This window comes from Triticum aestivum, chromosome 4A, assembly GCF_018294505.1.
Source record: "Triticum aestivum cultivar Chinese Spring chromosome 4A, IWGSC CS RefSeq v2.1, whole genome shotgun sequence".
Taxonomy (NCBI): domain Eukaryota; kingdom Viridiplantae; phylum Streptophyta; class Magnoliopsida; order Poales; family Poaceae; genus Triticum; species Triticum aestivum.
Window position 1 is genome coordinate 746,789,744 of NC_057803.1, and position 72,089 is coordinate 746,861,832.

A 72,089-nucleotide genomic window follows, 5' to 3' on the forward strand; every position below is an offset into this window, starting at 1 on the left:
TGGGATCGTGATTCCTCTACAGCGCCTGGGATCGTCATTCGTCTACAGCGCCTGGGATCGTGATTTGTGTGCAGCTTGGTCGAAGCGGACGGGCGAACAGAGGCATTTTGAAAATATTCGCTAATTAGAAATAAGAAAAATAAACAAAAGTAAACTGTACATGAAAATGTAGAGAAAAAAGAAAAGAAAAAAAATTGAATGAAACCTTCACAAAACCGGACTCAACTACATGGCCGACCCAATAGAATCCAAGGGGGGCCCGCATTTGCTTGACCGCCTATGTGATATGCACGAAATGTCAATTGCATAATAACAATTGTGAGAAAAAATATGTTCGGGGCATTTTAAAATGTTGACATGTTTTATAAATTTTGTTAACGATATTTTTAAATAATATTTTCATTATGTTTTGAAAAATGTTAAACGTGTATTTGAAAGAAATTTTCAACATGTATTATTTAAAAAATAGTTACTCATGTATTTTTTTAAACTGTTCGATGTTTATATGAAAAATGTTTCACATGTATTAAAAAAGTGCAATGTGTATTGAAACTGTTTTAAGTGTTTTTATAAAAAGTTTAACATGTATTAAAAACTGTTCTTAGAAAGTGTTCATCATGCATTTGACAAAATTTCAATGCATATAAAAAATGCTTTGTGTGTACACAAAAAATGCACAACATGTACTAAAAGAGTCGGCATGTTTTTAATGAAAATACAAATAAAGAACAAACAGAAAGAGCGTAAATAAGAATAGGAAAAATGTAAAACCGACGAAGGGGCACAATTGAAAATACCAACCGGCCACCACGACCAACCCGGCAGCACATTCTCTTCTTTAAATCCCATAGCAATGTGTTGGCAAACTACAAAGGCGTGCAATTGAAAATTAGTAAGGGATTCAAAGTTAATAATATGAGGATGTTTTTTTGGAGGGAGGGGGCAATGGCCCCCTCGGAAATTTGTATTATTTTTAGAAACATACTTTTTTTATATCACGGCGTACAATTATACCCATGTATACTCGCCTTCTCCACTTACGCGAAGCTCTCGCCTCCTCCATCAACCCGAAGCTCACATCTTCCCCACTGGTCGTCGGACTGGTGGCCCTGGTTGATGCCACCCTGCCACCTTACTCAATTGTTGTGCCTTCTAACAGATGTTTTGAAGCTTACAATTGTCTGCTCTAAAGTGGATGGGTATCCGATCTATGTTTTACTCGAGTCTCTAAACTACCTGCAAAAAATGGAGATTCAGATTGGTTGCAGATTGGTAGATATGAACACACTGAATAACCTGTCATGTTAGCACCCAAAGTTGTTTTTGGTCTGTGATATGGAAATTGGCAAAAATGTTTTAGTACAATTCAGAGTTTTTGCCTCAAAAGTTTTCCGCCCAAATCTCGCGTCATGTCTTTCTCGCACGATTTCTCCCACCCGTGTATTTCCCGCCCAATTTTTCTAGCCATGTGTTTTCTGCTAGAAAGTTTCCCACCAGATTTCTCATGTTGCATGATTCCCGTGCAGTTTCTCATGTTCGGAAATTTCCCACATAATTTCTCGTGCCATGCAATTCCTGCCCGATTTCTTTGGCCACTGTGTTTCCCGCCCGATTTCTTCTGCCATTGTGTTTCCTGCCCGAGGTTTTCCTACCATATTTCTCCTGTCGCGTGTTTCCCGCCAAATTTCTAGCGCCGCGTGTTCACCCCCTGATGTCTCCTATCTGGAAGTATCCCTCTCTATTTCCGATGATCATTTAATCGAATGACATGAAGAATTTAGTTGTAAATAGAAAGACAAGGTTGACTAAATTCACACAATTGGTTGGCATCGACATCAATCGAGTTGGCTAAATCTAGGATTTGGGATGAGATCGGATAAAACATGGCATGGTCGAGTGCCCTAGTTGCTATTAGTTTTCCTCGGTTCATGTACAAGCGCCGTATCATGAAAAAAGATATCGATGGCAGGTGTGATGGAGAAGGAAGCATGAGAGTGGGAGCCCTAGACATCCGGCGGCACGGTTTATGGATGGTATTGAATGTGCATTATAATATTCTATGTTTTTGTATAATTGTGCACTTCTTTTAGAGGAGTGTAATTATTCAGTTATTAATATAAGTTACCATTTTTTCTATTTTCTAATAGATAATGCATATTATGTCTAATTATTGCATGCTTGATAATCCATCTTTTTTTGTCAAATTGGGTCGTAGATCGCGAGGGTACGTTGCCGCCATCGACATCTTCTTAGGGCTCAAACCAACTTGCGTAGTACAACCAGAAAAACAAGCACCCAAGGGATTCCCATGCTAGTCAAAAAATGTAGCAAAGGCCCCAATCAAATACCCATAGTAGTAGGCTTAAGCACACCACAGATCAGGACGTCAACCAATGAAACAAATTGGCGAAAACTTTGTAAGATTTCAGGTGAAATCACGGTAAGTAGAAGGTGAGGAAGCCATAGAATGGAGAACGCCCATGGCGGAGTCGTTCCAGAACCTTTAGCATTGAAGGCCTTTCCTGCGGATCTGTGACGCTGCAATCCATGCCCAACCGAACATGGTCGCCACAAGCACCAACGTCTATTTGTGACAGTCCACAAGCACCGACGTGCACGTTAGGCAAGTGAAGAGCACCACATGGTTAGGTAGAGGTGCTGGCTTTTCCTTTCATTTCTCAGCTCACTGAACGATGCATATAAGTGAAGATAATTTGAGGGCAGTTTTAGTCTTCCTTTCTTTTTTACCGAAAAAGGGTTACCCCGCTTTGTATTACAAAGCAACAACACCGATACAACTAACGAAGGTGTTGAGGCGGAAGCAGCACATGCACACCCAAAAGAAGAGAGAGAAAATACAAAACTGGCAAGTAGGTTATTGTTGATGCAGTTGTCCCTGAGAAGTACTCCCTCCGTTCAGACTTACTCGTCCAAGAAATGAATGTATCTAGATGTATTTCAGTTGTAGATACATCCATTTTTATCCATTTTTATGGCAAGTAATTCCGATCGGAGGGAGTAGGTTATTGAGAACTTGTGCAGGGTTGTGCAATGATCCAATGGCGAGGAGGTTCATCCAGGATGAGCTGAACAAAACTGGCAAGGGAGCTCAGGGTATGGTGCTTTTATCATGCTCCTTCGTGAGGATGAAAAACATGAAATCAATGTTAATAATTCTAACAGTTTATCAGCATTGTCACGCGCAGTTGGAGGCTTTGAGAGCGTACTGTGTTCACCTGGAGCCAGTGTCTACCCTAAAAAATAGAGTTGCTCTCTCCTCCCCTCGTCTCCCCTCCCGCGATGCTCCCATGAGCACCGGGGGGAGGGGGGGAGGGGGGGATCCCTAGCGCCGCCGCGAGCAGCCCCCCTCCTCGCTCCTTCCTCCCTCGCCACCGCCTCGACGTACTGGCGGGCAAAGCCCGGCCAGTGCTGGCGGCGGCGGGGCGCTCTCCTTCCCCCGCTCGATCCGGTGGGCGCGGGCCTCTAGATCGGGCGGCGACGCGGCGTTTGCTCGGGGCGCGGCGGCGCGGCGGCAGCAGCCGTCAGCGGACTCGCGGGCTATGGGCGGTGGTGGTGCGCGGTGGGTTCTAGCGGCGTCGGTCGGCCAGATCTAGGCCCAGGCGGCGCGGGCCGAGGGCGGCGTGAGCTGCGGGTGTCCGCCCCTGCCGTGGCTGGTGGTGGTGGAGGCGCAGCGGCGGTGGTAGGTGGGCGTGTTGGTCGGGCTCCAGGCGTTTCGCCAGCTGGACGACGGCGGCAGCACAGATGGGCTGCCCGGTGAGTATTCTTGGCGATTGGCGGTGGTCCGTGGGGATCCTCCTTGCCGGTGGTCGAATCTGCGTCGGTGGCTTTGCGCGGGTCTGCGTCGGCCGCTGCGGTGGGGCGGCACAGGGGTGTGTCCGGTGGGGAGGTTGGCTGGAGGGATGGGCGGCGCCGACGTGCTTGGGCCACCCATCACTGGCACAGGGGTGTGCTGGTCCGGATGCGTCCGCTCCCCCACCTCCCCCTTTCCCCGTTCGTGTGCGGGTCGTCGCGGCTCCGATGACGTTCAAGGCGGGGCGTATGCTATGGTTCGTCGGTCGGGGGAGTCCCTGTGGCTCAAAGTTGATCTCTTTGGATGGTCTTGGGGGTGTCAGGATGCTGGGCGGCGGCCCTGGCGGCGGGAGGCACGACGTTCGTGGGCAGAACTTGCGCCTCGGGTGCGGGCGAGCGGCCATGGCCACGCGGGTGGGTGGTCGCTGGTGGTTGGCGGTGCTAGGATGCGTTGGAGGGGTAGGCGTGCTGGGGTTCATCACTTGTCCAATCTTGTATTGGCCGACGGCGGCAGCGTCCGTGGACACCGTATCCTTCATGAAGGCTCCGTTGCGGTGCCCTTACTCCTTCGAGTTGCTCCGGGTGAAAACTCGATCTTTTGGTTCTTTGGTCCCTTTGGTCCCGGTTGGTGGCACCAACCAGAACCAAAGAACATCCACGCGTTAGCATTTCAGGGGCTGGGTTTTTTATTTTTTTTGAAAGGGGTGGGGGTGGGGGGTTAATTTAGGTGTTTCATATATTGTGTTAGCTAGCTAATTAATAGAGAGAAGCGTCCTTTCTTATGTCCGTGCTTGATGGACGCTACGTACTGTACATAGAGAGGCCCTCGACACGCTAGCTAGTAAGAAAATGAAGGAAACCATTAAGTACAGAAGTTCGTCATGCATACCGAGAAAAGTGATCGATCGACCTCTCCGTCTCCGAGAGATTGGTCGAACAACAAGTTTTCGTATTATCTATCCGACGCTACTGGCTACATACATATATACAATATGTAAGATCTCTTACAATCCCCTAGCATTTGAAATCAACTTCCACATGGGTATTCTCCGGCTTTATTGATGACGTGGTCAAGAAAGAATCCCGCCAATTCCTCTTGAATTGCTTTCATGCGATCTTGTGGTAGTAGTTCATTCCGCATCTGCGACGCTTAATTTGAAGAAGGGGGTTAATAAATATATATGAATGAAACTCAACAGAAATGATGGTGTAATAAAATGAAATTGTGAATATTATTATTTACGCACTTCATATTGTCTTTTAGAGTAGCCCCGCTTAATTTTCAAAGTCGCGTTGTAGATGAACTCGCACACGTAGTATCCACAGAAATCATTCCCTTGTTCCTGCCACAAGCACTTTATGAGAAATAGAGGTCAATCAAACTGATAATGAAGCATTATAAATGACATTGATGAAAGTATAGCTATAGAATCAACGGAAGATGCACGCACTAGCTAGCTAGTAGTACTTATTTTCGGGTATGTATATCGCAGCTCCTTCGGCAGTCCCGGAGTTTCTGCGGTGAACTTTTCTCAAACCCTGCAAGACAAAGGAAATAATTATTATTACTTGAGACAACAGGAAATAAATAAAAAGTTGCCGATATGGTGCGATAATGATCGTTTGAACTTACTTGTTGAGCATTTTAGTCATGTCTGCATAGGTTTCGGAATCTTTTTGTCTCGAGTCTAAGACGGTTACTAGTCCCCGCTCAAGCTTAATCTCCAGAAGAACATAGTGGAAGCTGCACACGCATGCATAACTCATCAATTACATTACTATAACCTCGCTTGAGTAATAAGGAGAAGAAGAAAGGAATAGAGGAGAAAGAAGAAGAAAGGAATAGAGGAGAAAAAATTCCTTTCTTCTTCTCCTCTTCTTTTTCTTCTTTTTTCCTCTTCTTATTTATTTCTCCTCTTCTTTCTCTCCTCTTCTTCTCCTTTCTTCCTCTTTTTATTTTCCTTTTTCCCCTCCTTCTTTTTCTTCTTCTTCCTTATCTTCCTAGCTAGATCTATAATACTAATCTAAAAATGTAACTTTTGCATATATAAAAACTTTTTCTTCTTCTTCCTTCTTCCTTCTCTTCCTTCTTTTCCTAAATATATAAAAAATTTCTAAAAATGAAACTAACCTAAAATGTACTAAATCAGAGAACATATATAGATAAAACTAACCTAAAATGTACCCAAATGTACTAAAAATCTAACTTTTATATGCAAAGAGAATATACATACATATATACATTTTTATAAAAAGGCAAAAAACAAATCATCATATATATGAACAAAAAATTTAAAAAAAGGACATATAATCAGATATACACACATACATATACTCACACATATACATATAATCTAGAAAAAAACATCATATATATGTGAAAAAACAGAGGAGAGGACAGGGGCGGCGGCGCCGGCGCCTGACCAAGGAGAGGTGCGGAGTTGTCGGGGCAGGGACAGAGGCACGGCGGCGGCGTCGGTGTACAGGGTGGCGACGGCGGTGTGGTCGGTGCAGGGGCGACGTCGACGTGGTCGGGGCAGGGGTGATGGCGTCGACGGGGCAAAGGGCGGCGACGACGTCGACGGGGCGGGTCGGGGGCGCGGCAGAGGCACGGCGAGGGCGCGCGGAGTGGTCGGGGGGCAGGGGCGAAGGCGGCGTGGTCGGGGCGGGGCAACGGCGGCGTGGTCGGGGGCTCGGCAGAGGCACGACGAGCTCGGGCAGCCTGGCTGCGTCGTCGGAGGGATCGAAGAACTGACGAAATTTTCACGATTGCTGGCTTATATAGCAAAGGCATTGGTACTGGTTCGTGGCACCAACCGGTACCAATGCCCCCCTTTAGTCTCGATTGGTGTCACCAACCGGGACCAAAGGTCTCTTTTCAGCAGCCCAAGGGCGGGAAGCGGCGGCCTTTGGTCCCGGTTGGTGGTACCAACCGGGACTAAAGGGTGGGCATTGGTACTGGTTGGTGCCACGGACCGGTACCAATGCACCCCCTTTAGTCCCAGTTGGTGCCACCAACCGGGACCAAATGCCCCTATGCTGCCCACGTCGCGACCAAAGTTTAGTCCCACCTCGCTAGTTAAGAGGGGCGCGCAGTGGTTTATAAGCCCCACTATCGCACCCCTCTCGAGCTCCTCTCTACTGCAGGCTTACGGGCCTACTTGCTACTGCTTTGCATGATAGGCCTTCTAAGCCTACTGCGGGCCTGAATCCTGGCCCATGGATGGGTTTCTAGTCGTATTCAGGCCGTGGTGGCCTAGTTGGTGGCAATTTTTTTATTTTTTCCCCTTTTTTTGTTTTCTTTTTTGCTTTATTTATTTTGTTTTGTTTCTACTTACAACAACATACTTATTTATTTTATTTTATTTTGTTTATAATTACTTATTTATTTTATTTTATGATAATTCTTTTTGCTATTAAAGTTTCTAACAAAAAAAGTTCTTTATGAATATTCTTTTTGCTTTTAATGATTTTGAACAGAAAATACTTTGATAATTTTAGTTGCATCAATTTTATATAATTTTAGTTTCAATAATATTAGAAGTTGCTTATAATGTTTTGAACAAAAAATACTTTGATAATTTTAGTTTCATAAATTTTATTTATGTTATTAAAGTTTTTTTTTGTTTCTACTTATCTATTTTATTAAAGTTTATATCATTTTGTTTCAAATTACTTATTTATTTTATTTTATTTTGTTTCTGATTTTATTTGTTATTTTTCATGCATTTACTGATTATTTTGAGCTATAAGACCATGAAATTGAAAAGCGTTTGAAATGAACTCTGAAAAGGTTCCAAGTTGGCATGGTATCATCATTTCACCCTCATAGCATGTGCAAGAAAGTAGAGAGGCTTACGGCAAAAACTGGATGCACTTCGTGTACAAAACAGACAATCTCCTTCGAAGTATCAGGGTTTCATACGGAAACTCGTCTGTTACAAAGGAATTTCATTTTTTTGAACTTATTTGAACCCCCTTGTTTTTCTGTGTTCAAAATGCACCATTCAAAGCCACATCATCAATTTACAACCCTTTCTGACTTCATTTGTTATTTTTCATGCATTTACTGATTATTTTAAGCTATAAGACCATGAAGTTGAAAAGCATTTGAAATGAACTCTGAAACCAAAGTACATACATAGTTCTCCAGAGCATTAAAACCAAAGTACATACATAGTTCTCATTGAACAACATATAGCTCTCTAGAGCATCTAATTAAACCATACATTGAAATATGTAAAACATTTCAATGCAAAAACAAATGCGATCATAGTCGCAACCAAGGTAACAACTGATCCAACTGCATAATGATACCAAGCCTCGGTATGAATGGCATATTTTCTAATCTTTTATATCTTCAACCGCATTGCATCCATCTTGATCTTGTGATCATCGACGACATCCACAACATGCAACTCCAATATCATCTTCTCCTCAATTTTTCTTATTTTTTCCTTCAAGTAATTGTTTTCTTCTTCAACTAAATTTAACCTCTCGACAATAGGGTCGGTTAGAATTTCCGGTTCAACAACCTCGTAGATAAATAAAATCTATGTCACATTGGTCGGCATAATTGTCATAAACAATAAATAAACCAAATAGTTATGAAAAGATAATATATACCACATCTGAATCATAGACAGGACGAGGGCCAAAGGGGGCGGATACCAAAACCATCGCACTATATAATAACAAGGAATAATAAAAGTAAGAAAATTAGACAAGCATCTATCTGAAGTCAGAATTTTTTTCTTTCAGAAAGAAGATAAGAACAAGAGGCTCACCACGGTGGTGCCGGCGATGAGATCCGTGCGGGCGATCGACGATGGTGAAGACGGGGTGGGGACGGGGCGTGACGGACCACTAAATCTAGACAAATCTCGTTGAAAATGAAGCTCGGAGGTCGAGTTTCGAGCGGAGAAAGCTTAACGAGTGTGGCTCGGGCATTTCATCGAACACCTCATGTGCATAGGAGGTGAACTAGAGCATCCAAATGCCCTCCCCTCGCCGGCTTGACAAAACAGAGCACTGTGGAGTGCTCTGCCGCGGCGATGAGGTATATATAGGCAAGTTATTTGTCCCGGTTTGTGGCATGGACCGGGACTAAAGCCACCCTTCTGTCCCGATTCAAGCCAAGAACCGGGACCAATGGTTGTGGGCCAGCAGCGAGGACCATTGGTCCCGGTTCATGGCTCGAACCGGGACAAATGGTTCCACACGAACCGGGACCGATGCCCACGAGGCCCCGGCCGGCCCACTGGGCTCACGAACCGGGTCTAATACCTCCCATTGGTCCTGGTTCTTCAAGAACCGGGACTAATGGGCTGACCAGGGCCGAACGGTAGCCCTGTTTTCTACTAGTGCTAGTACTCCCTTCGTCTCAAAATAAGTGTCTTGAGCTTAGTACAAATATGTACTAGAGCTAGTACAAAGTTGAAACACTTATTTTGGTACGGAAGGAGTATTGATGTTATGCCAAATAGTTCCCCATGACTAGCAACAAGAAGTCTGCACACACATCCAGAAGGGAAACAAACAAGTAACAAAATTCTGGACAAACGAAGCTACTAAGAACAATATATGACAACTAGCAAGTATCGATAGGACAGCAAAATGTTCTGAGAATAAGGCAGAACAGATATACTCCCTCGGTAAAGAAATATAAGAGCGTTTAGATCACTACTTTAGTCCTATCCTATCTAGGATTAGCTAACACATGAGTCCTATCCATTTGTATTGTTCCATGGATGTCGTACTTGAACAGAGGGGGTAGTTACTTGCACTTGAGTCCTATCTAGGATTTTACAAAATTGAGCTAGTAATCATATATTCATATGCACCATTTATCTTGCCATGATCCTTCCAAAAAAATACAAATGAGCGTCAGCCTAAAACCAATGTGCAAACTCCTGAGTCATTTATACAATGAGTCTTAACAAATGTATGCAGTTTTAATACTAACATGGAAATAAAAGAATAGCAAAATGGCAGCCAAGTGTGCCGCTGTTTAGGGTCCTAAAGAATAGCAACATGGACAGAGCAACAAGGCTGGAATGATGGGACTGAAGTTCAATAGGTCGCCCATATTTAGGGTCCTTCTATTCTGTTACATTCAACATATATAACAATGTTGAGAACTTCCTATTCCTAATCATTTTAAGCTGAGTTTAATACAAAGTTTATCTGAATTATCTCAATTACTTCATTTAAAATGGCAACATACCAGAATTATTCATTCCAATGCCACATTTCAATTAACGGAAGCATATCTGAGACCTGGGGAAGCCTTTTGCTATAATCTGAAAGGAAATTCACGGCTCTCCAAAAACTGGTTTAATGTTCACTTCTCATCATCCCCAATCAAGTCCACCTTGACCATCTACGACAAAAGCAAAATGGACGAAATCAACAAGACATTTACTTCCTTGAGCCACAAAATATTTCTAGCTTGTAAATCAACTCTTGATCTTATTAAACGCTTCGTCAAATTTGCCTTCTAGTTGGGTTTCGCTGATCAACTGGGATGCAGAGATCAGCTGCTGCAGGATCTCCCCAAGTCTCCTGATGGCCCTGATCACTTGAGATATCTCCCTGATTTGCTGGAACTTGAGCCCTCTGACCCACAAATACACAACTTCCATTAGATCAGGCCGGAAGTGACTCCACGGCCAATCTGGATCTGTTGTCAGCATTGACAACTCAGACGGCAGTATATTAGGTGCCTTGCATTCATGCTGGAGGTTTGCAACACTCTGTTGTGCCTCTTGCCACTGGTAGACTCTTCCCTTAGTTTTGGGGCATCCTGAAGCTTTCTTGTCAAACAAAACACAAAAGCAGAGCCACCATCTTGTCTACAGTAGAATCTTTCAAAGTACCACTGAACACAGCTCTGTCAATGTCAGTTCATCTGCTGAGCTGATCTCATATGCCACTTTGCCCTTCACAACAGAGGCCGGGGTACTCCCCTTTTCGGAAAAAAAAATACCGCCCTTCACTTGGACTACATCCTCACTGGTGATGCATCTGAAACAAAAAGGATGCGCCCAATAAGAATTCACGAAAAGAAATGGATATTGACACATCAGATAAATTCTTTAAATTCAAGCAGACAAGAACAAAATCTTTCACAGAATCACCATACAAACTACACTGCAATTTATAATCACTCAGAGGAGGTTACATTTAATACTACAGTCTACCAGTTACTGATCATCCAATTTAGTAAAATACTCCCTCCGTTCCATAACGTAAGACGTTTTTCCACACTAGTGTAGTATCGAAAAACGTCTTACATTATGGCACGGAGGGAGTAGTTGTGTTCTACACCAGGTGCCCAAGAACATCACAAATTTGCTCTCTGAAAATGTTGACAGTGGGAATACTTCCTAAATTTCGAGAAGTTGTCAGAAACATACTGTGTTGCCTACTTAACATAGTATTCTGTTACAAGAAAATCCATCTCGCAAGTTCCAAATGAGCAAGCACATTGTAGCAGACAGGAACACAACAAACTCTGTTTCCATAGCATTATGAACAACGTACACGGATAAAAGCAAGTAAAGGGCATTAGTTTGGGAGGAAGCAACATTTTGTTATAAAGGTGCTGCAATCAGGGATGCTCCTTTTCCTTTCATTTTTTCATGTGAACAATAGGGAAGGCCCTTGCTTATTCTTATTTTTATTCCTTTTATTGAAAAGGGCTTTCGCACCGTTTTATATATAAAGCAACGATCATCAACAACCCGGTACAAACGCATGCCACCACAACACACGCACACACTCAAGGCAGGATACATAGGCGCTGAGCACAGCAACACCACCCCTAGCACTAACGCCACCGCGAGGAGATGAAGCCACATACGACGAACCGTGGGCTCCAAGGTGGCGCCTTCAAGAATGCTCAGCGTGTCGACCCCCGTGTAGCCAGAGGAGGGCGAAGCGGGGGTGGGATCGTGCTCGACCTGTTAAGCCAGTCAGATGGCGCGTCTTTTATTTTCTTAAAGTAACTAAGGCACTTGGTTTTAGCGTGTGGCCTTAGAGGTTTAGGAGGCCATGGAATGGGCCACGTCCACGGCTGCGGCGGAGTCGTTTGAGAGCCATCTGCATGGACGGCCTTTGCTTTGGATCCCCAACGGTACAATCCACACCCAGCCTGAACACGGCCGCCATCTCCTCCATGTACCGCGCTTGATGAGGGATGCCCTTGTCCACGCCAGTGTTGAACATTTTCAGATGGTTTGCCATCAATTCATTGCAGTTGTCCTGAGCCCAAATTGCCAATAGACCATCTGCTCCATTGGCCAACTTCCCTGTGACTAGCTCCAGCAGCAGCACGCCGAAGCTGTAAATGTCTACCTTCTCTGTCAGCTGGCTTGCCACGACACCATACTCTGTAAGTAATCAGCTACAATCAGTACTAGTTAGAAGACCAAGCTAGTTAAGACATAATTCCATTTCATGGATCGATCACCTGGCATAGCATACCTGGGGCTCCATACCCAAAGTTACCAACTGGAATATCCGCGATCGGCAATGGTTGGTTGAGCCCGGCAATGCTCATCTGCGCAGCACCAAAACTGGAGATCTTCACATTCTGCTCTTGATCAAGCAAGATCTTGTTAGAGTTGATGTTGTGGTGGACAACAGGTCTGTTGCATCCGTGGTGCAAGTGGCAGAGCCCTTGGGCCACGCCGACGGCGATGGCAATCCTCTGTGGCCAGCTCAGTGGCTGCTCGCCCCCCTCCCGCCGGTGCAGCCAGTAGTCAAGGCCGCCATTCACCGGGTACTCGTAGACAAGCATGATCGCGTCTTCCCTCTGGATGAAGTGCAGGACATTGATGATGTTGTCATGACAGATGCTGGCTAACAGGATCATTTCCGACTTGCAGCGGTTCTTGACATTGTCATCCACTAGGAGTGCTGGGTTTGCATTCTGGAACTTCTTGACAAGCAGCGTAGTCGGGAGACCAATGCCAGCGGCTCCCTGCACGTGGACTACGTACAGTTGTTCGCCCTCCCCAATCCTTCTGCTAGCCCACATGCTTCTCTGATTATTTTCAGTAAGGCTGTCGACTATGCCTTGATCGTTGCACTCGATAGGCGGCGGTGGTGCCGCAGGACGGCTGCTGCGCTTGAACCACCGTGATCCGGGCATTTCCGGCAGCGACAAGGGTGGTCAACCTGCAGCTATGAGAGGCAGAGAGACATACATGTTGGTGATTAGTTTGGCAGGCACAACAAAGATGGGTGAATCATCTGAAGAAATTTATACCAGGAATCCAGGATTCATTCAATTACCAGTGAAAAACAGATGGTAAAATTCATAACCCAGCTGTAGTATCTGGCTGACCTGCTGCTGTAGTGTAGTGCAGTAGGAGTATAGGAGGTGTTCAATTCAGTTAATGTTGCTGCTTACCGGTAACTAGAAGAGAGGGGAGCAACACAAAAGGGAAGGTGTGCGCGAAAGGAATTTGGAGGCGGTCGGAGCCGGAGAATACGGCGGCTTCGGAATTGACACGGGACACGTACCGTGGAACGGCCAGTCGTGGTGCCGTCCGACCATGGCTTCCGGGGCACACCAGCCGCAGCCGCATCTCCCGTACCGGCACACCCGTCTCCTGCGTGCGGTACGGGCACAGGCACAGCAGCCGCATCTGCCTCGCACGACGGCCTACTGTCCCCGTCCCAGCTCGCCTGAGCAACAACCACAGCGACAACAACGAACGCCTCCATGGTCTCCTCCGGATCCACAACGCCGAGAGAGCGTGGATGGGAGGGGATTAGGGTGGGGGAGAAGAAGACCATGGCTGGGAGTCGTGGTATGTACGTTGGCAAGAAGGGATGGCGTGGGGAAAGGAGGAAGAGGAGGAGGAAGAAGAAGAAGAAGAAGATAGAAATGAGGTGGGAGGCGAGGGTCCATTTATATATCAGGCATATATATATAAGCATACGTGTGCCGCCAATAAGCATATAGTAGAAAGGAGGACGTAGCAGTACCGCCCAGCCTTTTGGATACATGGCAGGGTTCAAAAAATTCGACTAAATTTCGGCAAGGTTGTCCAACATGCATTTGTAAAAAAATGAGATTGCATACAGTAGCACTGACACTCAATATATATACCTCGGTTCAGCCGCCGTCGTCGCTGCCGTCTATCACAGTACAGTACAGTAATGCTCTGTATCTCCACTCCATTCGGATGGGGAGGGCTACCCCTTGGGTCTGCTCTAGCGTAACGTGGGACATGTTTGGTTCCAATAAGTCACCTGACTTATAAATCAGGTGACTTAAAACCAGTGATTTATAAGTCACGCATGTTTGGTTGCCATCTGACTTATAAGTCACGTGAACACATCTTTCCACCTTGTTTTTTTATGTAAAGATGGTGAGACCCATGTAAAAAGGGATGACTTATAAATTTTAAGTGGGGTGGAGCAACTTATGACTTATAAGTTGGGGTGACTTATAAGTTGGGTCCGTTTGGTAAAATAAGTTACTTTTTACACTTTTTGACTTATAAGTTGGTGACTTATTTGGAACCAAACAGGGCCTTGGTGTTCATGTTCATGGGACAGATTATAGACGGTGAAACCGAGGCGATCCCTTTGGAAAGTGCACAACGGACGCAACAAGTCCATGTCGAGAGCTAGTTGGGGCCGGCGAAGAGTCCAATGCGTCAAACATTGGCCTTATTCTCATCAGGAGAGATCGTCCATCGCCAATGTTAGAATAATTTCAAGGTCATGGTCGATCCATCAAAGACAGGAAGTCACACGGACAAGAGAAACTAGTACACGGATATTTGTTTAACGAAATTCACAAACATGACTACACCATATCCCGGGGCATGATTACAGGCACACCTCCCCAATAGTACCAATCATATAAGCCCTCTAGGGCACCAGATAGCACTCCGACCTCGCGCCATGGGCGCCCAGACCGTCCCTCTCGTGATCTCTATCTTGACCTAACTTGATTCTGAGGGCATGGGGAGATTAGACATGGTCGATGACGATTCTTGATCTTTCGTCCCCAGAGAGTCGCAAAAAAGTGTACCCTCGACACCGGAGTTGATGCACATAGCTCACGTCAAAGGCGACCCGCCTAGAAGGGCCGTACACAAGCTATCTGCGGGAGTTTTTGTAGACCAGGAACCCCACGCGCCCGGGAGGGACCCCGTCTAGACGCCCGGCAGATATAGGTTGCCCTTGGTCGATTCGCTCGCCCCTAGAGCCTCGTGGATCGCTGCCCTTCAACACGAAGAACGAACGAAGAACGAAAGAGAAAGAACAACAGAGAGATGCAAACTTAGGATAAAAAGTATATGGGTTCAGCATGAGCTACAGTGCATCACCCCTGGCATCGAGGATACACGGTGACGTGTTCGTGTGTGAACACACTTTTTCACGACTCTACCGGGGAAGAAGCTTCGAACGGTGTCTAGCCCGTTCTTGCTATAAAGAGTTCGTTATCTAGGGTTTGCAATCTACAAAGCAAAATAATCTCTATGCTCCAACTTAAAATTTTCGTAACATGAACATATGCATCCTAACTTTCATGCATCGGCAACCCCACAAATCCATATACCGATGAGCAACACGATGGGTTCGATTAATCACGTTGAAACACCGCATGTAAGAACTTCCAATAGCATGCAACAAAGTTTTTCACCTTTTTATTCATCTGCAACTAACTTGTAATATATTAATCCAAACATATCGGGAAATTGGCCATGCTACTACATTTTATTGGGCCAATTACCCACAACCATCATATGCTACTCCTCATACTGGTATTTTTTAGCACCATATGCAACTGTAGGTATTCATAATTAATCTCCAACCTCGTCAGTTGGTTGTCGAAGCGACATAACACAGTATCCTGCTCGAGCGCAGAGACTGAGTATAGAGGCATCGCCAACACCATTGCCGAGGCTTGCTGGTTGCGGCAACTCCTCACCGAGCTTCGTCACCCACCATCACGAGCTACCGTTGTCTACTGTGACAACATCAATGCCATGCCATGTACATGTCGAGCATCAGCGGACAAATCAAGCACATTGCGATTGACCGAACTTCGTCCATGAGTGTGTCTCTCGGCGAGGTGCGTGTCTTGCATGTCCCAACGACATCACAGTTTGGCGACATCTTCACGAAGAGGCCCCCTACTAGTGTTTTCGTCGATTCCTGCTCCAGGCTCAACATTGTCGAGCAGCATGCTTCGGCTGCCGGGTGCCGGGGCGAGGTTGGAAACCTCACCATGTGTGCAACAGGCGAGCCGGAGTCCGACAGCGCCCATGCTCCGGCGCACGTCGCGTCTGGCCATGTAACGACGCACGGCGTGATCTTCTCTTCTGTTTTACCAGTACCTACCTATTTGTGTGTGCGGGTGTGTGTGTACCAATGTATATAAACACTTGTAATGTACGATGATCAATATACAGTGAATCATCTGCCTTACACGCGCTGGATTGGTTGCCCTCGGTGATGAATTCACACAGGAACACTGCCCCAAGCCTCAGGAGAGTTAGCGGGTTTGCTTTGTTCCTTTCTTTCTTAGGGGCCTCGGCTTTTCAATCCGAAAAAAAAAAACTTCCGTTAGTATCATTTTTTGTGTTATATGACTCATATTTTGTTTGTCAAATTCATGGTCAAAGTTAGGCTTATAAAATTAGTTGCCACGACAAGTTAGTTATATAAAATCATTTTTCCCCACAGGAAATTCATCCAAGCTTAACAAGTTTCCCTTACAAAAACTTAATAAACAAAAGGAATTCAAATTAACTAAATAAACATGCCGCCTCTTCGGACATGCCAGCACACTGTACGGCATGTATGAGGGCCTGGTGCGACGCTCGGGTGGCATTGCTACTCCCCCAGGGCCCCCGTCCCGCCTAACCCTGTAGCGTTTGACCACGGGATCTAGCCCTTTGACTTTGCACGGACGGGTTTTGACCAGTGGAACTATCCACCCGGTCGTGTTAGGTCAGCCCATACGAACAATTTAGAGCAACATCCGGGCCAAACCCACAGTAAGATCCCCCCGTGTAGACCCGACGCGTCCGTTTCCCCCCTCCAGGTGCCGGCGGCGGCGCCGTCCGTGTGAGGGGGCACACCCCGGAGACGCGTGCCGCCTCTTCGGACATGCCAGCACACTGTACGGCATGTATGAGGGCCCGGTTCGACGCTCGGGTGGCATTGCTACCCCCCCCCCCAGGGCCCCCGTCCCGCCTAACCCTGTAGTGTTTGACCACGGAATCTAGCCCTTTGACTTTGCACAGACGGGTTTTGACCGGTGGAACTATCCACCCGGTCGTGTTAGGTCAGCCCATACGAACACTTTAGAGCAACATCCGGGCCAAAACCACAGTAAGATCCCCTCCGTGTAGACCCGATGCGTCCGTTTCCCCCCTCCAGGTGCCGGCGGCGGCGCCGTCCGTGTGAGGGGGCACACCCCAAAGACGCGTGCCGCCTCTTCGGACATGCCAGCACACTATGCAGCATGTATGAGGGCCCGGTGCGACGCTCGGGTGGCATTGCTACCCCCCAGGGCCCCCGTCCCGCCTAACCCTGTAGCGTTTGACCACAGGATCTAGCCCTTTGACTTTGCACGGACGGTTTTTGACCAGTGGAACTATCCACCCGGTCGTGTTAGGTCGGCCCATACGAACACTTTAGAGCAACATCCGGGCCAAATCCACAGTAAGATCCCCTCCGTGTAGACCCAACGCGTCTGTTTCCCCCCTCCAGGTGCCGGCGGCGGCGCCGTCCGTGTGAGGGCTTATATGATACCAAAACCATCGCACTATATAATAACAAGCAATAAAATAGTAAGAAAATTAGACAAGTATCTATCTAAAGCAAGAATTTTTTTCAGAAAGAAGATAAGAACAAGAGGCTCACCACGGTGGTGCCGACGACGAGATCGGCGCGGGCGATCGACGACAGTGAAGACGGGGACGGGGCGTGACGGGCCGCTAATATAAACCTAGACAAATCTCGGGAAAAATAGAGTTCGAAGGTCGTGCTTCGAGAGGAGAAAGCTTAACTAGTGTGGCTCGGGCATTTCATCGAACACCTCAAGTGCATAGGAGGTGAGCTAGAGCACCACAAAGCCCTCCCCTCCCCGGCCAGAGAAAAACAGAGCAGTGGAGTGCTCTGCTCGCGGGCGAGGGGTATATATAGGCACCTCAATGGTCCTGGTTCGTGGCATGAACCGGGTCTAAAGGGTAGCCAGTTGTCCCGGTTCGAGCCACCAACCGGGACCAATGGTGGTGGGCAAGGAGCCAGGCCCATTGGTCCCGGTTCGTCCCACCAACCGGGACCAAAAGGTCCAGACAAACCAGGACCAATGGCCCACGTGGCCGGCCGGCCCCCTGGGCTCACGAACCGGGACCAATACCCCCATGAGTCCCGATTCTGGACTGAATCGAGACTAATGGGCTGACCCGGCCTGAACCAAAGCCCTCTTTTCTACTAGTGAGGCAAGAAGTTTATTTTGTGTCTCAGCTAAGTAAATGTCTTGCTTATTTTAACCGTTCTGCTTGTGCTGTAGATGGGCTAAGATGGGTTTTTTTGGAGGAAAAGGCACGAGCAGAGCCCGGCTTTAAATTAATAAAGCCAAAACAAAGGTGAACGGTAATGATGACAAAATGAAAACTGAAACAATTTTTTTGGAGTTCCATGGATTTTCTTCAGATGAAGGCAAAAAGCTTCCCTGGGTTCCAAATATGCTTCCCCTATTGAGATGTAACATTGGCGTGCATAATTCTGGTCTGTTGCCCATTTTAAAGAAAATAATCGAGAAAATTTTCCAAGAGGGCCTCATTTTTTTTTCGAAAAGGGGGGATACCCCGGCCTCTGCATCAGCATGATGTATACGGCCCTCTTATTAAACAAAATAGAGTAGTATCAACAAGGTTCCAAAGGTCCTGAAAAAAGAAAAAAGAAAGCAACACAAGCTCACACAGAGCCCGGATAAGCTAGATACATCAAGCTAGCCATATCAAAGAGCCACAACCGGCGGGGCAAACTAGATAGGAATACTAAATGCCTATCCTATTACATGACCGCCATCCAAACCGGTTGAACATATCCCGAGCTACCATCTCCCAACGGACAGACCCAGTAACCAAATGCTCCCTGGCCTCCGTCTGGGTGAGTAGCGACCATGAACGAATCAGAGCCGTAGTCCGGAATAAAACCTGCAAAAAATGTATATATGATGTTCTGTTAAAGATCAAATCGTTTCTGCAGTTCCAGATGGTCCACAGCAAAGCACAAACCCCCACCCGAATATGTCTCCCTAAGTTGGGCTCAATCCCATTAAGCCATGTCCCAAACAAAGTACTAACAGAATTCGGTGGTTTGATGTTAAAAGCAATGTAGACCGTCTGCCATAGAACCTTTGCAAGCGGGCAATCAAAAAAGAGGTGTTTAATAGACTCATCCCGATCACAGAAACTACACCTAGTAGGTCCTGTCCAATTGCGCTTCTTCAAGTTATCCTTAGTTAAAATTACTTGTTTATGAACAAACCACATAAACACTTTTATTTTCAAAGGAACTTTGACATCCCAAACATGTTTGGACGTAGGAATGGAGCTCAAATTAATAACATCAATATACATTGATTTGACCGTGAAGCCTTCAGACTTAGTCAACTTCCAGCGCAATTCATCAGGTTGTTGAGACAGCTGGATATCCATCAGCCTTCTAACTAGATGGAGCCATTGTTCCCAACGATTGCCCGCTAGCACTCGTCTAAACTGAATATTAAGGGGGATAGATTGGAAAACCGAAGCAATGACCACCTCCTTTCGTTGAACAATACGATACAAGGAGGGATATTGGATGGCCAGTGGTGCGTCACCAAGCCAAGTATCCTCCCAGAAACGCGTGCTCGAGCCGTTTCCTACAACAAACTTTGTCCTATTAACGAAAGCCTGCTTGACCTTCATGAGCCCCTTCCACAAAGGCGAGTCAGTCGGCCTTACCAATACTTGCGACAAAGTTTTTGACTGGAGGTACTTGCCGCGAAGGATCTGTGCCCACACAGCATCCGTCTCCGACGAGAGCTTCCACAGCCACTTGCTAAGAAGGCATTTATTCTTAATTTCTAGATTCTCAATACCTAGACCCCCTTGGTCCTTTGGTCTACAAATAATGTCCCACTTAGCCAGTCTGTATTTTCTTTTCAGCTCATCACCCTGCCAGAAGAACCGTGATCTATAGAAATCTAGTCTCTTCCTGACTCCAACTGGTATCTCAAAGAACGAAAGAAGAAACATCGGCAAACTTGTGAGCACCGAATTAATAAGTATTAACCGGCCTCCATAAGATAAGAGCTTGCCCTTCCAGCAGCTCAGTTTCTTCTCAAATCGGTCTTCAATGCACTTCCATTCTCTGTTCGTTAGCCTACGATGGTGGATAGGAATCCCTAAGTATGAGAAAGGTAACTGTCCCAACTCACACCCAAACAATTGTTTGTAGGCCTCCTGCTCATCTTTGGCCCTACCAAAGCAGAACAACTCACTCTTATGAAAGTTGATCTTCAACCCGGTCAATTGTTCGAATAGGCATAACACCAGCTTCATATTCCTAGCCTTACTCACGTCATGCTCCATAAAGATGATCGTATCATCAGCGTATTGTAGGATAGAAATGCCTCCATCAACCAGATGAGGCACCAATCCACCTACTTGACCATTTTCCTTAGCCCGTCCTATCAGAATTGCCAACATATCTACCACAATGTTAAACAAGATAGGGGACATTGGGTCTCCTTGTCGTAGGCCTTTATGAGTCTGAAAGTAATGACCTATATCATCATTAACTTTAATTCCCACACTACCCTTTTGCGTAAATGATTGGACCTGCCTTCGCCAGGCTTCATCAAACCCTTTCATACGCAAAGATTGTTGGAGAAATGGCCACTTTATCTTATCATATGCTTTCTCGAAATCCACTTTAAAAATCACTCCATCCAATTTTTTGGAGTGGATTTCATGGAGCGTTTCATGCAAAACTACCACTCCTTCAAGAATGTTTCTGTCTGGCATGAACGCGGTTTGGGATTGATGCACCACAGAATGCGCGATATGTCTGAGCCTGTTGGTCCCGACCTTTGTGAAAATTTTGAAACTAACATTGAGGAGACAGATCGGCCTGAATTGCTCAATTCGTACCGCATCCGTCTTCTTAGGTAGTAATGTGATAGTCCCAAAATTCAGGTGGAATAATTGTAGTTGTCCAGAGAATAGATCATGAAACATAGGTAGTAAATCCCCCTTAATAATGTGCCAGCACTTCTTATAAAACTCGGCCCGGAAACCATCCGGACCAGGAGCCTTATTATTTTTCATTTGAGCAATTGCCTCAAGAACCTCCTTCTCCGAGAACGGGGCAAGCAGAATGTCATTGTCAGCAGCCGAAAGCTGAGGTATATCCTCAGTCATGGACTCATCAAGTGACACCGTATTCTCCTTCGGTGGACCAAACAACTGCTTATAATACTCAGTGATATAAGTTTTTAGGTTATCCTGACCTAAAATTGTACCCTCGTCCTGCTCGAGCTGAAAGATTCGCTTCTTTCTGTGCTTGCCATTAGCAATTAAATGAAAGAACTGAGTATTTGCGTCCCCCTGGACCACTCTACGAACCTTAGCACGTAAAGCCCACTTCAATTCTTCTTCACGTAGTAGTTCTTTCAATCGCTTTTCCGCCTCATTTTTAACCTGAAGCTCTGCGGGGACTAACACATTAGACTCGGCTTTTACGTCCAAGTCATGTATAAGAGAAAGGAGTCTATCCTTTTCAATCTTATACGCACCACTAAGATGCTTAGCCCAACCCCTCAAGAAGCTCCGTAAATTCCTAATCTTATTCTGCCAACGCTCAATGGGTGTTTTACCGCGAACCTCATTAGCCCATTCCCTAGCAATCAAGTCAAAGAACCCCTCACGTTCGAACCATGACGTCTCAAATGAGAAGGTGTTCTTATTTCCCACGTGGTTCGGCTCCCTTGAGTCCACGAACAATGGGGTATGATCAGATATGCCCCTCGAAAGGGCTTGCACCGTGACCAATGGGATTTTTTGTTCCCACTCCACGCTTGCAAGAACCCGATCAAGTTTTTCGTAAGTTGGGTTTGGCATAGCGTTGGCCCAAGTAAACTTTCGACCCGAGAGTTCTATCTCTCTCAGATCCAAACTTTCAATAATGGTGTTGAACATGAAGGACCATCTACCATCAAAGTTGTCATTGTTTTTCTCCTCCCGCCTCCGGATGATATTGAAATCTCCTCCGACTAAAATCGGTAGTTGTTCTGACCCACAAATTCGAACTAGGTCAGCTAGAAACTCCGCTTTAAACTCAGGCTGCGCGGCCCCATATACCGCCACCAAAGCCCAGTTAAAGCCATCAATCTTAGACCTAACTCGAAACTTTACGGCGAAGTCGCGCATCACAACACTACGGACTTCCAGTGAATCGCATCTCACACCTAGTAAGATGCCCCCTAATCTTCCTCGCGGAGGTAAGCAGTGCCAATCGAAATCTATACCACCAACTAGTGAGGAGAGAAACTGAGGTGCAAAGTTATCTCTACCCGTCTCCGATAGAGCAACAAAATCTAGCTTCTGCTCAATAGAAGTCTCAGCCAGGAATCTTCTTTTAGCCAAGTCCTTAAGACCTCTGCTGTTCCAAAAAATTCCTCTCATAGTTCATCATGGAATTTTTTGGTGGTTCGAATCCTAGCACTCCTACGGACTGCGGAATCGGGATAGATCTTCCGTTTCCACTTACGTTTAGGGTTATTAAGCTCAAGACCCCTTTCCTCATGACCGGGTTCTGGAATATTGCTAGCGTCATTCTGAAGGGGCACATCCACTTCGTCAGCCTCCTGGTTAGTGGTAGACGATCTAAAAGGAAGAAGCGGCAGAGCGCGTGTGACAGGGAGGCAGCAAGGAGCAAGAGCGTGGCGGCCGGGTCGAGACGGGGCTGCGAGCCTACCGCCCCCTCCTGATCCGCCGCCGGCGGGGCGATCGGCGCCGCCGCGGCCTGCTCGGGAGGAGTCGCTGCTGTCGGGGAGGTCACCAGAGGCCGGCGGATCGCCGGATCCGCAGACTGCGGCGGAGATCGGGGGGTTTCTCCATCCGGCCAAATGGAAAATTTTCTTCCAAAATGTCCGGGATGGCGGCCGTAGATCGGAGGGAGTTCTCTACTCGTATTACCCATCGAGGTGGACGGTGGTGTGCGATCTGGATGGTGACATCCTCGGAGGGGAGTACCTCAAAGCTGATGAGGAGATTAACGAAGGTACGCGGTTGCTCATTGATGTTTTTGATGTTACCGTTCATTCGCGTGTGCAGGAGGAACCGGAGATTCTTGATCACATTGACTTGATCGATCTCACGGAGGATCCAAAGCCCTCGAAGCCGCTTCTTTCCTGCCGGGCGATGAGGGGAGCGACTAGCGGGGCGACTCGCGACCCTCCCGTGGCGACCGTCGCCGGCCGCCGGCGGGAGTCGCCGGATCCCATTGAGGCGCGCGTAGGAGGGCATTTCTGGGCGCTAGCGGACTCGAAAGATGAGGAGGACGACGATGTTCCGGTGCCGGACTACTCGCCAACACCATCCGACGTGATCTGCGAGGCGTTCAAACCAGGATTCTCGGAGGAAGATGTCGCTGCGTTGGTGGATGAGATCGTGCCCGGAGAGGATCCGGCGCGGCTAGGCCTGCGTTCCACCGACCGGCTCGAGGTGGTACGCCGGATTGTTCACCAGAGAACGGCGGCGACGGTGATCCGACCATGGAAAGGTCCTCTGCCTAAGGTACGCGTTCAACCTATAACTTTGTCCGATTTTTTTCTGCAAGAGGATTGGATCGTGGTTACTCGGAAGAAAAAGAAGAAAGGAGGGCGGCCAGATCCAGCACCGACGCCGCCGGCGACCATGGCGGCAGACGGGATCAGGGCGGCCAGATCCTTGCGTTTGAATTCGCTGATCGGCTCTGAGGGGGCTGGTTTGGTGTGGGCCGGTCCTCAGACCATGCATGGGCATGAGGCCCATCATGGGGGTGTAGCGACCGGCCTTGACAGTGGCGCCTCCAATGGGTATGCGGCCCAGGAGGATCCCGTCCTGTCGTTTCGGCCCGTTGATGATGCATGCATGAACGTCGATCGCCTCCTGTCTTTGGTTCGCCTGCCGCCGGGTAGGGTTCGCAAAAAGGGCACGAAGGGCTTCCCGTCCTGCGGGGATAGACGTGCGACGCGCATCTTGCCCGGGACGGCCATGGCAGGAAGAGGTGAAGCTCCTCCGCCGGCGAAACGCCCCTTGCCTGGCGCTGCAGGTCGGGGTGGGGTGCCTCCTCCACCAGCAGCGAACGCCGGACGGGGGGGTCAGTCGCAGATCGGGCAAAGGCAGCCGGCGGGAGGAGGCGGCGCCGCCGGTGCCACGGGACGAGGTGTGCCCACTGGGAGTGCGCAGCCGCCGACGCCAGCCCTACCGCAGCCGGCTCCTGGGAAGAATGGCACGAGGCCGGTGGCTCCGGTCTCGGCGCCCGCGGCGACTACGGTCGGCCGGGGGATCGGGAGACAAACGCCGCCCCTTGCCCAGGCTGCGGGCCGCGGGGGACCGAGGCCTCCTGTACCGGGTGCTGCTGGTGTTGGGGCTGCTGGCCGCGGCGATGGTCAGCGGCAGGTTCGAGCTGCGCCGGCCACCATAGGAAAACCACCACCGCTTTATGTTGCCAGGCCGGTGCAGAACAGGTCCACTCAGCCTAATGCTCCTCCCCGAGGCCAGTGGGGAGACGACGGTTGTGATGCTTACGGCGAGGGACAACACCGAGGCTCCTCGTCAACGGGAGGAGGGCGTGGTTACGCTTGGCAGAGTGACGGGACGGCCGAGAGACCCTTTCTCGGGCCGACTGGCGGATTTGTTGAGGGAGGATCCGGCCCGGACAATCGTCAGAGAGGAGGTTTTCATGGAAACCGAGGTGGTCGAGGCTGGGGTCGCGGGAGATTTCGCCGCCAACAACCTCGAGGGACTATTCATACTGATGCTACGGTTGAGACTCAGCTTTCCTCAGAGCTACCTCCACAGGCGATGGAGGTGGTGAAGGAGTTGGCCAATGTTGATGTTTCTGAGGCTGGGACGGTGGATGAGGCTACCGACAGGTCTGATGCAGAGAGGGCGTCCAAGTATGCCCGTAAGAAGGAGAGGATGATTTGCTATCGATGTGGGGACAAGGGCCACTTCATTGCTGAGTGTGTGGCCCAATTGTGTGAGTCTTGTGGCAAACTTGCCCATGAGTCGGGTGAGTGCCCGATGTTGCGTGACGTGCCTCCGACTCTACACATCTATGGAGTCTACTGTGCTGAGCTCATGTTTTTTGAGTCCCCGGAGGCGAGAGAGGTCCCGGAGGATAACCAGACTACGACTACTGGGATTGTCAGAGCGACACAGGGAGCGGTGACTGAGGCACAGATTGTGAGGAGGTTGCAGGAGTTAGCTCCCGATGATTTTGTTTGGGAGTTAGTACCCATTGAGGACAGAGTTTTTAAGGTGGACTTCCCGTCTGTCGAGGACCTGCAGAAATTGTTAAGTTTTGGCTTGTGTAAAGTTCCCGGTACTACGTGTATTCTGGAGTTTAACGAGTGGAAACAGGTTGAGCCTAAAGGAAAACCGCTTACACAGGTATGGCTGAGGTTTTTGGGGGCTCCATCAAAGCCTCTGCAGGACGCTCGTGTTGTGGCTAGTTTGGGTATCGTCGTTGGAAAAACTGAAAAAGTGGACATGGTTTTCACTCGTGCCAATGGGATTGCCCGGATTCTTGTGAGCATTTTGGATATTGAGTATGTGCCCGATAAGGTCAACTGGACATATAAGGGTGAGGTCTTCCCGCTAGAGATTGAGTTTGAGGACACCGACTTGTTTGATGATGCAGTTAACGGTAATGATGTTGATATGCACGATCGTGAGGGAGGTACTGGGACTAAGGGGGCCCCGTCAGATGAGACCATGCGAGAGGGATCCAACGGATCGCACCCTCAGTCGGCCGGGACTGGACCGGAGGCTGAGCTCACTGACTCACCGGCGGTGCCCATGGCTACTTTGCGGTTCGGTTCTTTCGAGCCAGCTTCGGCACCTCCCAGGCTTTGGAGTGATAGGGTGGAGTCGGACGATGCTCTTGAGCACACGCTTCCTTCACTGGAGGTTGAGAGGGAGGTTGGTGCAGACTGCGGGCACAATGATAGCCCTACTGGACTGCTGACTGCTGCAGGAGTGACCTCGATGTCAGCGAGCACGGGGCCGAGGGGTTGTGGGGGTGAGGGTTCGGGACTTATAGTCCATTCTCCCCCCGTCCCGCGGACGTTCCAGGTTTCACCGGGGGCCTTGACTCCTAGGGGGACAGTTCCAGCGGCTGGAGGGTCCTCGAGGCAGGCGGCCTTGACGACCTCCGCGATGGAGGTGGCTACCACTGTCGCTGCTGTGGGAGGGGGGACGCCAGGGCAGGTGGCCTGGTCTCCTCCCTCTGCCTGGGTGGTCAGGCGGACCACCCCTCCGAGGGATACTTCGTCCGCGCATGAAGGTTAGCAAATTTTATCGATTACATTTGGGCTGTTGCTATTTCCTTGCCTTAGAACTAGCGTAGCATCTGTTGTAGTAAGAGGCATCTGGTTTGCTCTGTGGCACTTATTTCATTCATCATGTCTTGATAATATTCTGCGGTTCTGCCTGATATGTTTACTTCGTGTCTTCTCCCATTTTTTGTCTTAAGAAGTCAACGTAGCTTTGTATTAAATTCAGCTTAACAATGATTGGAAAGTTGTTGGCACTGTTATATTATGTTGAACCCTCACTTAGCCTTACATTATTTTGAAAACAGTGGTAAAAGAATTAAAGAATCCTTAATTCAGGTGACACATTCGACTTCAGTCCCATCTTTCCAGCCTTGTTGGTCTGCCCATGTTTTAGGCTGATGCTAGTTGTATTTTTTTTGGAAGGATCACACAGCACACAAATGGCCCAATGAATATATGGTAACTCAATTGAATAACTTTTCAGATATGCCGCAAGTGCATGTAACATTTTGGGTCGTCGTGCCTTTTTGTGACAACATATTTCGTTGCTTCAGGTGTGAGCAGCTATTTGACATAAAAATCATGCCAGGGACCGCAGGGTCAGTCACACTCATAACTCGCTTCGTCTTGAGCTGGCTGAGTTCTTTTTTGCAGGTCATAAGAATTGCTCGTCATTGAGTTGACAGAACCAAGCATGGATTCAGAGGTAAAGTATTGCTCGTTCGTAAATGTCAGTGAAGTAAAAAAAAGTGTTAACCTGCGACTCAGAATGGATTCCTTGGCGGCTTGCTAGTTGCGAGGACTTGTTACATTTGCGTTCCTTTGTGCTGACTGTTCCTGCACTGAACATGTTGCTTGCTAGCATCAGCCTTTCCTTTTTCTACCGGTTGATGGTATTTTCTTTTTGATGGAAGGGCAGGATGAAGGCGTGAAGATTAGCTGTGGAATTAATTATTTGGCTTGTCTTGTGTTTCTTTTTCATGTGGCTCTTCAGTTCCCTAGTTATATCAGCCTTTGCGTGTGTGCTTTCAGTGATCTGCTTACTGAAGACTGGAGCGATCAAACTGGTTGCATTGCAGTGCGAAAATCAGATTCAGAATAGCTGCAGGGTGCCATGTACGCGTGAGCCTCTTCTGACATCCCAAGTAGCACGGAATCTAACCTCACATAGCCTTCAGAATCTAGCTGAAGGCTATGTGAGGTAAGATTGCAGGTGACCTGACGGAATGGAGAAGGTGAGGAGGCCACGGAATGGAGAACGCCACGGTGGAGTCGTTCCAGAACCTTGAGCATTGAAGGCCTTTCCTGTGGATCCCTGACGGTGCAATCGACGCCCAGCCTGAATATGGTCAACATCTCCTTCATGTATGCCCTTGTCCACAGTAATCTTGAACATTTTCAGATTGTTTGCCATCAGTTCATTGCACTTCTTCTGTGCCCAAGTTGTCAATGGACCATTCACTCCAGGTCCATTGGGCCACCCGCCTCGTGACTAGTACCAGCAGCACTACTCCGAAGCTGTATATGTCTGCCTTCTCAGTCACCTGGTTCGTCGCTCTCCCATACTCTGCAATTCATCAGTTCTTGGTTAGTACTCCCTCTGTAAAGTTTTATAAGATCTTTTAAATCACTAAAGTAGTAGTGATCTAATGTTAAAAGTTTACAGAGGGAGTACTAGCTAGTAAAAGTGCATTGATCGCCCAACGCAAGTACCTGGAGTTGCGTACCCAAAGTTACCAGGAGGCAGGTCCGTGATTGCCAATGGTTAGCCGAGCCGAACCATGTTTTCATCTGCGCATCGCCGAAACTAGCTATCACAGCCTTGAAATTCTGATCAAGCAAGATTTTTCAAGGCTGATGTTGTGGTGGACAATTGGCTTATTGCATCCATGGTGCAAGTGGCAGAGCCCTTTGGCCCCGCCGATGGCAATGTCCCTCCTCTCCGGCCAGCCTAGAGGCCAACCGGTCACCACAGGCCGGTGCAGCCCGTAGTCAAGGCTTCCGTTCACCGGATACTCGTAAACGAGCATGATTGCGTCTTCCCGCTGGATGAGGTCTACCACTTTGATGATGTCGTCGTGAGAATTGCTGGCTAACAGGAACATCTCCGAATCGTAGCGGGTTCATGCTCTGGAACTTCTTGACGACCAGAGTAGTAGGTAGACCCATGCCCGCAATGCCCTGATCGTGGAGCAGGTATAGTTGTTCGTCCTCCCATGCCCATGTCTTCCTGCTAGCCCACACCCTTCTCACATTGTTTTCAGTAAGGTTGTCAACTATGCCTTGTTCATTGTATTCAACAGGCAGGGTCGCCCACCACAGGACATCTCCTTTTCCAGAATTGCGGACTCATTCTAGATTTCAAGGGCATGTGTCAACCTGCAGGAGCATTAATTAGTTGTGTTCAATTGTACTACTACCTCCGTCTCGGTGAATAAGTCATTCGCGTAGTTCTAGGTCGACAATTTAACTATCTAAATATGTATTATATGTGACAAAAAATATATATTTAAAAACTACATTCGTTTGTCGACTTGAATGGAATACTCGCAGCAGTGAGCAGTCAACATGCCTGTTGTATTCTCTCTATGACCATTTACCCGCCAACCTATTGCAAGCCCACAACTACACGGTGCTACTCATTTGTTTGGGAGATTGCAGATGCAGCTGCAAGTCAACATGTGCTCCAAGTGCATGTCTGCAGCTCCATGTCGTTCTGTGATGTTGACAACATGTGCTTAGCTCAAGAGATGGAGACATTATAAAAGAATCATCATTTAATTATCTGTGTATGCCATGATAACATAAAAAGGACATCACATTGCTGGAGGCATGAAACCAAGTGCCAGATTATACAGTTTCATATACACTTTTATGGTTTTATTCATATATCATATGGTGTGTCGACAAAATGGCACTACTGCATGAGATGCACTAATTCTGAATATGCAAGTCTAGGACAGTACTGCTCTAGTAATAATATATGTGTCACTATGAGCTAATTTCCAGAATATTCAGTTAGCAGTTGGATGAGCACTATTTTATATCATCTCAGATTCCTATCAACATGACATCCATAGTCCTTGTTCCTATCATGATGTGATTCTTCAGATGGACACTAATATGATAAATTTTCTACCTGCACACAATTGTAACCTGCCTTTATATTAGTATAAATAAAAACAGATACTAAAATAGTTATCCAGGAAGGGTAGCTTCCTAGTTGTAATTATACCTAATTGTAGAACTCTGGAAACGATCTAGTGTGAACGACGCACCTCCTGACCTCCAGATATATTACTTTGCAGCGGGAACAATCAAATCGATCAGCATATTGGATTGGCCTGCTTGGGACGTAGCTAGTAAGTCAGCTAGCTTGGATTGGGACATAGCTAATAAGCCTCGTGAAATCAATCCAGTGGCCTGCTTGGACGTAGCTGGTAAATCAATCCCAGCCGAAAACGTCCCAAGCACCAGCAGGAATCTGCTAGTTAGTAATAAAATCGATCAGCAAAGATGGTATATGTTCCGATCTTGGAGAAGTATGGCATAATATTATTCACTTCTTTTTGTTGCCAATGAACACTAAATTGCCCACTTGCTATTAACAAAACTGAGATTACCAGGAGCAAGCCCACCTGCTCTCACGGCGCTCCTTCCGCCGCCACCACGAAGCCAAGATTGATCCACCACATCCAGGAATCCAAGGGAGAGGAGAGAAAGAGAGAACCGGTCGATGGATTCCGACCGGCCGTCCCGAACTCTGCTTCCGCGCTCGCCCAACCTCGAGCGAAGTGGGTGCGCTGAGCGGAGCGGCAGGCTTCTAGGTCCTTAGCGAGTGCGGCGGCCGGCGCGCGGCGGCGTTGGGGGCAGGTGGCCCACGGCGGCGTCGGGGGCGTGCGGCCCGCGGGGGCGTCAGGGGCGGGTGGCCGACGTTGAGGCGGGGCGGGGCAGGACGTGGCGGCGGGCTGGAGGAGGAGGCGGCGGCGGCGGGCGGCGCGCGGCGCGCGGTGAGGCAGGGCGACGCGGGAGGTGGCGGCGGACTGGAGCTCGAGATGGGATCGAGGAGGCAGGGTGTGCGGGTCGCTGGGCTGATATTTTTTATTCTTTTCTCTCCCATACCGGTTCGGGCTGACTTATGCCGAAGACTGCGGGTTGAATACAGAAAATTGTAGGGGCTTTTTCGCAAAAGTTCCGCGACGGTGAACCCGAAGACCCAATCCGTGCTTTATTATTAGGGAGAGATAAGAGAAACCAAGGAGCAAAAAAGATCGAACGTAAGAAAAACTGTAGCGAACAAACAAAATGATTTTTTTAGGGGCGAACGGACAGAATGATTGTACGTGAGAACGAGCGAAGGAGGTGTAGTAGGCCGGGGCCCAATAGGGATCGCTACTGTGCGCCAAGTCAGTTTTCTGGCACCACCAAATAGGAGCTCGCAACTAGATGAGCTCCTAAAAAAAAGTCCAGACTGGGTGATGAACTCGGAACGCCCTGTCCGCCCCGCCCGAATGGAGGCACAAATATCGGCAATATGGAGCTTTCCTTCGCATCCAGATCTAAGCATTTTCCCTTCGTTTTTGGTGGCTGGAACCCTAGCCGCCGCTAGGAGAGGCCAATCTTCTAGCGCCGTCCTCCAGCGGCTCCCCACCGCTGGCAACCTCAGCCGTCGATGGTGAGGTGGTCGTCGGATCCACACGCGTGAATCGTTTTTACTCCCTTGTAGTCTAGATTTTTTTACTCTTCATCGTCTTGGCTTCGGCGGTGACAATGATGGCACTAAATAAGGATTCTTCGGATTTTTCTCTGACGAGGCCATCGGTCTTATGGTTGGGGATGGATTTGAAAACCAGTCTGTTCAAGCAAGGATGGAGTGGCTACGACATCATCCTCGTGGTGGACCTGTGTCCTCGGGCTCCGCCGTTGCGACGGTGTTTGCTCCAGCGGCGGCGTGGAGCTCGGTAGGTAGTCCAGAAGCAGATGCAGATTGTGGTCTGCGTTGATGACATGTAGAAGACGGAACGTGTGCTGGGTTTGTGGTTCGTGGATGATAGATATGGTTTCCTGCTTCAGCGTCTTAGTCGTCGTGGGGTGCCAGATCTGAAGTTTGATGGCATGTCCTTGGTGTTGCCCCGGTATGATCCGTTCAACGGCAAGGGATTCACTTTTGGCGAGACATCTTGACGGCCCCCAAAGCTGCATATCAGCAATGGAGCCGCGTCGAGCTCGGGTGAGGAGGTGATCTGTCGTTCTTTTCTTCGATGGGTGTTGTGGTGGTGTCGGAGACAGGTGACGAGCGTTGGTGTCAAGCGGAGGAAGATGTTGAGGAGCAGGTCTTTGCCCGGGGGAAATGATGGTGGTGGACTCGGGTTCCGCACAGGGCGACGACACCAGTAAGTCACTCGACATTGCCGCAGGGGGTCAGTGTCTGGACGAGCGGTGCTGGGGAGGATGGACGGGGTCAGAATGGGAGGGCGGCAGCAACACTGGATGTGTGGAGCGACGGCTAGGTTTTAGGGGTGGGGAAGTTTAGCGGGTCGGTAGGAGGCGCGTTGTTTGGGCCAAAATAATGTCCCACAGGCCCAAAACAGAGTCCTTGACACTAAATGGATCAATCAAAGTAGAGCAGATCCAGTGATGAACTTGTTAATTTTTCAATTCTCAAAAAAACTTGTTAATTTTCACCACTTGTTTTTCTTTTTTACAGAAATTTTCACCATTCATTTCCCTCTACGCATGCTTGTGCGTATTCAAGAAAAAAAAGAATCATTTCGATGTGAATCCAATCGTGTCACTGTGGCAATAATCGCTGAAGCGTTCGGTTGTTAAAGCGAACATATGATCACCGGTGGTGGAGATCGAGAGGCGGTCTAGAGAAGAAAGCCGTAATACGGGCTAGGCGGTGCACGGGAGCTCGAAGCGGTATGTCTTGGTAGGCGTACCGGTACACCGATGACGGTAATGTAAAATACAGCTCACAATGGGTATGTTCGACGCGTTTTTGTACCAAAGAAGTTAAATATGTTTTGTAGTACCTGATATTTTTTTTTCTGCTTCTACATGACTAACCCACGCATCGTTAACCTTTTTTTTATTGTAGAAGATGTTTGTTGAGTGCAGGATACAGAGAAGAATATATGTGCATACAAGGGACTGGAGCATGCATGCATTCATGCCTATCCTTGTACGTGGTGCATGGCAAAAGCAAAAGGATTGCCTACGTACTAGAAGCATGCATTGAAGACCAGGTATAGCACAATGTGCACCTCTTTGCCTGTACGCGGCGGCCACCACGACCGGCACATACAGCTACGTACAAATACCCGTACGCTGCCTGGCAAGCGCGTGTACATACTCGAATACTCGTATAATCAACAAAAAGAATGAAATGGGTGAGGCTTCAAGACGGGCAGTGTTTGGCAATCTAATCGGTCCACCTGCCGGCCACTTGGGTAGCAAATTTTGTACCTTGTTTTGCAGGAGTGGGCGTCAAAAAGATCAGCCGAAGGATAAACATACGAAGCAAGATCAACACGTTGCCGTCCATAGATGGGCCATAGATGGGAGGAAAGGCACGGGGAGAGAGATGCCGCAAGGCCGCCGCCATTCGCCAACGCACGCATCCATCCATCAGGAGATCCATCCATTCACCAACGCACATATCCATCTATCAGGAGATCCATCCATCACGTAGCACACATCCATCCATCATCCATCTACGCGCCCAGTACTCACACCCGCACACCTTCAGCATCCAGCAATCGCATCTCATCCATCATCCATCTACGCACCCAAGATACAGGTACAGTGCAGGCAGCCACGCAGACGGGAGAAGTCCAGATCAACGCAGCCGGGCGAGAACACCGGCGCAGCCACATGGACACCAAGCTCACGTTCCCGAAGGGTGAGATTTTGATCTAATACATCTATTTCCTTCTTTCACCTTCACATCCAGCATGCATGCGCTACGCGGAGAGTACATGTCGGTCACCGGAGACAACACTCATGTGATCCCGTCGCCGCCACCGGAGATGACTGCACCAGAACGGAAAACTGCACCGACACCGTCGGAGTTTGTCTATGCCAAGCCTTTCATTTTCAGGTGTCATGTTCTTGGCCCGAGATGACTCGGGAGCTGCCGGAGCTCGCCAACAACACAGCCCAACCGCTAGACCCGATGCTTTACCATGGCGGTCTACATGTCCCTGGCGAACAGGTCATGATGCACAGGTCACAACGAACAGGTCACCGGTGCACGGGTCCATGGCGTTCCAATCGCGGTGCATAGGTTTGGTGTCTTGCTTCGTGAATGAGATGGCGAGACGGAACCGGAGCTCACGACTATGCAACCCAAAACCGTTCCCTCCTCCGAGAGGCACAACCATCGCGGCGGACAGGCCGCGGCGTACAGGCCGCGGCGTACAGGTCTCCGGTCTCCAGGTCCATGGCGTCCCGATTGCGGTGAACGGATCTAGCGTTTTGCTTCCCAGAGAAGACGACGCAGCTCGAAACTCGCCTTTCCCTTCTTGGTGTACAGATTCTCAACGGAACCCGTGTCTGCAACGACGCGGCCCACGACTGGCTGCTCCTTCATGAGGAGCACGTCCCTGACAGATAGGTTAATGGCGAACATATCATAGGCGTACAGGTTTTGCACCACATTCTTGGAGGACACGGCGGGGCGGAACCAGAGCTCGGTGACGACGCGGCCCCGGACTCGCTTCCCCCTTCATGGCGTACAAATCTTTGGTCGAACCGAAGATTGCAGCGACGATGTACAAGACCGGTCCCTGCTTCGAGAGGTGCACCTACCGTGGTGAACAGGTCCTTGGCGTACAGGTCCATGACGTCGCCGGCCTACAGGTCACCCTTTGGCGTAGCACCAGCCCAAGGCGACGCGGCCTCTACAACGCCACCTTCCACGGCCTCGTGAGGCAGCACCTTTGCCTTGGCGGACCGCCGAATACCTGGCGTCTAGCCGAGACGAGGTGCCAACCACCCCGACCACGCCCATGCGAGCGCGCCTTAGTTTTTATACTGACGCCGGTCTCTCCAAACTATTACTCCCGCAAGGCGTAGCCCCTCGAACACCCCGATGAAGCAACATGTCGTCGAGAAGTCTGAGCCGACCGCGACCCATGCTACCCCAACATCAACTACTCCAATGCCGCCAAGACCGACGAGGCACGACGGCGAGGGCGGGCGCGGCCACCGCTAAGGCCACGCCACTTGCGGCGCGTGTACCGACGAGGACACGGGCTCTGCCGCTGCCCACACACACATCACCATCATCATGCATGGAGGACGCTAAGCGAAGACGATGAAGACGACCACACGGCTTAATCGGAGGTATCCCGCGGAGCAACCTGCGGGAGTAATTAACCGGGAGCTTTCCGAGGCCCCGGGAACCAGGAGACCGCAATCGCCACAGTTAGGCTGGCCACGCTAGTAGGCCATGAAGCGCATTTTTTGTTTATTCTCCAAGGAGATTAATGAAATACTCGTTTCCCACATCCTTTTCTTTGTGTACTATGGTACACTGGCGCGCCTGCATTTTTCTTTTCTTCTTTCCCCGGCATATGAGAGAGATACACTCCCCTTCCCTTCTCGCGGAGTCTTTAGATATTTTTCTCATGTCAAACAGGGTATATATCTTTGCACGTTATTTTTACTAGTTTATATATATTTTCAGAATTTATTTGAAATATCTCATTTGTCCAAATTAACCCTGAATATGCAATATGTGTACAATTATCACTTTGCTAATAACATTTTGTGTCAAAAGAAAATTTGAAATAAAAATAGTTTTACTCGCAAAAAAAGTTTAAAGTAGCCATTAAAGTTATTCTCTCCAAGAGAACTATGGAACACTAATTTCGTGGAATTTTTTTAAATGTCTGTTGTAGTGCAATTGGGAAGCACTAATAATGATGTAAAAGTAGTACACAAAAGTTAAATCCGTTGCATCTCTCGGCCAAATTAGTGTACATCGATTGTACTAAAACTTTGTAATGGAAGCCCACATCCCTATATATCGCACACAAAAGGACATGTGTACGTAGGAGGTACAACTACACGGTATCTTACAAAATATGCAATCATCTTGCAAATATTTCCCTTATATATGACCTTTTACATGTGAATAAGTATTCTACTTGGCATAGATATAAGTGTTGGGTTTCGTAGTAATTTCAAAAATTTTCCTACGCACACGCAAGATCATGTGATGCATAGCAACGAGGGGAAGAGTATTGTCTACGTACCCTACGCAGACCGACTGCGGAAGCGATGACACGACGTAGAGGAAGTAGTCGTACGTCTTCACGATCCAACCGATCAAGCACCGAAACTACGGCACCTCCGAGTTCGAGCACACGTTCAGCTCGATGACGATCCCCGGACTCCGATCCAGCAAAGTGTCGGGGAAGAGTTCCGTCAGCACGACGGCGTGGTGACGATCTTGATGAACTACAGCAGCAGGGCTTCGCCTAAACTCCGCTACAGTATTATCGAGGAATATGGTGGCAGGGGGCACCGCACACGGCTAAGGAATCGATCACGTGGATCAACTTGTGTCAACTTGTGTCTTTGGGGTGCCTCTACCTCAGTATATAAAGGAGCCAAGGGGGGAGGGGGCGCCGGCCAAGAGAGAGAGGCGCAGGAGGAGTCCTACTCCTACCGGGAGTAGGACTCCCCCCCCAATCCTATTCCAACGAGGATTCCCAAGGGGGAAAGAGGGAGAGGAGGGGCCGGCCACCTCTCCTAGTCCTAATAGGACTAGGGGAAGGGGGGAGGCGCGCAGCCCCCTTGGGCTGCCCCTTTCTCCTTTCCACTAAGGCCCATGATGGCCCATATGGCTCCCGGGGGGTTCCGGTAACCTCCCGGTAACCCGGTAAAATCCCGATTTCACCCGGAACACTTCCGATGTCCAAACATAGACTTCCAATATATCAATCTTTATGTCTCGACCATTTCGAAACTCCTCGTCATGTCCGTGATCACATCCGGGACTCCGAACAACCTTCGGTACATCAAAATGCATAAACTCATAATATAACTGTCATCGTAACCTTAAGCGTGCGGACCCTACGGGTTCGAGAACAATGTAGACATGACCGAGACACGTCTCCGGTCAATAACCAATAGCGGGACCTGGATGCCCATATTGGCTCCTACATATTCTACGAAGATCTTTATCGGTCAGACCGCATAACAACATACGTTGTTCCCTTTGTCATCGGTATGTTTACTTGCCCGAGATTCGATCGTCGGTATCTAATACCTAGTTCAATCTCGTTACTGGCAAGTCTCTTTACTCGTTCCGTAATACATCATCTCACAACTAACATATTAGTTGTAATGCTTGCAAGGCTTATGTGATGTGTATTACCGAGAGGGCCCAGAGATACCTCTCCGACAATCGGAGTGACAAATCCTAATCTCGAAATACGCCAACCCAACATCGACCATTGGAGACACCTGTAGTACTCCTTTATAATCACCCAGTTACGTTGTGACGTTTGGTAGTACCCAAAGTGTTCCTCCGGTAAACGGGAGTTGCATAATCTCATAGTCATAGGAACATGTATAAGTCATGAAGAAAGCAATAGCAACATACTAAACGATCGGGTGCTAAGCTAATGGAATGGGTCATGTCAATCAGATCATTCTACTAATGATGTGACCTCGTTAATCAAATAACAACTCATTGTTCATGGTTAGGAAACATAACCATCTTTGATTAACAAGCTAGTCAAGTAGAGGCATACTAGTGACACTTTGTTTGTCTATGTATTCACACATGTATTATGTTTCCGGTTAATACAATTCTAGCATGAATAATAAACATTTATCATGATATAAGGAAATAAATAATAACTTTATTATTACCTCTAGGGCATATTTCCTTCAGTCTCCCACTTGCACTAGAGTCAATAATCTAGTTCACATCGCCATGTAATTTAATAGCAATAGTTCACATCACCATGTGATTAACACCCATAGTTCACATCGATATGTGATCAACACCCAAAGGGTTTACTAGAGTCAGTAATCTAGTTCACATCGCTATGTGATTAACACCCAAAGAGTACTAATGTGTGATCATGTTTTGCTTGTGAGATAATTTTAGTCAACGGGTCTGTCACATTCAGATCCGTAAGTATTTTGCGAATTTCTATGTCAACAATGCTCTGCACGGAGCTACTCTAGCTTATTGCTCCCACTTTCAATATGTATCTAGATCGAGACTTAGAGTCATCCAGATCTGTGTCAAACTTGCATCGACGTAATATTTACGACGAACCTTTTTGTCACCTCCATAATTGAGAAATATTTCCTTATTCCACTAAGGATAATTTTGACCGCTGTCCAGTGATCTACTCTTAGATCACTATTGTACTCCCTTGCTTAACACAGTGTAGGGTATACAATAGATCCGGTACACAACATGCAAACTTTATAGAACCTATGGCTGAGGCATAGGGAATGACTTTCATTCTATTTCTATCTTCTGCCGTGGTCGGGCTTTGAGTCTTACTCAATTTCACACCTTGCGACACAGGTAAGAACTCTTTCTTTGACTGTCTCATTTTGAACTACTTCAAAATCTTGTCAAGGTATGTACTCATTGAAAAACTTTATCAAGCGTCTTGATCTATCTCTATAGATCTTGAAGCTCAATATGTAAGCAGCTTCACCGAGGTCTTTCATTGAAAAACTTTTATTCAAGTATCCCTTTATGCTATCCAGAAATTCTATATCATTTCCAATCAGTAATATGTCATCCACATATAATATCAGAAATGCTACAGAGCTCCCACTCACTTTCTTGTAAATACAGGCTTCTCCGAAAGTCTGTATAAAACCAAATGCTTTGATCACACTATCAAAACGTTTATTCCAACTCCGAGAGGCTTGCACCAGTCCATAAATGGATCGCTGGAGCTTGCACACTTTGTTAGCTTCCTTTGGATCGACAAAACCTTCTGGTTGCATCATATACAACTCTTCTTCCAGAAATCCATTCAGGAATGCAGTTTTGACATCCATTTGCCAAATTTCATAATCATAAAATGCGGCAATTGCTAACATGATTCGGACGGACTTAAGCATCGCTACGGGTGAGAAGGTCTCATCGTAGTCAATCCCTTGAACTTGCCGAAAACCTTTTGCGACAAGTCGAGCTTTGTAGACAGTAACATTACCATCAGCGTCAGTCTTCTTCTTAAAGATCCATTTATTCTCAATTGCTTGCCGATCATCGGGCAAGTCAACCAAAGTCCATACTTTGTTCTCATACATGGATCCCATCTCAGATTTCATGGCTTCAAGCCACTTTGCGGAATCTGGGCTCACCATCGCTTCTTCATAGTTCGTAGGTTCATCATGATCTAGTAGCATGACCTCCAGAACAGGATTACCGTACCACTCTGGTGCGGATCTTACTCTGGTTGATCTACGAGGTTCAGCAGTATCTTGATCTGAAGTTTCATGATCATTATCATTGGCTTCCTCACTAACTGGTGTAGGTGTCACTGAAACAGTTTTCTGTGATGAACTACTTTCCAGTAAGGGAGCGGGTACAGTTACCTCGTCAAGTTCTACTTTCCTCCCACTCACTTCTTTCGAGAGAAACTCCTTCTCTAGAAATGATCCATTCTTAGCAACGAATGTCTTGCCTTCGGATCTGTGATAGAAGGTGTACCCAACAGTTTCCTTTGGGTATCCTATGAAGACACATTTCTCCGATTTGGGTTCGAGCTTATCAGGTTGAAGCTTTTTCACATAAGCATCGCAGCCCCAAACTTTAAGAAACGACAACTTTGGTTTCTTGCCAAACCACAGTTCATAAGGCGTCGTCTCAACGGATTTTGATGGTGCCCTATTTAACGTGAATGCAGCTGTCTTTAATGCATAACCCGAAAATGATAGTGGTAAATCGGTAAGAAACATCATAGGTTGCACCATATCCAATAAAGTACAATTATGACGTTCGGACACACCATTGTGGTGTTCCAGGTGGCATGAGTAGTGAAACTATTTCACATTGTTTTTTAACTGAAGGCCAAACTCGTAACTCAAATACTCTTCTCTGCGATCAGATCGTAGAAACTTTATTTTCTTGTTGCGATGATTTTTCACTTCACTCTGAAATTCTTTGAACTTTTCAAATGTTTCAGACTTGTGTTTCATTAAGTAGATATACTCATATCTGCTCAAATCATCTGTGAAGATCAGAAAATAATGATACTTGCCACGAGCATCAACACTCATTGGATTGCATACATCGGTATGTATTTTTTCCAATAAGTCAGTAGCACGTTCCATTGTTCTGGAGAACGGAGTTTTTAGTCATCTTGCCCAAAAGGCACAGTTCGCAAGCATCAAGTGATTCATAATCAAGTGATTCCAAAATTCCATCAGTATGGAGTTTCTTCATGCGCTTTACACCAATATGACCTAAACGGCAGTGCTACAAACAAGTTGCACTTATCATTATTAACTTTGCATCTTTTGGTTTCAATATTATGATTATGTGTATCACTACGATCGAGATCCAACAAACTATTTTCATTGGGTGTGTAACCATATAAGGTTCTATTCATGTAAACAGAACAACAATTTATTCTCTTACTTAAATGAATAATCGTATTACAATAAACATGATCAAATCATATTCATGCTCAACGCAAACACCAAATAACACTTATTTAGGTTCAACACTAATCCCGAAAGTATAGGGAGTGTGCGACGATGATCATATCAATCTTGGAACCACTTCCAACACACATCGTCACTTCACCCTTAACTAGTCTCTGTTTATTCTGCAACTCCCGTTTCGAGTTACTAATCTTAGCAACTGAACTAGTATCAAATACTGAGGGTTTGCGATAAACACTAGTAAAGTACACATCAATAACATGTATATCAAATATACTTATGTTCACTTTGCCATCCTTCTTATCCGCCAATCACTTGGGGTAGATCCGCTTCCAGTGACCAGTCCCTTTGCAGTAGAAACACTTAGTCTCAGGCTTAGGATCTGACTTGGGCTTCTTCACTTGAGCAGCAACTTGCTTGCTGTTCTTCTTGAAGTTCCCCTTCTTCCTTCTGCCCTTTTTCTTCAAACTAGTGGTCTTGTCTACCATCAACACTTGATGTTTTTATCGATTTCTACCTTCGTCAATTTCCGCATTACGAAGAGCTTGGGAATCGTTTCTGTTATCCCTTGCATGTCATAGTTCATCACGAAGTTCTACTAACTTGGTGATGGTGACTAGAGAATTCTGTCAATCACTATCTTATCTGGAAGATTAACTCCCACTTGATTCAAGCGATTGTAGTACTCAGACAATCTGAGCACATGCTCACTAGTTGAGCGATTCTCCTCCATCTTTTAGCTATAGAACTTGTTGGAGACTTCATATCTCTCAACTCGGGTATTTGCTTGAAATATTAGCTTCAACTCCTGGAACATCTCATATGGTCCATGACATTCAAAACGTCTTTGAAGTCCCGATTCTAAGCCGTTAAGCATGGTGCACTTAAACTATCAAGTAGTCATCATATTGAGCTAGCCAAACGTTCATAACGTCTGCATTTGCTCCTGCAATAGGTCCGTCACCTAGCGGTGCATTAAGGACATAATTCTTCTGTGCAACAATGAGGATTTAACCTCAGATCACGGATCAAATCCGCAACATTGCTACTAACATTTTTCAACACAATTTTCTCTAGGAACATATCAAAATAAACACAGGGAAGCAACAACGCGAGCTATTGATCTACAACATGATTTGCAAAATACTACCAGGACTAAGTTCATGATAAATTTAAGTTCAATTTAATCATATTACTTAAGAACTCCCACTTAGATAGACATCCCTCTAATCCTCTAAGTGATCACGTGATCCAAATCAACTAAACCATGTCCGATCATCACGTGAGATGGAGTAGTTTCATCGGTGAACATCATTATGTTGATCATATCTACTATATGATTCACGCTCGACCTTTCGGTCTCCGTGTTCCGAGGCCATATCTGCATATGCTAGGCTCGTCAAGTTTAACCTGAGTATTCTGCGTGTGCAAAACTGGCTTGCACCCGTTGTAGATGGACGTAGAGCTTATCACACCCGATCATCACGTGGTGTCTGGGCACGACGAACTTTGGCAACGGTGCATACTCAGGGAGAACACCTCTTGATAATTTAGTGAGAGATCATCTTATAATGCTACCGTCAATCAAAGCAAGATAAGATGCATAAAAAGATAAACATCACATGCAATCAATATAAGTGATATGATATGGTCATCATCATCTTGTGCTTGTGATCTCCATCTCCGAAGCACCGTCATGATCACCATCGTCACCGGCGCGACACCTTGATCTCCATCGTAGCATCGTTGTCGTCTCGCCAATCTTATGCTTCCACGACTATCACTTAAAAGTAAAGCATTACATCGCGATTGCATTGCATACAATAAAGCGACAACCATATGGCTCCTGCCAGTTGCCGATAACTCGGTTACAAAACATGATCATCTCATACAATAAAATTCAGCATCATGCTTTGACCATATCACATCACAACATGCCCTGCAAAAACAAGTTAGACGTCCTCTACTTTGTTGTTGCTTGTTTTACGTGGCTGCTACGGGCTTAAGTAAGAACCAATCTCACCTACGCATCAAAACCACAACGATAGTTTGTCAAATAGACTCCGTTTTAACCTTCGCAAGGACCGGGCGTAGCCATACTTGGTTCAACTAAAGTTGGAGAGACAGTCGCCCGCAAGCCATCTCTGTGCAAAGCACGTCGAGGGAACCGGTCTCGCGTAAGCGTACGCGTAAGGTTGGTCTGGGTCGTCTCGTCCAACAATACCGCCGAACCAAAATATGACATGCTGGTAGGCAGTATGACTTGTATCGTCCACAACTCACTTGTGTTCTACTCGTGCATATAACATCAACATCAATAACCTAGGCTCGGATGCCACTGTTGGGTTTCGTAGTAATTTCAAAAATTTTCCTACGCACACGCAAGATCATGTGATGCATAGCAACGAGGGGAAGAGTATTGTCTACGTACCCTACGCAGACCGACTGCGGAAGCGATGACACGACGTAGAGGAAGTAGTCGTACGTCTTCACGATCCAACCGATCAAGCACCGAAACTACGGCACCTCCGAGTTCGAGCACACGTTCAGCTCGATGACGATCCCCGGACTCCGATCCAGCAAAGTGTCGGGGAAGAGTTCCGTCAGCACGACGGCGTGGTGACGATCTTGATGAACTACAGCAGCAGGGCTTCGCCTAAACTCCGCTACAGTATTATCGAGGAATATGGTGGCAGGGGGCACCGCACACGGCTAAGGAATCGATCACGTGGATCAACTTGTGTCAACTTGTGTCTTTGGGGTGCCTCTACCTCAGTATATAAAGGAGCCAAGGGGGGAGGGGGCGCCGGCCAAGAGAGAGAGGCGCAGGAGGAGTCCTACTCCTACCGGGAGTAGGACTCCCCCCCCAATCCTATTCCAACTAGGATTCCCAAGGGGGAAAGAGGGAGAGGGGTGGCCGGCCACCTCTCCTAGTCCTAATAGGACTAGGGGAAGGGGGGAGGCGCGCAGCCCCCTTGGGCTGCCCCTTTCTCCTTTCCACTAAGGCCCATGATGGCCCATATGGCTCCCGGGGGGTTCCGGTAACCTCCCGGTAACCCGGTAAAATCCCGATTTCACCCGGAACACTTCCGATGTCCAAACATAGGCTTCCAATATATCAATCTTTATGTCTCGACCATTTCGAGACTCCTCGTCATGTCCGTGATCACATCCGGGACTCCGAACAACCTTCGGTACATCAAAATGCATAAACTCATAATATAACTGTCATCATAACCTTAAGCGTGCGGACCCTACGGGTTCGAGAACAATGTAGACATGACCGAGACACGTCTCCGGTCAATAACCAATAGCGGGACCTGGATGCCCATATTGGCTCCTACATATTCTACGAAGATCTTTATCAGTCAGACCGCATAACAACATACGTTGTTCCCTTTGTCATCGGTATGTTTACTTGCCCGAGATTCGATCGTCGGTATCTAATACCTAGTTCAATCTCGTTACTGGCAAGTCTCTTTACTCGTTCCGTAATACATCATCCCACAACTAACATATTAGTTGTAATGCTTGCAAGGCTTATGTGATGTGTATTACCGAGAGGGCCCAGAGATACCTCTCCGACAATCGGAGTGACAAATCCTAATCTCGAAATACGCCAACCCAACATCGACCATTGGAGACACCTGTAGTACTCCTTTATAATCACCTAGTTACGTTGTGACGTTTGGTAGTACCCAAAGTGTTCCTCCGGTAAACGGGAGTTGCATAATCTCATAGTCATAGGAACATGTATAAGTCATGAAGAAAGCAATAGCAACATACTAAACGATCGGGTGCTAAGCTAATGGAATGGGTCATGTCAATCAGATCATTCTACTAATGATGTGACCTCGTTAATCAAATAACAACTCATTGTTCATGGTTAGGAAACATAACCATCTTTGATTAACGAGCTAGTCAAGTAGAGGCATACTAGTGACACTTTGTTTGTCTATGTATTCACACATGTATTATGTTTCCGGTTAATACAATTCTAGCATGAATAATAAACATTTATCATGATATAAGGAAATAAATAATAACTTTATTATTACCTCTAGGGCATATTTCCTTCAATAAGATCATACGTATAGTGTCCATTTTGAGGAGTTCAAAATAATAATGATTACTTATTTATATTCAACTTTTTTACTTATCATGATTGTTCATCATAATAATGTTTTAATTAGTATATTTTTTACAATAATTAGAAAAATAAAGTACATAAGTATGTCAATGGATATTAGTTGTTCACTCTAAAGTGAATGTTTTGTGACAAGTGTTGTGTTATTTTTTTTTAAGATTTTGTTTCAGATATTGTCAATAAAAGCTTTCATTCATGAATCTCTCTTAGGTAGAAATTTTATAAAGACAAAATGCACATTACTACGTAGATTATTGTGGTCAATTAGATCATTTGTTGTGTGTTTATGTGTTTTCATTACCAGATCTTAATTTTGTAATACTGATAGAGCATTCTAGAGCATTCATGTCCATAAAAAATGTCCTGATAAAGGTTTAATGTAGTATATGAATATATATGTAGATAAATACAAATCATAGTGCAGGAGATGTGTACAAGTGTCCTCTGATAGTTAGAATTGCTCACAAAGATTATTTTACTCCCTTCGATCCATCTTAATTGCTGTTGAGTTGTATTAAATCATTGACAATTAAGATGGATAGTAGGGAATACTAATTTTGGGGGTTCAAGCAGTTGGTTTGCTCGCATATTTGTTTTGCCTTGTGTATTGAAATAGAATAATTTGGTGCCAGATGCTTCAGATTGACTCAAGGTTTCAATGACGACGATTGCGAGCCTATGGCATTGGTCCTTAGGGGAACTTGCATAAAAAGTTATCTGTGTCATCAACGAAATCAAGCCGGCTCTGGCAGGGGAGCGGCCACACCGACGTGTAATTTATATTCGTGTTTTTACCTTTTATACTACTGTCCTCGGTGTCACCGGCGGCTCGTCCTGGAGGCGACAATGGTCGTTCGGTGGTGCAAAGTCCTCGGTGTATTCTATATTAGGGTTTTTACCATTTATACCACTATTCAGTTTTGCCACTAAAAATTTTAACTGCTCAAAAATACCGTCGCTTTGTTAAGCGCGTACTAAAAAATTCCTTAGGACATTGTCAGCTCAAATCTCCTTTGCCATGTTATAATGACCAAAATACCTATGGCCAACATGTCAACTCTCCTTCCATCTCACTACAATAAATTGTGGGTCTCACTTGATCCAAACAACGTTCTTATTTTTCTCTAAATTGGCTTGCCTACTCCTGACAAGTGGGGCCCATACTTATCATTGTGAGATAGATAGAGTTGACATGTGGGTCTAGGGGTATTTTTGTTATATAACATGGCGATAGGGTTTGACCTGACAATAATGATGTCTAACAACATTTTTGAGCAAACATCTAATAAAATGATGGGATTTTTTATATATCTAAATGTCATTTTTGAACAAGCATTTCATGGAACGATGGTATTTTTTGAGCAGTTGTAATTTCTGATGATAAAATTGAATAATGGAATACAACTACTGGCATAAATGATAGAAACGCGATATATTATTCTTAGGGTCTGTGTCGTTTTTTGCAGCAAATAAAAAATACAATCATTTGCTGTCACGATTGCAGCGCAATGTGCCGCCCTGATCGGCTTGTGTGGCGTCGCGAACTCCCCCCTAGTCAGTCATGTGTGGTCTCTAGTGCCGTGGATGATTGAATTTTTTTTAATCTTTAATTAGTAGAAAGTTACCAAATGGCAACTGCCGTGAGCACCCTTAAAAAAATAGTAGAAAGTTGTGACGATAGAAGAAATTATTCAGACAAGTGAGTAAATTTTCAAGGAAACTCAGTGGACTGCTGCAGCTTCATCAAAGCAGAGGATTACCCACTCAGGCAGAGAGTAAGGAACAGAGCGAAGGAGTTGGAGCTGTGTTCTTGTCAAAATCTCTTCACAAGTAAGGTACAATTACTAATCTCCCTATGAATAGAAGCCAAGCCTATAAGAGCTCCAAAGTTTTGTCCTTCAAAGTGGACCCGTCTTTAAGGGTCCAGTTGGATCATGGGTCCCACATGAAAGTATTAAAACGGACATTCTACTAAAGTATTTTTGAAAAACTTTAATACTCATAAATTTATTTTATTTGTTAACTCCAAAGAAATCACAGATTTATAAAAAAAATCATGAATTTAAATAATGTTCATAATTTAAAACTTCTTAATGAATATCAGAAAAATACTCATGGATTCTACAAAATTTTCACGAGTTTTATAGCTGCTCGTGATTTTTTACAAATGTCACAACTTTTGAACAAGGTTCGGGGATTAAAAAATGTTTTAAAATCTAAAACATGTTCACGAATATGAAAAATCATCATGCATTGTTAAAAAAAGTTCAATTTTGCAGAAAATATTTCTGAATTTTTAAAAATGTTCAATAATTTAAATTATTGTTCCAGAATTTCAAAAAAAATATTCATTTTGAATATATTGGCTAATTTGAAAAAATAAACAAATTGTACTTTTTATTTTTGAAACTAGTAACAGAATAGTTTTAGGAAGCATTTGCTCTCGGAAGCAGTCAATCAGTCCATTAAGAGCATGCACCAGAGCATTAACCACCAGCAGCGTATTGTTCTCGGAAGCATTATCCACGAAAACAATTTATTAACTGCCATCAGGCCCGCACGCTAGGTTTGGGCGATTAGGATGATTTTAATCCTACGGCCGTTTACTGGGCCGTTTACTGGTCTGACAGGAAGCATGTATATGTAGTAGTCTGAATGTCTGATCCCTACGTACTTCCTCCGTCTGAAAAAACTTGTCGCAACCTTGTTCCTTAAATGGTTACATTTATTTGAGAAACAAGCTTTTCTGAACGGAGTAAGTACTTGGCATTAAAGTTTACTGCACAATACCTACTGTACCTCGGTTCGGCGTTTCGATCAAGATTATGTGTGACACGCTTCGGACAAGGATCTGCTGCTGCTTGGGAGCCGGCACGCCACGAGAACAACCAGAATGCGTGCGTGGGTGCGCGCGTGAGTAGGACGGCGGCTTCCATTTGTGCGTGGCGTGTGGAGCTGAGCTGGGGGACTTAAGTCGCACCTGCAGGCTGCAGCACCTAGGGCGTAATTTCGGCCGGGTTCGACCGCTTGCTTCGGCCCACGCCACACGAAAAGCTAGCCCGTATCCTCTACTTCACGTCCGCGCATTGCCGTCGGTGACCTTATTTTGGTTTGTTGCCGTTGCCTCCATTTTTCTCTCACCAGATCACCAGTTTTACTTTTAGAATTACAATTACACCAACGGGTGCCCTTGCAAAATCTCTAAGGTCATCTTCAATAGTTGTAAGATAGATGTTGGTAAATTTGCCACCTACTTGCTTCCTGTCTGATAGATGTATATTGTGTCTTGGGTCCACCTCATAATTCCTCTGTATAGTTGAGGTTGTGGCCCCCTCTGTATTCATATATAGGTGCCTGGTGCACCGATCAATCATCGAGAGTTACTTTCCCAAACTATATGGTATCAGTTTCCGTCTCCCGATCCTAAACCTAGTCTTCCGCTCCCTGCCGCCGCCCATCCCCACAGTCGCCGCCGCTCGTGCCGCCGCCGCTGCGATGTCTTCTGCCGCGTCGTCTCTCTTAGGCTACATGTATGCGGACGCGCCGGATCCCTTCACCACGCCGTAGGTTTTTCCGGCGGGTCATCCGGCCTACTTCGCCGTGACGCCGCAGCCGGCCAGTGCCAGCTCCGCGGCTCTGCTCGCCACGCCGATGGCCGATGGCCATGCTCCGCCCACCCCGGTTCAGCCTATGGCGGCTTGGCCTCGCTGCCGGTCTCACCGTTATGGGACACTACTTCCTTGGCCGCCCTGCACTCGGCCCCATCACCAGCTATGCTTGGTACCGGTGGCGCCTGGTACATGGACTCGGGCGTCACCGCCCACATGACATCTCATCCCGGTACTCTAACCTCCTCCACTCCGGTTCATACTCTCACTTGCATCATCGTTGGCAATGGTTCCTCTTTACCTATCACACATGTTGGTCGTGCTTCATTTCCTTTCACATCTACACCTATCACTATGTCAGATGTTCTTGTGTCTCCTGATTTAGTTACGAACCTTGTATCTGTTTGTCGTCTTGCCCGTGAGAATCCCATTACCGTTGAATTTGATGATGTTGGTTTTTTCGTGAAGGGCGCCCGTACTCGGATGATCCTTCACCGTTGCGATAGTCCTGACGAGCTCTATCCGGTGCACTCCTCCACCACCGCCTCCACCACCTCAGTCGCCCTCGCCGCAGGTGTCGACCTTTGGCATGCTCGTTTGGGACACCCAAACTCCACCACTTTGTGTCAAATACTTAAGAGTTTTTCATTCTCAAGCAATAAGATCGACGACCATACTTGTGAGGCTTGTCGTCTTGGCAAGCACGTTCGTCTTTCCTTTAGCGCATCTACCACCATTTCCACTTTTCCGTTTCACTTATTGCATAGTGATGTTTGGACATCCCCGGTTGCAAGCAACACGGGCTGCTTATACTATTTGGTGATCTTAGATGATTTCTCTTATTATGTGTGGACATTTCCTCTTCGTCGCAAGTCCGACGCTCTTGCCACACTCACCGCCTTTTATTCCTACGTCACCACACAGTTCAGTCGTCCTATCCTTGCTTTACAAACTGACAACGGAAAAGAGTTTGACAACACCGCTGTTCGTAACCTTCTAGCCTCCCACGACACTATCTTCCACCTCACTTGCCCCTACACGTCCCAACAAAATGATCGTGCCGAGCGTATCCTTCGCACTCTTAATGACTGTGTCCGCACGTTACTCTTTCACTCTAATGTGCCTCCCCAGTTTTGGCCGGACGGTCTTGCCACCGCCACCCTCCTCATTAACATCCACCCGTGTCGCCCACGCTGGAACTATGCCCCTCACCATCTCCTCTTTGGTGCGCCCCCATCTTATGATGGTCTTCGCATCTTTGGTTGTCTCTCATATCCTAGCCTCGCCGCCACTGCGCCTCATAAGGTTGCACCTCGCTCAGTCGCTTGCATCTTCCGCGGCTATCCACCTAACACCAAAGGATACCGCTGCTACGATCCCGTCTCACATCGTGTATTCACCTCCCGGAACGTATACTTTGATGAGACGGTGTTTCCATTTCAGCAGGTACCTCCCGTCGCCCCATCGCCGCCGGCCACCAGCGGCCCTCCAGCGACCCCGTCAGGTGGACGGCCCCGCTCGATTGTTGGACCGCCTCCTGGCTTCGGAGGTCCTCCCGCCGTGGTACGAGCTGCGACTCGTGCCCCCACGACGTCATCGCCGACTCCGTCGGGGGCCTCGGCATCGCCCGCCTCGCCGGAATCTTCACCGGCAACCGATGCGTCGCCGGCCTCTTCGTCGGCCGCCCCGTCGCCGGTATCTTCACCGGCCACCTTGGGCGCCACCCCGTCGCCGGCTGTCTCGGCCGGCCCCGCTACCTCGGGCGGTGCCCCATCCTCGCCCACCCCTATGCCTCGGGCACGGGCGCTTCGGCGGCCTCGGGCGTCGCTTCTTCACTGGCCGTCTTGCCGGCGGCCTCGCCGAATGCTTCGCCGACCGCCTCGCCAGTCACCGAGTTGCCATCTCACCCCGTCACTCGGGCTCGCGCCGGCATTCATCGCCCGAGTCTACGGTACTCCAGCGATGAGTATCTTCTTGCCGCCTCCACCACTGAGCCGTCACCGATCCCTGCGTCCGCTTGCGCATCCCTTCGTGATCCTCACTGGCTTGCTGTGATGCAGGAAGAGTTCGATGCTCTTCAGCAGAACCGTACCTGGACACTGGTTCCTCGGCCTTCTTGCACCAATGTAATCAGCGGCAAGTGGGTCTTTCTCCATAAGACCCGCTCGGATGGTACACTTGAGCGCTACAAGGCTCACTGGGTGGTCCGTGGTTTTCGGCAGCGCGCTGGAGTCAACTTCACCGAGACGTTTGCCCCGGTTGTCAAACCGGGCACGATCCGCATAGTTCTCCAGCTGGCAGTTTCCTGAGGCTGGCCAGTTCATCAAATGGATGTCTCCAACGCCTTTCTTCACGGTCATCTTGAGGAGAAGGTTTACTGTGAGCAGCCGACCGGTTTCGTCGATGCATCTCTTCCTGGGCATGTGTGTTTGCTGTCCCGGTCTCTCTACGGGCTCAAGCAAGCACCTCGCACTTGGTACCAGCACATCGCTCGGTTCCTTCAGACACTAGGCTTCAGCGTCACTCGCTCAGATGGCTTGTTGTTTGTCTATCACCGCGGTGACACGACTGCCTATTTGCTCCTCTACGTAGACGACATCATCCTGACGGCCTCTTCCGCAAGCCCTTCTTCAGCAGATTACTCTCCGACTGCGTGATGAGTTTGTAATCAAGGACCAGGGCGCTCTACATTATTTCCTTGGCATTAAGGTCGTTCGGCGACCCGACGGCTTCTTTCTTCATCAACAGAAGTATGTGCACGAGCTACTTGAGCATGCTGGCATGCTCAACTGTCACCCTGTTGCCACTCCTGTTGACACGAAGGCCAAGGTTTCGGCTCTCGAGGGCTCTCCCGCGTCGGATGCTCCGTTCTACCGGTCCATTGTTGGTGCTCTTCCGTATCTGACTCTCACCCGGCCGGATTTACAGTATGTTGTTCAGCAGGTGTGTCTGCATATGCACGCCCCTCGTGACTCTCATTAGACCCTCATGAAGCGGATTCTCTGTTACATCTGCGTCACGATGGCTCTTGGGCTTACTCTCATGGTGTCCACTTTTCTGGAGATGGTGGCCTACTCCGATGCGGACTGGGCCGGCTGCCCCGACACCCGTCGGTCCACCTCTGGCTACTGCGTTTACCTCGGTCCTTCACTCGTCTCGTGGTCATCCAAGCGACAACCTACGGTTTCGTGCTCTAGCGCGGAGGCCGAGTACCGAGTTGTGGCTAACGTCGTCGCCGAGTGCACCTGGCTACGACAGTTACTTCAGGAGTTGCATCATGCCGTCTCCCAGGCTACGGTTGTCTACTGTGACAACATTTCTGTGGTGTACCTTTCCGCCAACCCCGTTCATCATCGCCGGACTAAACACATTGAGATGGACATTCACTTTGTGTGCGAGAAGGTAGCCCTTGGACGCATTCGGGTCCTCCATGTTCCGACTGCACAACCGTTCGCCGATGTGATGACTAAGGGACTGCCGACTTCCACCTTCAAGGATTTCGCTCCAGTCTCTGTGTCTTCGGTGCCGCTTCGACTGCGCGGGGGGGGGGGGGTGTTGAATATATTGTGTACGTGTATATTGTGTCTTGGGCCCACCTCCTAATTCCTCTGTATAGTTGAGGTTGTGGCCCCCCTCTGTACTCATATATACGTGCCTGGTGCACCGATCAATCATCGAGAGTTGCTTTCCCAAACTACACTCACAGCCGAACTAGTCAGCGTATTGTGTGGCCTTCTTGGCTTCTCCAAATAAAACAATTAAATTTTAGGGAATTTAATTTTCAAACCTAACATTTGTTTAAAAGATGCAAAGCAAGAGTTTCAGCTCTCAAGCCTTATCTAGGTTGTGTTCCATAAAAAGAGTCGTATCGTCAGCATATTGCAAGATAGAAAGTCCTCATTCACAAGACGTGGCACTACTCCTACAATTTGGTTATCATGTTTGGCACGTTCTATCAAAGTAGCCAACATGTTAGAGACGCTCATTGTAGAAAAAATCACGACACCGTTGTTCGATCTAGCAAACTGCCTTGTAGCTGGACGGGACGTCACGGTTGCAACATTTAGCAATTAACCCGCGACGGTGATTGTTTCTTGGAGCAGCGCCGCCGTCCTCGCGGCTTGCAGTCACCACGCTCACCAGCCTCAGTTGTAGAAAAAAAATGAGGCCGGTCATGGCTAAAAGCGAAGTCGGTTGTAGCAAAAAAATGCATTTGCCGTTGTGTGTTGCAGCTTCCGTCAACAGTGGTTGCAGCTTCCCCGGTAGGTGATCGTAGCATTCAACGTCGTGTTTGTAGCACAGCCATTGGGTGGTCGTTGCGGCATCGCCGGTTGGAAAAAAAAAGTCATCACCGTCGTCGAGGGCGCATCTCCGGCGAGAAATGGATGTAGGGGGGAAGAGAGAAGGTGCACGCTTGCCGGGGAGAAGAAGAGAGGAGGGTGCTTCAAATTCACGTGAGAGAAAAAAGAAGATGCAGAAAGTGGAAGAAGGAGATCAGGTTTGAGAATTGGAATTGGACAATCTGGTTGTAGATGCTCTAAGAGCAACTCTAGCAGACCCCGCATCCCGCCCCGCCCCGCAAAATAACCGCCAAATTGCGGGTCGGGGCCGAAAAAGCAGCCCGATTAGACCCTGCATCCCGCCCCGGCCCGTAAAATTTTTTGCGAGGCGCGGCAAATCTTCTCCCCCAACCTCTATCTTCATGGGCTGGGAGGCCGATCCGAGCTGAACCCCTATCCGGCGCGAGATTTGGCGGGAGCGACATTTCCGCGCGCCCTTTCCCGCTCCCCGCACCCTCCGCCACCATTGCCCCCCCCCTCCGCAAGCTCTGGTTCCTCCTCCCCGGCCTTTCCCTGCCACCATGGACGCCCCCGTGTTGTCCCCCGTCACCGTCGAGGTCGTGCATGCTCCTTCCCCTCGGGTGGATCTCGTCGCCGGCCATGTTGCCCCCGCCGCCGTCGCCCAAGCACACGCCGTGCCGGCCCGCAAGCGGCAGGGCAACGTGGTCGTGCAGGGCGGGAATCTGGCTGCCCCCGTCGCGACAAACCGCGCTCCGGGCGCCAACACCGTAGTGCGATCCCGGCCGGCAGCGGAGAATGCCGGCAAGACCGCAGGCGTAAAGCGGAGGAAGGTTCCGGTTAAAAGGAAGCCACCTTCTTCAACCTCTCACTCCATCCCCCCGCAAGGAGGTGCTCCAGCGATGCCGTTCAATGGTGTCGCTCCTCCCGCGAGCGAGGTGTTCGACAAAATGGCTGCAAGGTATGCCTCTTCGTTCTAGCGATTCCCTTTCATTTTCGCCATTAGTGTCGATAGTTCGTGACTTGTTATCGTCCGTATAGCGGTGGTTCGAACAATGCAACAACAGAGTTCGTGAACTTGTTGGACACGAACGCGGTTGACATTGATCAAGCCCCTTTCGAACCATTCGACTACAATGAAACGGACGGCGGCATGGATGATCATGGTTGTGCGGACGAATTAAAGGAGATCGAAGCAGAAGCGTTTGAGGAATCGCAGTCAAAGAGTGGGAAGAGCCAAAGATCGAAGAACTACACGATCTTGGAAGATCAAGCTTTGATCCAAGCATGGAGTGCGGTGTCTCTTGATCCATGCACGGGTGTTTCTCAAACCGCCAAGAGATATTGGCAAAGGATCGAAGATCAATACTTTCGGATTATGAAAAAGTATCCCAATAGGACTCCAAGCACATTTCGGTCGCTTCAAGGGCGTTGGAAGAATATCAAGCCTATGTGCAGCCGTTGGGCAGCTTGCTTGGAGCAAGTACGCAATGCGCCTCCAAGTGGCACCATGGAGTCCGATTATGTGAGTTTGTTTTTCCTTTGTTCAAGTTGTGCATCATCATAATGTATCATGGGAAATGATTGCATCACTTTGTTCACATTTTGTAGGACAAGATTGCTCAACATAGATACAAGGCCATGGAAGCTTCGGAAGGTAGATTCTTCAAATTAGAGCATTGTCGGGAGTTGCTCCAAAAGTGCGATAAGTGGAAGTTGATCGACAGAGAATCCCCACCAAAGAGAGGCTCACTTGTAAACATGGATGAAGACGAAGATGATGATGGCCCAAGATATTTGCACAAGCCCGATGGCGACAAGAAGACGAGAGAGAAGATCAAGAGAGAACAAGAAGCATCGATCTTGAGGGAGAAGATTGATGCCATGGTGCAATCAAACGAGTTGATGTTGTTGAAGTCGTTGGAGATCAAGAAAGAGTTGGACGAGAAGAAGGCAAAAGAGAAGCAATAAAAATGGCAAATTCTCAAGGAAGAGGGGCTCCGCAAAGCTGCCATTGAGGAGAGAAAAGTGTTGTGGTTCTAAGTCTGACAGTAGAATGGGGGGTAGGTATGGAGAGGCAAGATCCTAGCTATGGAGCAGTTGTGAAGACACTGGATGTACGAGTTCAGGCCCTTCTCGGAGGAAGTAATAGCCCTACGTCTTGGAGCCCGGAGGCGGTCGACTGGATTATGTATGTATGGATTACAAGAGTGCGAACCCTTTACACTGAGGAGGGGGGTGGCTTATATAGTGTCTGCCAGACCCCTCCGGCCCTCAGTTATGCAGGGTTTAAAGTACATTAAGGTTGGGCGTTACTGGTAACGCCTTACATAAAGTGTCCTAAATGCCATAAAGACTACTTAATAACAGACCATTTGGATGCAGAGTGGCTCTTGATCTCCTGGTGGTCGAGTGAGTCTTCATGGTCGAGTCCTTCGAGTCCGTCGAGTGAATTCTCTCTTGGTCGACTGGAAGGCAGTTTCTTTTGAGGGTGTCCTTGGGAAGGGTACTTAAGACAGGTCTGTGACCCTACCCTAGGTACATGACTCCATCATTAGCCCCCGAATGGATCGAGGTTTGAGTGAGGAAGGGGTTGTTAATGTTTCTGACTCGTTTTTGTGCTCCGAACATGTCTCATCTTGGCCCGATAATCTTTTGTTGATGACAGCAACTCTTATTTCAGTCGCCTTGATCCATTTCTTTCTTAAGTCGAGTGAACTTTTGTACTTGATAAACTTCCGAGCGACGGATCGCAGGAAATCCATCGTCTGACAGATTGATCTGCTGTTAGCGGATTTCGTGGGATCCGAATTTTGAGAAGCGCGCGAAGCGGGGCCGACCGCGGCGCTCGGATGGGATAGAACATAGACGCCTCGATTTCCACGCCACCTTTTTCGCCACGTATCACGCGTGCGCGACTGTTTCGGGATGTGATAGGATTGCTCGGGCCCACTTGTCATTCACTCGGAAGTGTCCTTATAAAATGCACCGGGCGAGGGTTTCTGAACAGTACGCCCCCATTCCTCCTTCTATCCTCTCCACCTCCGCCTGCAGCGCCCGCTCTCGTCTCCGCCCAACCACTCCTCGTGCGCTTCGTCGGCAACAATGGTGAAGGAGAAGACGGCGGCTCTGGAGCGCGCGAAGAAGGCGACGGCGACGGGGAAGGCGAAAGGGAGGGCCACCAGTCAGGGCGGATCCTCGTCAAGGTTCCGCCTGCCGCGCGGCTGGGTTCAAGGAGATTGGATCCGCTCGACCATCACCGAGAAGGATCTCACCGAGATGGCCAACAAGGGTCTGATCCCCCACGGGGCAGCGAGGCTCCCGGGGGACGAGTGGCAACCGCAGCCGCAGGAGGGTGAGTGCGTCCTTCTAGCTACTCACGTCGACTGTGGATTTTCTCTGCCTCCGAGTGTTTTCTTCCGTGGTTTCTTGAATTTCTTCGGGGAGCAACTCCACCACTTCAACCCAAATTCCATTGCATATCTTGCTGCCTTTGTGTCTATGTGTGAGAATTTCCTGGGTTGTCGACCACACTGGGGTCTCTTCAAGCACATATTCACTTGTCGCTCACAGACAGTGAAAAAGGTGAATCCAGATGACGATAGGACTAAGGTTATTCAGATGTGCGGGGGGCTTGGGATTCAGATGAGGAGCAAGAGCACTTTTCCGACCATGACTCTCCCTGAGTCGGTCAGAGGTTGGCAGTCGACTTGGTTCTACTGCCAAGACGAGTCAATGCCGGGGCAGTCGAGTGGTCTCCCTCCGTTTTCTATGGACCGAGTGAACAAGCCCTCATCTCTGAAAGTGCTCCTTGAGGAGAAAGCCCAAGTGAAAATGTTGATGGAACGTGTAGTTCAGCTAGTTCGGGAAGGAGTGACGGGCATGGACCTTCTGGAGGTCTTCCTTAGGCGGCGCATCCAGCCACTTCAGTACCGGGGCCACCCAATGTGGCTGTACTGTGGAACCGAGGACGAAACTCGGGTTCATCCAGAGGTAGTCGACGATGCCACACTGGAGAGGTGGATGGCCGCAGTCACAGGGAATAAGGACAACCCTCGAGGGGCCAGAAGGATTCCGCCACTCGACCATACATATACTCCAGACACGGTACATCCACTTTATCTTCACTCGTAGTCCTGTTATACTCATTCTGCTTTTGCTGCAGATTGGTCGATTGATCTTTGTTTTGCTGACTGTCAGGCCACCACTGAATTATACTCGATGCCGAATGGAGCTCAGACGCCGACTGAGGAGGAGGAAGGAAGTGGAGGCGAAAGCCAAGAGGAGTGGGATTCAGATGTTGCTGATGACGATGATGGTGATGATTCTGATGAGGAGGAAGAAGAGGAGGAGGAGGAGGAAGCTGCACCTCCTCGCTCGGAAAGACACTCAAAGCTCATCCATGACCCTGCAACCGAGCGTGGCAAGGGGGTCGCAACCGTCGCTCAGTCGAACAAGCGCCCTCGAACCACTTCTCCGGTGCCGACTGAAAAGGCTCCGAAGCAATCCAGGGTAGCGCCGTCGAAGCCGGCCAAGGTTTTGCCGAAGATGAAGATGGTGATCCCCACTATCTCAGGGTAATGATACTACTTGAGTTTTTCTGTTCAACATAAACTTATTCTTGGTCAACTTATGAGTCATCCGACTGACTTCTGGAACTGCAGCGCTGCAACTTCAGATACCTCAGCCAGAGCTGACGATCATGAGATGGAAGATGCTGCCACTTCAAAACCTGGTACGATTTTCATAATTCTGTCTTCAGTCGATTGGCTCTTGGTTCCTGAGTCTGATTCTTTTCTGTAGCTCCAGCTGATGTCGTTATCACCCTTCCCGACGATGACGATGATGAGGAACCACTGAAGCAAAGGAAGAGCAGGAAAGCGTCTGCTGGCAAGGCGACTTGGGACGTGCCAGCACCCGAGACACTGGTCGCGGAGGGGGAGAACCTCACTCGACCTACCGTATCTTTTGCGGTGCCGTTGACAAGTGCTCACCCCGCGTCGTCGAGTGTTGCACAGCCTTCACTTTTCTCGACCCACTACGTCCCGAAAGACCAAGCCAGCGCTGCGAAAGAGGCAATACGCCAGGCGGGAGTTATGATGGAACAGGTGAAGGCCATCCGAGAAGCTAGCCAGGCAGCCTATGACGCCAGTTCCGCTCTTCAGAGTAACGTTCAGGTCAGTCGGTCACCGCCTGTTCTGTTAGGATATGATGTCTGAAGGTTCTTCTTTCTGAAATTCTTAGTGATTGTCCTACACCCACTGGGTGTGTCGATTGGAATTCTGATTTAGTGGGGGCACGCTGAGTGCACCCACTGGGTGTAGTCCCCAAGGCTATGGTGGACTGCTGGCAGTCGACCATAGTCTTTATATTTTGAATTTTTACTTCGTTCGGTTATGCCGAATGGATTTCTTGACCGGTGGGGGCACGCTGAGTGCACCCACTGGGTGTAGTCCCCAAGACTGTGGTCGACTGCGGGCAGTTGACTACAGTCTGAAGAACACGTCCCTCTTTTTTTTTGGGTGGTCGACTGGTCGACTCTAACTTGATAGAACTAGTGGGGGCACGCTGAGTGCACCCACTGGGTGTAGTCCCAGAGACTACGATCGAATGTTTGTATTCAGCTGTAGTCTTTGAAACGTATGATTTTTCCTTAGTCACTCGGAAGTGAATTATCTCTGATATTTTGCCGATTGGTTCTTCGTAGAAATCCTGCGACCTTGCGGCTCGTTACACCGAGTTGGAGAACAAACATATCCAGCTCGAGCTTGATCTGAAGCTGGTCCAGGAGAATTTGGCGAAGGCGAAGAAGGAGACCAAAGGTATGTTTGGTGAGTCTTTGGACTGCTTTTGCTCCTCATTTTCTTCGAATTCTGACCTTGTTGTAACTTTGCAGGCAAAGTGAAGGATGCCCAGAAGAAGAAAGACCTTGAGTTGGCAGAAATGCAGAAAACAGCTTTGGAGAAGATCAAGCTCGCAGACGAGAAGTTGGCTTCGGTCACCAGGCTTGAAGGAGAGAATACCAGTCTGAAAGCTGCTCTTGATGCTACCAACCAAGAGGTCAGTCGACTGAAAAAATACAAGATTGCTCTGAATGACAAGGCCAGTGAGCTGGTGGGGAAGAAGAACAATCTGGAGGCTTATCTGGGCGGACTCGCCAAGAAGCTATTCCTCATGCTCGAAGGTAATCCTTTGCACCAAATAGGTACTTGAGCTGTGACCTTTCCATTCGACTGCTGTCTTGACTCGGTTGTTGTGTTTGCAGAATTTTGCCAGAATTTTGAGGAGGAGACTGGTCGACTGGAACCAAACTTGGACCCCATCAACTCTCCGGTGAATGATGAAGTCGCCATGAATGTGTTCCGACTCGAATCCCGTGTCGCTGCCGTTGTTGATTATCTAGCAAGGTTGAAGGTTGCCACTTCCCGCATCGATGCTATGCTCTGGCCCGGGGAGACGCTCCAGAATGACCTCGAGTCCCTGATGATTCGACTAAACACAGTCCCAAGTCGAGTGCAGGAGTGGAAGAAGTCTGCTGCCAGGTGTGGTGCAGATGTTGCTTTATCTCTGGCCCGAGTCCATTGCAAGGATGCACGAGAGGACAAGCTGGCGGCTCTTCGGGTGGCTAACACCAAGAAGCATGATTTTCGGTCCTTCATGGAGACTTTCATCGCCGCTGCCACTCGGATTGCTGATGGAATTGACCTCAACGAGTTTGTCGCACCTTCCAGCCCTCAATAGGAGGGGTAAAAAACTTCTTGAGGTCGACACATTAAATTTGCCTCGGTATGCCGAGTGATTTTGTAACCGATAAACCTTAACAGGCTTAGCGCCTGAGCACTTTCGGTTCCCTTAGGTGTTATCCGAATTTGGATTCGACGTTTTAAATATTCTTGCATTTGGTTTGAGGTATCTTTTGCAGGTTAAAGCGAGGTGCTTATTGCAATCGACTTGTACCCCAATTCACTTAGGCAGGCACTGGGCTGCAGCTAAGCCCCCGAGTGGGAGGTTTGCTCTCCACTCAGTAGGATTTTCAAAACTTAGGCGAGCACGGGGCTGCAGCTAAGCCTCCGAGTGGGAGGTTTGCTCTCCACTCGGTAGGATTTTCAAAAACTTAGGCGAGCACGGGGCTGCAGCTAAGCACCCGAGTGGGAGGTTTGCTCTCTACTCGGTAGGATTTTCAAAAACTTAGGCGAGCACGGGGCTGCAGCTAAGCCCCCGAGTGGGAGGTTTGCTCTCCACTCGGTAGGATTTTCAAAAACTTAGGCGAGCACGGGGCTGCAGCTAAGCCCCCGAGTGGGAGGTTTGCTCTCCACTCGGTAGGATTTTAAGGTGTTCTTCTTATAGAAGGCACATTGTACTTGTGGCGTAGCTCGGAGGAGAGAGTAGCAGTCGACCTGCACCTCGTCCTTCTTGCGAGCGCACATTGTACTTGTGGCGTAGCTCGGAGGAGAGAGTAGCAGTCGACCTGCACCTCGTCCTTCTTGCGAGCGCATATTGAACTTGTGGCGTAGCTCGGAGGAGAGGGTAGCAGTCGACCTGCACCTCGTCCTCCTTGCGAGCGCACATTGTACTTGTGGCGTAGCTCGGAGGAGAGGGTAGCAGTCGACCTGCACCTCGTCCTCCTTGCGAGCGCACATTGTACTTGTGGCGTAGCTCGGAGGAGAGGGTAGCAGTCGACCTGCCCCTCGTCCTCCTTGCGAGCGCACATTGTACTTGTGGCGTAGCTCGGAGGAGAGGGTAGCAGTCGACCTGCACCTCGTCCTCCTTGCGAGCGCATGTTATATCTGTCCTTAGGCGAGTACTTAGACTGCAGCTAAGCCTCCGAGTGGGAGACTGGTTCACCACTCGGTAGGATTTTATTAAAACTTAGGCGAGTACTTGGACTGCAGCTAAGCCTCCGAGTGAGAGACTGGCTCACCACTCGGTAGGATTTTATTAAAACTTAGGCCAGTACTTGGACTGCAGCTAAGCCTCCGAGTGAGAGACTGGCTCACCACTCGGTAGGATTTTATTAAAACTTAGGCGAGTACTTGGACTGCAGCTAAGCCTCCGAGTGAGAGACTGGCTCACCACTCGGTAGGATTTTATTAAAACTTAGGCGAAACGGATTCGCAGCTAAGCCCCCGAGTGGGAGACCGGCTCGCCACTCGGTAAGGATTTTTTTACAAACTTAGGCGAAACAGATTCGCAGCTAAGCCACCCGCTGGGGGAATTTTACTGAATAAGGAAAAGTGACAAAAAATCATCGGGGAAATTATGACACTACTATCTTTCAAAATATGAACTACAGAAGCACTTTTATTACAACTCATCCGAGTGAATACTTAAGTGTAAAAGTGACGGAGTAACTCCGCGTTCCAAGCTCGTGGCTCATCGATGTTGTGCTTGACGTTGTAGAGATGGTATGCTCCGTTGTGGAGAACCTTGGTAACGATGAAGGGTCCTTCCCAAGAAGGAGCAAGCTTGTGTGGTTTCTGTTGATCCACTCGGAGAACCAAATCTCCTTCCTGGAAGGCTCGACTCTTCACGTTTCTGGCGTGGAAGCGACGCAAGTCCTGTTGGTAGATGGTCGATCGGATCATGCCATCTCCCTTTCTTCTTCTAAAAGGTCGACTGCATCTTGCCGTGCTTGTTCCGCTTCAGTTTCGTTGTAGAGCTCGACTCGAGGAGCATTGTGGAGCAGATCACTCGGCAAGACCGCTTCAGCTCCATAGACCAAGAAGAATGGAGTTCTTCCAGTCGACCGGTTAGGTGTGGTCCTTAGACCCCAAAGCACCGAGGGAAGTTCGTCGACCCATGCTCCAGCCGCATGTTTGAGGTCACGCATCAGTCGGGGTTTCAACCCCTTGAGGATCAAGCCATTGGCTCGCTCTGCTTGTCCATTCGACTGAGGATGGGCGACCGAAGCGTAGTCGAATCGTGTGCCTTGAGATGTGCAGAACGCTCTGAATTCCTCCAAATCGAAGTTCAACCCATTGTCAGTGATGATGCTGTGTGGGACTCCATATCTGAATGTCAGTTCTCTGATGAAGCTGACTGCAGTACCGGCGTCAAGGTTCTTGATGGGTTTAGCCTCAATCCACTTGGTGAACTTGTCGACTGCTACCAGTACATGTGTGAAACCACTTCGACCTGTCCTCAAGGGACCGACCATATCCAATCCCCATACAGCGAACGGCCAGACGAGTGGTATGGTCTTCAGAGCTGACGCGGGCTTGTGTGACATGTTGGAGTAAAACTGGCATCCCTCGCACTTGTCCACTATCTCCTTTGCCATTTCATTCGCCCTTGGCCAGTAAAATCCGGCTCGGTATGCTTTGGCCACGATGGTCCGAGAGGACGCATGATGGCCACAGGTCCCCGAGTGGATATCATCAAGGATTATCCGACCTTCTTCTGGCGTTATGCACTTCTGACCAACTCCAGTCGCGCTCTCCCTGAATAGCTGCCCTTTGATCACAGTAAAGGCTTTGGACCGGCGGACGATCTGTCGAGCCTCTTCTTCGTCCTCTGGGAGCTCTTTTCTCAGGATATACGCGATGTACGGTATTGTCCAATCGGGAGTGATCACTAAAGCCTCCATGACCAAGTCGACCACTGCTGGAACTTCAACCTCAGTCGGATTTCTGGCACTCTTGGGCTGCGGAGCTTCTTCAGTAAAAGGATCTTCTTTGACTGATGGAGTATGAATATGCTCCAAGAACACATCACTGGGGATGGCTTCTCTCTTGGAACCTATCTTTGCCAAATCATCAGCCGCTTGATTTTTCAGTCGGGGTATATGATGGAGCTCTAATCCCTCAAACTTCTTCTCAAGCTTTCTCACTGCATTACAGTATCCAGTCATGGTTGGGCTTCTCACGTCCCACTCCTTCATCACTTGGTTGACCACCAAATCTGAGTCGCCATAGACCATAAGGCGACGGACGCCGAGCAAAATGGCCATGCGCAACCCATACAGAAGGGCCTCGTATTTTGCCTCATTGTTGGAGGAATCAAAGTGAATCTGGAGCACATATCTGAGCTTATCTCCTCTGGGGGAAACCAAGACTACCCCAGCACCGGAACCATTTAACATCTTAGAGCCATCAAAAAACATGGTCCAGTGTTCCGAGTGAACTTGAGTCGGCTGCTGCTGTTCGATCCACTCGGCAAGGAAATCTGCTATTGCTTGGGACTTAATGGCTTTCTTTGCCTCAAACTTGATATCAAGGGGAAGGAGTTCAATCGCTCATTTCGCCACTCGACCAGTTGCATCTCTGTTGTGCAGAATCTCTGAAAGTGGAGCGTCGCTGACGACTGTAATGGAATGATCAGAGAAATAATGAGCAACCTTCTTTGTGGTCATGTAGATTCCATACACAAGCTTCTGATAATGAGGATATCTTTGCTTTGATGGAGTCAAAACTTCAGAGAGATAATATACTGGGCGCTGATCTTTGAAGGCTTTCCCTTCTTCTTCCCGCTCGACCGTAAGTACTGTACTGACGACTTGTCCTGTGGCTGCGATATAAAGCAACACAGGCTCTTTGCTGATTGGAGCAGCAAGCACCGGCTGGGTGGAGAGCAGAGCTTTTAGCTCGGCAAACGCTGCATCAGCTTCTGGAGTCCACTCGAACTTGTCTGCCTTCTTCATCAGTCGGTAAAGAGGCAATGCCTTTTCACTGAGGCGAGAGATGAATCGACTTAACGCGGCCAAGCATCCAGTAAGTTTCTGGACGTCGTGCACTCGCACAGGGCGTTTCATTCGGAGTATAGTGCCAACTTTTTCTGGGTTAGCGTCGATTCCTCGTTCGGAAACGAGAAAACCGAGTAACTTGCCACCTGGAACTCCGAATGTGCACTTTGACGGATTGAGCTTGATATCATACCTCCTGAGATTGGCAAATGTTTCAGCTAGGTCAGTCAATAGGTCGTAACCCTTTCGTGACTTGACCACAATATCATCCATGTACGCTTACACGTTCCGACTGATTTGAGTGAGCAAACACTTCTGAATCATCCTCATGAACGTGGCTCCGGCATTCTTGAGGCCGAATGGCATAGTGATATAGCAGAAGCACCCGAATGGAGTGATGAAAGCTGTTTTGATCTCATCCGGTCCATACAGACGGATCTGATGGTATCTGGAATAGGCATCTAGAAAAGACAATCTCTCACACCCCGCGGTCGAGTCGACAATTTGATCGATGCGAGGGAGAGGAAAATGATCTTTCGGGCAGGCCCGATTAATGTGCTTGAAATCAATGCACATGCGGAGTGAGTTGTCCTTCTTGGGAACCATGACAACATTGGCGAGCCACTCGGAGTGGTATATCTCTCGGATAAGTCCTGCCGCTAATAGTCGAGCCACCTCTTCGCCAATGGCCTTTCTCTTCTGGACGGCGGACCGCCAAAGATGTTCTTTGACTGGTTTTGCTGCCGAGTCGACTCTAAGCCGATGCTCAGCCAGTCCCCTGGGAACACCCGGCATGTCAGCAGGCTTCCATGCAAAGATGTCCCAGTTCTCATGGAGGAACTGGATGAGCGCTTCTTCCTATTTAGGGTCGAGTGTTGTGGAGATATGGGTCGGAGCTGCATCGGGGTCGGTCGGGTGAATGTGAACGGGCTTCGTCTCACCGGACAACTGAAAAGCTGACTCTGTGGCAGGCTTCTTAGCTCGCAACAATTCACCCGGATCAGCATTTTGCTTATATCCTTCTAGCTCGACCATTGTCACCTGGGAATCGGCAATCTTTGAGCCTTTCTGGAAACACTCTTCTGCCTTTTTCCGATCACCAGTGACAGTGATCACGCCTTTGGGGCCGGGCATCTTCAATTTGAGGGACACGTAACATGGTCGAGCCATGAATCGTGCGTAAGCTGGTCTCCCCAAAATAGCGTGGTAAGCGCTCTGAAAATCCACGACCTCAAACGTCAGCCTCTCTTTCCGGAAATGTTTCGAGTCACCGAACACCACGTCCAGAGCTATTTGGCCGAGTGATTCGGCTTTGTTTCCAGGTATAACTCCATAAAAAATCATGTTGCTGTTGCTCAGTCGGGACATCGGAATGCCCATTCCTTTCAGCGTGTCCGCATACAATAAGTTCAGTCCTCTACCACCATCCATTAGCACCTTCATCAGTCGAGTGCCTTCGACGATCGGGTCGACCACCAAAGCTTGCCTCCAAGGGGTGGCTATATGAGTCGGGTGATCTGACTGGTCGAATGTAATGGGAGTTTGGGACCATCTCAGATAACTGGGTGTCGCCGGGGCGACCATGTTCACCTCATGGTTGATAACCTTCAGACGGCTCTTGCTTTCTACATCAGCAAAAATCATCAAAGTGGAGTTAACATGAGGATATCCCGTCTCACTGTCCTCCTTGTCTTCAGCTTTGTCCGACTCCTTTTCCTTGTCCTTCGGTTGTTTTCCTTGGAACTGCTGGATCAGGAGCCGGCATTGGCGAGTGGTATGCTTCGGGTAAATGAAATTACCCTCTTCGTCTTTCTTCGTGTGGATGTGACACGGTAGATCCATCACGTCATTGCCTTCTTTGTCCTTCACCTTCTTGGGGTTCCGGAATCCTTTGGGTTTTCCCTTGAACTTGACCTGAGTCATGGCCAGAGCCTCCCCAGGAGCCGCTGGTTCGGCCTTCCGCTTCTGTTTCCGACTGGAGTTTCCTTTCTTCGACTGACTCAGCTTGTATTTGCCGCTTTGGAGTCGGTCCTCCTCTTCACCATTGGCGTACTTGGTGGCAATTTCCATCATTCGACTTAGGGTCATATCTCCGGTCCGCCCAAACTTCAAACTTAACTCTCTGTTCTTGACACCATCCTTGAAAGCACAGACTGCCTGATGATCAGACACGTTCTCCACGGTATGATGCAAAGTAATCCACCTCTGAATGTACTCTCGTAAGGTTTCATTCGTCTTCTGCACGCAGACTTGCAGCTCTGTCAGCCCAGCTGGTCGCTTGCAGGTTCCTTCAAATGTTCTGACGAACACTCGGGAAAGATCTTCCCAAGTGTAAATACTGCTTGGAGTTAACTGATTCAGCCACGCCCTGGCCGAACCTTCCAACATGAGTGTCAAATTCTTCATGGCCACCTCATCATTCCCGCCGCCAATCTGTAACGCCACTCGGTAGTCCTCAAGCCAGGTTTCGGGCTTAGACTCACCGGTGAACTTGCTCACTCCAGTTGCCAACCTGAAGTTGGGGGGAATCACTGCGGCTCTGATAGCCCTGCTGAAACATTCCGGACCTGAAACATGCACTCGGCTGCTAGTGGGCGCATCTCTGTCGTGGCCACCTCTATGAGCCCTGTTCCGATCGACCAAGCCTTGCACGATGATGGATCGTGCGTCGAAGCCTGGTTCCCGGGGGTCGACCGGAGCTCTTCGCCCCACACTGAGTTGACGCCTGTCATCTTGCTGCCGAGGAGCGTAAGACCTGCCTCTCGGAGGAGGAGTGGGCACTCGACGCCTATCATCACGATCATATCGGTCACCGTATTGGTCTCGCCGATTCTCGCGTCCTTCACGCCGCGGAGGCGATCTAGGGCTATGAGCCGACTGAACCGTATTCGCAGTGACGGATCAACTGTGAATCCTATTGCGTGACTGTGACACGGCCGAATTCTGATCTCCTGCTGCCCGGAGCAAATCTCTAATCTACATCAAGCCTTTGCCAGCCTCCGACTGAGAGGGCTGAATTGACTCTGCTATACGGGTTGCAGCTGCTAAATTCTGAATCGGGGTTCGATATACCTGAGTCGGCGGGAAGAGTTGACGTCGACTGGAATCGGGTACTCGTTGCCGCGCACGGTCGTCGAGTGCTCACTGGAGATTCTCCAGACGAGCGCGTTCAGCCAAGTTGGCCAAACGCGCCACTTCCAAGGCACGAGCCTCGGGGGTTTCTCCTGCGATAGGAGTATGCAGGGCATCCATGTTCCTGCGGCGAAGTTCTTCCCTTTGCAGGGAGTTAAGTGGCTCGGGTTGATACTCCTCATGGACTTGAGCGGGGTCACCTCCACCGTCCGCCCCGTCGTCACGAGGGAAGCCGGGAGGGCTACGAGGTCCATTGACCATCAAGACCTCCGCCGTTGGATCACTGCTATCACACTCGGATGTAGTCTCTACGGAGCCAGTCGACAGATCGAACAGGCCGTAGAGGGATTCGTCGGGCTCGATTGCCGCGACTTGGGTGGTGGCCGTCTGGCGAGCCATCGCGTGCCTCACCCACCGCTGGAGTCTCGACCGACCAGATTGCTTGCGCTGGCGGGAAACAGGGAGGGATGACAACAGACGAGTCGACCAATACGGAGTCGACGGTTGCCGCAGCAGAATGCCGCGGACACATGCGCGAAAATGCGTCGCACCGCGGACGGGGAGCGCATCGATGTCGAGTGGAGCCTCCTGGAGCCAAGCGGAGTCGTCGGCGATGAAGGTCAGAGCGCCGAGACGGATCTCGCGGCCCTCGACCAAAACTCCACTAGCGACCATGATGAAAGTAATCGGAAGAATTGCAACTTCTCCAAAAATCGCTAAGACACCTGCCCCACGGTGGGCGCCAACTGTCGTGGTTCTAAGTCTGACAGTAGAATGGGGGTAGGTATGGAGAGGCAATATCCTAGCTATGGAGCAGTTGTGAAGACACTGGATGTACGAGTTCAGGCCTTTCTCGGAGGAAGTAATAGCCCTACGTCTCGGAGCCCGGAGGCGGTCGACTGTATTATGTATGTATGGATTACAAGAGTGCGAACCCTTTACACTGAGGAGGGGGGTGGCTTATATAGTGTCTGCCAGACCCCTCCGGCCCTCAGTTATGCAGGGTTTAAAGTACATTAAGGTTGGGTGTTACTGGTAACGCCTTACATAAAGTGTCCTAAATGCCATAAAGACTACTTAATAACAGACCGTTTGGATGCAGAGTGGTTCTTGATCTCCTGGTGGTCGAGTGAGTCTTCATGGTCGAGTCCTTCGAGTCCATCGAGTGAATTCTCTCTTGGTCGACTGGAAGGCAGTTTCTTCTGAGGGTGTCCTTGGGAAGGGTACTTAAGACAGGTCTGTGACCCTACCCTAGGTACATGACTCCATCAAAAAGCACGCACCTCCGAAAACAAATCGATGTCATTATTGCTCGAACTGTTGGGGAACGTAGCAATTTCAAAATTTTCCAACGTACACTCAAGATCATGGTGATGCATAGCAACGAGAGGGGAGAGTAATGTCCACGTACCCTCGTAGACCGTAAGCGGAAGCGTTATGACAACGCGGTTGATGTAGTCGTACGTCTTCACGATCCGACCGATCCAAGTACCGAACGTACGACACCTCCGAGTTCAGCACACGTTCTGCTCGATGACGATCCCCGGACTCCGATCCAGCAAAGTGTCGGGGATGAGTTCCGTCAGCACAACGGCGTGGTGACGATGATGATGTTCTACCGGCGCAGGGCTTCGCCTAAACTCCGCGACGATATGACCGAGGTGGAATATGGTGGAGGGGGGCACCGCACACGGCTAAGGAACGATCACGTAGATCAACTTGTGAGTCCTAGGGTGCCCCCCTGCCCCCGTATATAAAGGAGGGAGGGGGAGGTGCGGCCGGCCCCCAAGGGGTGCGCCTGGAGGAGTCCTACTCCCACCGGGAGTAGGACTCCCCCCTCTTGCCTTGGTGGAGAAGGAAAGGGGGGAGGGGAAAGAGGAAAGGGGGGCGTCGCCCCCCCTCCTTGTCCTATTCGGACTAGGGGGGAGGGGGCGCGCGGCCAGCCCTGGCCGGCCCTCCTCTTCTCCCTCATGGACCATGTAGGCCCAATAACCCCCGGGGGGTTCCGGTAACCCCCCGGTACTCCGGAAAAATCCCGGTTTCTCCCGGAACGTTTCCGATATCCAAATATAGGCTTCCAATATATCAATCTTTATGTCTCGACCATTTCGAGACTCCTCGTCATGTCCTGGATCACATCCGGGACTCCGAACAACCTTCGGTATATCAAAATATATAAACTCATAATAAAACTGTCATCGTAACGTTAAGTGTGCGGACCCTACGGGTTCGAGAACTATGTAGACATGACCTAGAACTATTCTCGGTCAATAACCAATAGCGGAATCTGGATGCTCATGTTGGCTCCTACATATTCTACGAAGATCTTTATCGGTCAAACCGCATAACAACATACGTTGTTCCCTTTGTCATCGGCATGTTACTTGCCCGAGATTCGATCGTCGGTATCTAATACCTAGTTCAATCTCGTTACTGGCAAGTCTCTTTACTCGTTACGTAATGCATCATTCCGTAACTAACTCATTAGCTACATTGCTTGCAAGGCTTATAGTGATGTGCATTACCAAGAGGGCCCAAAGATACCTCTCCGACAATTGGAGTGACAAAACCTAATCTCGAAATACGCCAACCCAACATGTACCTTTGGAGACACCTGTAGTACTCCTTTATAATCACCCAGTTATGTTGTGACGTTTGGTAGCACCCAAAGTGTTCCTCCGGTAAACGGTAGTTGCATAATCTCATAGTTACAGGAACATGTATAAGTCATGAAGAAAGCAATAGCAATATACTAAACGATCAAGTGCTAGGCTAACGGAATGGGTCATGTCAATCACATCATTCTTCTAATGATGTGATCCCATTAATCAAATGACAACACATGTCTATGGTTAGGAAACATAACCATCTTTGATTAATGAGCTAGTCAAGTAGAGGCATACTAGTGACTATATGTTTGTCTATGTATTCACACATGTATCATGTTTCCGGTTAATACAATTCTAGCATGAATAATAAACATTTATCATGATATGAGGAAATAAATAATAACTTTATTATTGCCTCTAGGGCATATTTCCTTCAGTCTCCCACTTGCACTAGAGTCAATAATCTAGATTACATAGTAATGATTCCAACACCCATGGAGTCTTGGTGCTGATCATGTTTTGCTCGTGGAAGAGGCTTAGTCAATGGGTCTGCAACATTCAGATCCGTATGTATCTTGCAAATCTCTATGTCTCCCATCTGGACTTGATCCCGGATGGAATTGAAGCGTCTCTTGATGTGCTTGGTCCTCTTGTGAAATCTGGATTCCTTTGCCAAGGCAATTGCACCAGTATTGTCACAGAAGATCTTCATTGGTCCCGATGCACTAGGTATGACACCTAGATCGGAAATGAACTCCTTCATCCAGACTCCTTCATTTGTTGCTTCCGAAGCAGCTATGTACTTCGCTTCACATGTAGATCCCGCCACGACGCTTTGTTTAGAACTGCACCAACTTACAGCTCCACTATTTCATAAAAACACGTATCCGGTTTGCAATTTAGAATCGTCCGGATCAGTGTCAAAGCTTGTATCGACGTAACCATTTATGACTAGCTCTTTGTCACCTCCATATACGAGAAACATATCATTAGTCCTTTTCAGGTATTTCAGGATGTTCTTGACCGCTGTCCAGTGATCCATTCCGGGTTTACTTTGGTACCTTCCTGCCAAGCTTATTGCTAAGCACACGTCAGGTCTGGTACACAGCATTGCAAACATGATAGAGCCTATGGCTGAAGCATAGGGAACATCTTTCATTTTCTCTCTATCTTCTGTTGTGGTCGGGCATTGAGTTTGACTCAACTTCACACCTTGTAGTACGGGCAAGAACCCTTTCTTTGCCTGATCCATTTTGAACTTTTTCAAAACTTTATCAAGGTAAGTGCTTTGTGAAAGTCCAATTAAGCGTCTTGATCTATCTCTATAAATCTTGATGCCCAATATATAAGCAGCTTCACCGGCGTCTTTCATAGAAAAACTTTTATTCAAGTATCCCTTTATGCTATCCAGAAATTCTATATCATTTCCAATTAATAATATGTCATCTACATATAATATCAGAAATGCTACAGAGCTCCCACTCACTTTCTTGTAAATACAGGCTTCTCCAAAAGTCTGTATAAAACCATATGCTTTGATCACACTATCAAAGCGTTTATTCCAATTCCGAGATGCTTGCACCAGTCCATAAATGGATCGCTGGAGCTTGCACACTTTGTTAGCACCTTTTGGATCAACAAAACCTTCTGGTTGCATCATATACAACTCTTCTTCCAGAAATCCATTCAAGAATGCAGTTTTGACATCTATTTGCCAAATTTCATAATCATAAAATGCAGCAATTGCTAACATGATTCAGACAGACTTCAGCATCGCTACAGGTGAGAAAGTCTCATCGTAGTCGACCCCTTGAACTTGTCGAAAACCTTTTGCAACAAGTCGAGCTTTATAGACAGTTACATTACCATCAGCATCAGTCTTCTTCTTAAAAATCTATTTATTCTCAATGGCTTGCCGATCATCGGGCAAGTCAACCAAAGTCCATACTTTGTTCTCATACATGGATCCCATCTTAGATTTCATGGCCTCTAGCCATTTTGCGGAATCTGGGCTCATCATCGCTTCCTCATAGTTCATAGGTTCATCATGGTCAAGTAAGATGACTTCCAGAAAAGGATGACCATACCACTCTGGTGCGGATCTTACTCTTGTAGACCTACGAGGTTCAGTAGAAACTTGATCTGAAGTTTCATGATCAATATCATTAGCTTCCTCACTGATTGGTGTAGTTGTCATAGGAACCGGTTCTTGTGATGAACTACTTTCCAATAAGGGAGCAGGTACAGTTACCTCATCAAGTTCTACTTTCCTCCCACTCACTTCTTTCAAGAGAAACTCCTTCTCTAGAAAGGATCCGAATTTTGCAACGAAAATCTTGCCTTCAGATCTGTGATAGAAGGTGTACCCAACAGTCTCTTTTAGGTATCCTATGAAGACACATTTCTCTGATTTGGGTTCGAGCTTATCTGGTTGAAGTTTCTTCACATAAGCATCGCAACCCCAAACTTTAAGAAACGACAACTTTGGTTTCTTGCCAAACCACAGTTCATGAGGTGTCGTCTCAACGGATTTTGATGGTGCCCTATTTAACGTGAATGCGGCCGTCTCTAAAGCATAACCCCAAAACGATAGCGGTAAATCAGTAAGAGACATCATAGATCGCACCATATCTAGTAAAGTACGATTACGACGTTCGGACACACCATTTTGTTGTGGTGTTCCGGGCGGCGTGAGTTGCGAAACTATTCCGCATTGTTTCAAATGTAAACCAAAATCATAACTCAAATATTCTCCTCCACGATCAGATCGTAGAAATTTTATTTTCTTGTTACGATGATTTTCCAATTCACTCTGAAATTCTTTGAACTTTTCAAATGTTTCAGACTTGTGTTTCATTAAGTAGATATACCCATATCTGCTCAAATCATCTGTGAATGTGAGAAAATAACGATACCCGCCGCGAGCCTCAACATTCATTGGACCACAAACATCAGTATGTATGATTTCCAATAAATCAGTTGCTCGCTCCATAGTTTCGGAGAACGGCGTTTTAGTCATCTTGCCCATGAGGCACGGTTCGCAAGTACCAAGTGATTCATAATCAAGTGATTCCAAAAGCCCATCAGTATGGAGTTTCTTCATGCGCTTTACACTGATATGACCTAAACGGCAGTGCCACAAATAAGTTGCACTATCATTATCAACTCTGTATCTTTTGGTTTCAACACTATGAATATGTGTATCACTACTATCGAGATTCAATAAAAATAGACCACTCTTCAAGGGGTGCATGACCATAAAAGATATTAGTCATATAAATAGAACAACCATTATTCTCTGACTTAAATGAATAACCGTCTCGCATCAAACAAGATCCAGATATAATGTTCATGCTCAACGCTGGCACCAAATAACAATTATTTAGGTCTAAAACTAATCCCGATGGTAGATGTAGAGGTAGCGTGCCGACCGCGATCACATCAACTTTGGAACCATTTCCCACGCGCATCGTCACCTCGTCCTTAGCCAATCTTCGCTTAATACGTAGTCCCTGTTTCGAGTTGCAAATATTAGCAACAGAACCAGTATCAAATACCCA

At 48.1% G+C, this 72,089-nt stretch overlaps 1 protein-coding gene and 1 pseudogene across 1 annotated transcript; both read right to left on the reverse strand.

Moving 5' to 3' along the window:
* Positions 1–10,268: 10,268 nt before the first annotated feature.
* LOC123084570 (receptor-like protein kinase HAIKU2) lies at positions 10,269–12,967 on the reverse strand. The gene is made up of 4 exons (XM_044506099.1): positions 12,298–12,967; positions 11,849–12,203; positions 10,689–10,773; positions 10,269–10,625 (listed from the first exon to the last, which is right to left on the reverse strand). Exons 1-4 carry the CDS (start codon positions 12,965–12,967, stop codon positions 10,269–10,271), a joined length of 1,467 nt encoding a protein of 488 aa, XP_044362034.1.
* Positions 12,968–27,584: 14,617 nt separating this feature from the next.
* LOC123084571 (receptor-like protein kinase 7) lies at positions 27,585–33,838 on the reverse strand (annotated as a pseudogene).
* Positions 33,839–72,089: the final 38,251 nt, after the last annotated feature.

What these genes read in the sequence shown, in the direction of transcription:
- LOC123084570 (XM_044506099.1), bottom strand. Translation starts at nt 12,967, where the DNA reads ATGCCCGGATCACGGTGGTTCAAGCGCAGCAGCCGTCCTGCGGCACCA. An exon ending in CATGGCCTCCTAAACCTCTA is followed by an intron (nt 10,774 to 11,848) that starts AGGCCACACGCT and finishes CGAAAAGGGGAG; the next exon opens with TACCCCGGCCTCTGTTGTGA. An exon ending in TGACAGAGCTGTGTTCAGTG is followed by an intron (nt 10,626 to 10,688) that starts GTACTTTGAAAG and finishes TTGTTTGACAAG; the next exon opens with AAAGCTTCAGGATGCCCCAA.